Here is a 72089-nt window from a genome sequence, read left to right as displayed (position 1 = left end):
TTCATAGCCATGCAACCAAGCCACATAAGATTCATGCGTGCCCCCAACATCATATTATTCATACTACGTTGACTAAAAAAATCACCCAAAACAAGATCTTCTCATTTTTTGTTCCTACGATGTGGTGTCGTGCACGTACCTAGTTGTATAGTGGTAGTACTAGTTGTAGTACAAACTTCGTACTAGTAGGAGTAGTAGTACGGAATGCTCCTACTCTATCAATGAGCCCCATCAGACACCAAATTCCATGGCTTCCGTGCTACAGCTAGATCTTCACCTCATTTCTGTTTTCCAACTCGGCGGCGGGCGGGGTGCAGTTTGCCAATAGTCGGTTTGCTCAATGGCGGTCCCACATGAAAGTGAAAATGCTAAGCAACACGCCTTCCCTAGCTATGTGGCATGCCAGATGGGTTGTGGAGTACTCTCGATTCCCGGCCGTGTGGGGATGCGACGTGAATGCGGCATGCCTTTTTCTTTTACTAGCAATGTGTCCGTGCGTTGCGACGGATCCAAAGTAGTAGAATAGTAGTACTTGTTCACAAACTTGAAAGAAATCACTCTTGTTTTGATATACTCCTAATATATTACTTTTCACTCAAAATATATTTCTCAGGCTTTTCTGATGAGGTGAGGGAGGGATGTGGTTGCTTTCAAGATAATAAGGGGTTTCTGGAAATTGGAGCAGAGAAGTGGGCTATTATTGCAAAAATGCCACAACTTACCTCACAGTCGTTAGATGCAGATCTAATGGTCAGAAACGATGGATGGCAGACACACCACCATCACCAACTGAGTCTTTTATAGGAGTAGGAGTAGAGAAACATGTATAAATTGTAACATTTGGTTCTGCTCCTTGGCACGATCGGTAGATAGAAATAACGATTGGAAACTCTAGGGCGGGGCTATTTCCGCCAGATAAGCAGGGTACGTACTAGCTAGGTTGGTGCATCGTCGGTTTGGTCACATGCAGTCCGACATGTTCTATTTTTTCTAGCAAGATGCCCGTGCATTGCACGAACTTGATGGAAAAATTAAGCACAACATATAAATTGATGGATGGAGTACTAGTTACAGTGATGCATATAATTAAGCAAAGGGATCACACATGTCGGTATTGACTGGAACAAGAATGCAACAGCACAATAAGAATTAATGCCACGATGATGCGAGCGCAATGGTGGTTAGAGGAGGCAAGACGAAAGATGCATCCATTAACGTACGACCTCCTCCTCAACTTAGTCCGCCAGGCCATCGACCAGCGGCTAAGGAGCGGCAGCTTTTGTGGCGAAGTCAGGGTGCTTCTTAGCAAAGGCATCCAAGGCTTCCAACCGGTTGAGGAAGGCCAACGTCGTAGCATCCTCAATGGCCTTATAGATACCTATGTACATGATTTGCTCGTACATGTGGATGTGTAGGTCGACGAATTCTTGCAGGGCAAGGCGCCTCGCGGCGAGCGCGACCTCCAGGTGGACATTCTTCGTGGCGTCGGCGGGCACTCGCAGGGCCACCAGTGCTTGAAAGAAGTTCCAGCCATGAAGGCGATTAGGGTGGCAGGCAATGAGGAGCCCGGGCGCGCGGGCTGGAGGAGTACGGCGATGTCGTCCACGAGCTTCTTGAGGATGGTGAACTTTTTGGTGGTGGCAACGACCATATGGTCCAATTGAGAGTCGTAGTTGGCGTCGACGGCGACCATCCACCACCCAGTCGCGAACACCGTCCGGAGACGATCCTTGGCGCCGTGCCATAGGCCGGCGTCGTGGACCATCTGGCACGGCCGCTGGCCGCTCACGCGCATCACCGCCATGGGTCTGGAGTGAGCACTTTTGCACTTCGTGTAGGTGCTTAGGAAAACCTTAGGTGCGTACGATGTGGTAGATGAATTGGAACGGAGGGCGCCTTTATATGAGTGCAAACTGCATTGCATTCACATCATGCAGCCTCTTTTCCTGGTCCTCCTCCCATTACTTCCCTGATGCATTCACGATGGTAATTGAAGGAGGATGCATCATTGGCCATTCAACATTTCGGGAACTGCTATCCCTCCCTCGTCTGCATTACAGCCATATCGGGAATTGTGTCGCCTACTGTCAAATCGAATAGTACTGCGCCGCCCGCTGCACGCCCGGCTGAACACGCCTCCTCGCCTCCATCAAACCCCTCCGTTAAACCCGCATGCAAACCAAGAAACCTACTCCAGCCACATGTCCTTTCATGAGCGGGCCGAAATTAAATGCAACACCAATCGAGCTCCTCCCGTCTGCCCTCAGTTTAAACGAGGCCAGACACCGGCCAAGCTCCTACCATCCGCCCTTTATTTAAACAAGGCAAGACAGACAGCGAGCAAGAATCGCACCCCTCCGCCGCTCCCCATCTCCTCCTTCACCATTTTCTCCATTCTTCCGATGGCTTCCGAGGAGCCGTTCTTTGGCATACTACCCGGCTGGGTGGCCCGCCGAGCCCTTCGGATACGGGCGAGGCTGCTCGGTGCTTCACCAACCTCGCTTGGCCCGATGGAGCCAGTTGCCGCCCCAAGCCGGCATGTGGTTCAGGAACTCACCGCTCCAGTTCAGCTCGATGAGGAGTAGCGAGTTGCTCCACGCCGGCGAGCACGCTGGTACGGGAGTCGTCGCTGCCACGTCGTACCGCGCCACCAGTGTCTGCGGTTGCCGCGCCTCCCATGTCTGTGGGCGCGCCTCCATTGCCTGGGGCTGATACATCTCCAACGTATCCATAATTTTTGATTGTTCCATGTTGTTTTATTATCAATCTTGGATGTTTTATAATCATTTTATAGTCATTTTATATCATTTTTTGGTACTAACCTATTGACATAGTGCCCAGTGTCAGTTGCTATTTTTCCATGTTTTTTACATTGCAAAAAATCAATATCTAATGGAGTCCAAATGGCATGAAACTTTACGGAGATTTTTTATGGACCAGAAGGAAGATGTTGGGCCCTGGTTGCACCTGGAGGAGTCCCGAGGAGGGGACAACCCACCAGGGCGCGCCAGGAGGTCCAGGCGTGCCCTGGTGTGTTGTGCCCACCTCAGGTGCCCCTGGACCACCTCTTTTCTCTATAAATACCCCAAAAATCCCAGAACCCTAGGGGAGTCGACGAAATATTCATCCAGCGGCCGCAGAGTCCAGAACCACCAGATCCAATCTAGACACCATCACGGAGGGGTTCACCACTTCCATTGGTGCCTCTTCGATGATGCGTGAGTAGTTCTTTGTAGACCTTCGGGTCTGTAGTTGGTAGCTAGATAGCTTCATCTCTCTATCTCTCTCTCTTGATTCTCAATACAATGGTCTCTTAGAGATCCATACGATGTAACTCTTTTGCGGTGTGTTTGTTGGGATCTATGAACTTTGAGTTTATGATCAGATCTATCTTTTTATATACATGAAAGTATTTGAGTTTCTTTGATCTCTTTTATGCATGATCTCCTATAGCCTCGTATTTCTTCTCTGATATTTGGGTTTTGTTTGTCCAACTTGATCTATTTATCTTGCAATGGGAAGAGGTGCCCGGTAGTGGGTTCGATCTTACGATGCTTGATCCCAGTGGCCGAAAGGGAACCGACACGTATGTATCGTTGCTACTAAGGATAAAAAGATGGGATCTATATCTACCGCCATAGATAAACAGATCTCGTCTACATCATGTCATCGTTCTTATTGCATTACTCCATTTTTCCATGAACTTAATACACTAGATGCATGCTGGATAGCGGTCGATGTTTGGAGTAATAGTAGTAGATGCAGGCAAGAGTCGGTCTACTAATCTTGGACGTGATGCCTATGTAATGATCATTGCCTGGATATCATCATAATTATTTGAGGTTCTATCAATTGCCCAACAGTAATTTGTTTACCCACCGTTCGCTATTTTTCTCGAGAGAAGCCACTAGTGAAACCTATGGCCCCCGGGTCTTCTTTCTCATATATTTGCCTTTGCGATCTATTTTCTCTTGCTTTTATTTTCAGATCTATTAAACCAAAAATAGAAAAATACTTTGCTGCACTTTATTTTATTTGCGATCTATTTATTCAATCTATCACAACTTTCTCCCATCCACGCACCGTTTGAGGCATCATTACCTGAAAGGGATTGACAACCCCTTTAACACGCCGGGTTGCGAGTGGTTGTTATTTGTGTGCAGGGGCTGTTTACATTGTGTTGCTTGGTTCTCCTACTGGTTCGATAACCTTGGTTTCATATCTGAGGGAAATACCTACCACCGATGTGCTGCATCATCCCTTCCTCTTTGGTGAAATATCGACGTAGCTTCAAGTGACATCAAAAGGAATTTCTGGCGCCGTTGCCGGGGAGGATCAAGTCAAGATAGTTTCCCGGCCACGTGCCATTTCTGGCGCCGTTGCCGGGGAGGATCTTCATCATAACCAGGTTCCTAATCACAAATCTCATCTCCTCGTAATTTACATTATTTGCCATTTGCCTCTCGTTTTCCTCCCCCCCCCACTTCACAAAAATTTGCCGTTTTATTCGCCCTCTTTTTCATTTGCCTTTTTCTCGTCAAATCTCTTGTTTGCTTGTGTTACCATGTGCCTTTTATATGCTTGCATCTTTGCTTGCTAAAAATCTACTGATATGGATCCTCATCCACTTGCTAATCTTTTCAAAATATCCAATTATTATGAACCAATTGCAAGTGAATTGAGTGCACTAGATTATCTTTATGAAGTTTTGCTTGAGATTCGTGAATCTGAAAATTGTGATGAAGAAATTTATGAAGTGATTCATGATAGCTCCTTGAATGAAAAGCATGACTGCAATGATTTTACTATAAATTCTATTAATGTCAATTGTGATAATAATATGCAAAACTCCAAGCTTGGGGAGGCTTGTTTTGCTATGTCCACTACTTATTGTAATGATCATGATTGGGGTGATGATGTTTCTTTTGTTCTTGAAAATTTATTTAAACCTCATGATGAATATGCTTGCGATAATATTAAAAGTGGGTTTGGAAGAGCGTCAACTTTAGGTAAAAATAATCCCACATATTTGGAGAGTGTTCAATCTTATGAATTTTTTGATAAAGCTGGGTTTGGAGAGGTCGTGACTTTAGTTGATGTTAATCCCACTATCTTGGAAGATTATAAAACTTTTATGCATGTGGATCATGAAGAGAAAATTTTATATGATAGCTATATTATTGAATTTGATTATGATCCTACATATAATTATTATGAGAGAGGAAAATATGGTTGTAGAAATTTTCATGTTATTAAATTTCCTCTTGTTATGTTGAGATTGTCAATGTTTTATTCCTCTCCTTTGCATATGCTACATATTTCTTGTCTTGACAATTTGTTTTCCTATAAAATTCCTATGCATAGGAAGTATGTTGTGTTGGGCAACGCAGTAATTTAAAAAAAATCCTACGCACATGCAAGATCTATCATGGTGATGCATAGCAACGAGAGGGGAAGAGTGTTGTCCACGTACCCTCGTAGACCGTAAGCGGAAGCGTTATGACAACGCGGTTGATGTAGTCGTACGTCTTCATGATCTGACTGATCCTAGTACCGAAAATATGGCACCTCCGTGATCTGCACACATTCGGCTCGGTGACGTCCCACGAACTCTCGATCCAGCTAAGTGTTGATACGTCTCCAACGTATCTATAATTTTTTATTGCTCCATGCTATTATATTATCTATTTTGGATGTTAATGGGCTTTATTTTACACTTTTATATCATTTTTGGGACTAACCTACTAACCGGAGGCCCAGCCCAAATTGCTGTTTTTTGCCTATTTTAGAGTTTCGCCAAAAAGGAATATCAAACGGAGTCCAAACGGAATGAAACCTTCGGGAACGTGATTTTCTCAACAAATGTGATCCAGGAGACTTGGAGTGGGCGTCAAGAAACAATAAAGGAGGCCACGAGGCAGGGGGGCACGCCTACCCCCTGGGTGCGCCCTCCACCCTCGTGGGCCCCTCGTTGCTCCACTGACCTACTTCTTCCTCCTATATATATCCACGTACCCCCCAAACATCCAGGAGCAACATGAAAACCTAATTCCACCGTCGCAACCTTCTATACCCGAGAGATCCCATCTTGGGGCCTTCTCCGGAGCTCCACCGGAGGGGGCATTGATCACGGAGGGCCTCTACATCAACTACATGGCCTCTCCGGTGATGTGTGAGTAGTTTACTTCAGACCTTCGGGTCCATAGTTATTATCTAGATGGCTTCTTCTCTCTCTTTGGATCTCAATACAAAGTTCTCCTCGATTCTCTTGGAGATCTATTCCATGTAATCTTCTTTTGTGGTGTGTTTGTTGAGATCCGATGAATTGTGGGTTTATGATCAAGTTTATCTATGAACAATATTTAAATCTTCTTTGAATTCTTTTATGTATGATTGGTTTATCTTTGCAAGTCTCTTTGAATTATCAGTTTGGTTTGGCCTACTAGATTGATCTCTCTTGCAATTGGAGAAGTGCTTAGCTTTAGGTCCAATCTTGCGGTGCTCGATCCTAGTGACAGAAAGGGAACCGACACGTATTGTATTGTTGCCATCGAGGATAAAAAGATGGGGTTTATATCATATTGCATGAGTTTATCCCTCCACATGATGTTATCTTACTTAAAGAATTACTTTGTTCTTATGAACTTAATACTCTAGATGCATGCTGGATAGCGGTCGATGTGTGGAGTAATAGTAGTAGATGCAGAATCGTTTCGGTCTACTTGTCACGGACGTGATGCCTATATACATGATTGAGGGAGTCCTAGATTAGGGGGTCTCCGGACAGCTGGACTATCTCCATTGATCGGACTGTTAGATTATGAAGATACAAGATTGAAGACTTCGTCTCATGTCCGGACGGAACTCTACTTGGCGTGGAAGGCAAGCTAGGCAATACGTATATGGATATCTCCTGCTTTGTAACCAACCTTGTGTAACCCTAACCCTCTCCGGTGTCTATATAAACCGAAGGGTTTTAGTCCGTGGGACAACAATCACAACATACAATCATACCATAGGCTAGCTTCTAGGGTTTAGCCTCTCTGATCTCGTGGTAGATCTACTCTTGTACTACCCATATCATCAATATTAATCAAGCAGGACGTAGGGTTTTACCTCCATCAAGAGGGCTCGAACCTGGGTAAAACTTCGTGTCCCCTGCCTCCTGTTACCATCCGGCCTAGACGCATAGTTCGGGACCCCCTACCCGAGATCCACCGGTTTTGACACCGACATTGGTGCTTTCATTGAGAGTTCCTCTGTGTCGTCACCGTTAGGCTTGATGGATCCCATTATCATCGATAGCGATGCGGTCCAGGGTGAGACTTTTCTCCTCGGACAGATCTTCGTATTCGGCGGCTTTGCACTGCGGGCTAATTTGCTTGGCCATCTGGAGCAGATTGAAAGCTACGCCCCTGGCCATCAGGTCAGATTTGGAAGTTTGAACTACACGGCCGACATCCGCGGAGACTTGATCTTCGACAGATTCGAGCCACAGCCGGGCGCGCCCCACTGTCGCGATGGGTATGACCTAGCTCTGCCGCCAAACACTACCCCAGAGGTCGCGCCCGCATCTGCTCCGACCATTAGCTCGGAGCAAACTGCACCAATCGAGGACGGGTGGCTAGACACCACCTCAGGGGCTGCAGTCTCGACGGCGATCGAGCCAAACACCAGCATAAACCTCTGCGCAGCCCATGACTCCAAGGTGCCGGACTATTTCCCGGACTCCGAACCATCCGCGCCCCTGCCAATCGAATCTGATTGGGCGCCGATCATGGAATTCACCGCTGCGGATATCTTTCAGCACTCGCCCCTCGGCGACATTCTGAATTCACTAAGGACTCTCTCTTTGTCAGGAGAGCCCTGGCCGGATTATGGCCAATAGGATTGGGATGCGGAAGACGAAGAAATTCGACACCCACCCACCACCCACTTCGTAGCCACTGTCGATGATTTAACCAACATGCTCAACTTCGACTCCGAAGACATCGACGGTATGGACGACGATGTAGGAGACGAACACGAACCAGCGCCTATAGGGCACCGGAAAGCCACCTCGTCATATGACATATACATGGTGGATACACCCAACGAGGGCAATGGCGACGAGATAGCGGAGGATGACCCCTCCAAGAAGCAACCCAACCGCCGACGCCAGCGGCGCCGCTCTAAGTCCCGCCAAAGCAAAAGTGGCGATACCGACACATGAGATAATAACACTCCGGATAGCGCCTAAGACAACAACAATCCCCTCCAGCAAGATTTAGAGTAGGAGGATGAAGGAGCCAGCTCTCCTGAGAGAGCGGCTGGCGGAGAGGAGGAGGATGACAATTACATGCCCCCCCTCCGAAGACGAGGCAAGCCTCGACGACGATGAATTCGTCGTCCCAGAGGATCCCGTCGAACAAGAGCGCTTCAAGCGCCGGCTTATGGCCACGGCAAATAGCCTGAAGAAAAAGCAGCAGCAGCTTCAAGCTGATCAAGATCTGCTAGCTGACAAATGGACTGAAGTCCTCGCAGCCGAGAACTATAAACTCGAGCGCCCCTCCAAGAGTTACCCAAGGCGCAGGTTACTACCCCTACTTGAGGAAGAAGCATATGATATGGCTGATCGGCCACCTCGTGGCCGCGATAGAGAGACATTCCAGCCAAAAGCTCAGCCTCCACCCCAACGCCATTCAAATAAAAAGGCATGGGGAGTTATGCCAGACTTGCGAGACATATTGGAGGACAAAGCAAAGCATTCAAGATCGATCTACGGATCACGAGGGCGCACCACTCTGCGAGACGGTAAACGTCACGCCAGATACAGTAAAAGCAAATCCGGCCGGGCCGAACACAGCGGGCAAGACCCATTCGAGCTACGTCGCGATATAGCCCAATACAGAGGTGTCGCACACCCCTTATGCTTCACAGACGAAGTAATGGAACATCAATTCCAAGAAGGTTTCAAACCTGTAAACATTGAATCATACGACAGCACAACAGATCCCGCAGTATGGATTGAGGACTTCCTCCTCCACATCCACATGGCCCGCGGTGATGACTTACATGCCATCAAATACCTCCCACTAAATCTCAAAGGACCAGCGCGGCATTGGCTTAATAGCTTGCCAGCGGACTCCATTAGCTGTTGGGAAGATCTGGAAGCCGCATTCCTCGACAACTTTCAGGGCAATTATGTGCGACCACCAGACGCCGATGATCTAAGCCACATAATTCAGCAGCCAGAAGAGTCGGCCAGGCAATTCTGGACTCGATTCCTCACAAAGAAAAATCAAATCGTCGACTGTCCGGATGCGGAGGCCTTAGCAGCTTTCAAGAACAACATCCGAGATGAGTGGCTAGCCCGGCACCTTGGTTAGGAAAAGCCGAAATCTATGGCATCCCTCACGACGCTCATGACCCGCTTTTGTGCGGGAGAAGACAGCTGGCTGGCTCGCAGCAATAACATATCAAAGAACCATGGTACCTCAGATACCAAGGACGGCCATAGCAGGTCAAGTTGCAACAAGCATAAGCGCCGCATTAACAGTGAAAATACTGAGGATACGACAGTCAATGCCGGATTCAAAGGCTCTAAACCCGGTCAGCGGAAAAAGCCATTTAAACAAAGTACGCCGGGTCCGTCCAGCTTGGACCGCATACTCGATCCCTCGTGTCAAATACACGGCACCCCAGACAAGCCAGCCAATCACACCAACAGGGATTGTTGGGTGTTCAAGCAAGCCGGCAAATTAATTGCCGAAAACAAGGACAAGGGGCCGCATAGCGATGACGAGGAAGAACCCCAGCAGCCGCACACTGGAGGATACAAGAGGTTTCCCCCGCAAGTGCGGACGGTGAACATGAGAAACAGCCAAATAGAAGGTAATATTTTAAATTCTAACAAGCGTTGCATAGCGAATATGATACAAGTTTTCATACATACAGGACAAAACGAGCAAGTCTCATTCAAATATTACATTTTGTGAACACTCATCCGCGATAAGACGGGCACCCGGCAGAACACCCTCGTAGTACATCTCAGGGTGGCGGTGCTCCTTGCCCTCCGGCGGCCCCTCCTTTATCAGCTTCACGGCGTCTAGCTTGACCCACTGCATTTTTACACGGGCGAAAGACCGGCGTGCACCTTCAATGCAGTCGGATCGCTTGAAGACCTCCAGCCATGGGCAGGCATCCACAAGCTGCCTCACCAGGACGAAGAAGCTGTTCGGAAGGGCGTCGCCAGGCCACAACCGGACCATGAAGCCCTTCATGGCCTGATCGGCCGCCTTATGTAGCTCGACCATCTGCTTCAGCTGGTCGCTCATTGGCACCGGATGTTCGGCCTCAGCATACTGAGACCAGAACAGCTTCTCCGTCGAGCTTCTGTCCTCGGCCTGGTAAAATTGTGCGGCATCAGACACACTGTGGGGCAAATCTGCGAATGCTCCTGAAGAGCTCCGGATTCGGGTAAGTAATCGGTAATTCACTTTTCCATGCTTGCTTTGCATATAGAAAGCCTTACCCGCCGCTATCTTCTTCATCGCATCGATCGCCTGAAGGGCCTTCAGGGCCTTGGCCTTGGCACTCTTCGCGCTCTCACGGGCCGCGGCAAGCTCAGACTCTCGCGTCTTCAAGTCAACCTCCAATGCCTCGTGCTTCGTCACGAGAGCCTGGAGCTCTTGCTGCACCTCGCCCACCCGAGCCTCGTGCCTCTCTCGCTCGGTGCGCTCCTTGGCCACTGTATCTTCGGCCTTGGTCAGCGCTTACTTCAGTGTCGCCACCTCGGTCGTGGCCCCTGGCAAAACATACAATGATCTTGTCATTTTGCAATCGCGTCCTTTTTTATATATACATATATATCTATAGACGGGGTATTACTTACCCTCATTCTCCTCGAGCTGCCTCTTGACAAGGCCGAGCTCTTTCTTGGACCCATCGAGGTCCTGCTTCAGCACGGCGACCTCCGCAGTTAGTGTGGCGGATGCCAGCAGAGAAGCCTGCATATGCATATTGATATACTTATATTAGACTCCTGCGATATTATTTGATCCTCTGTTCGGCTTTTCTTTGTGAACACCGAACAAAGCACCAGGGGCTACTATCTATGCGGTAATACTTCTACTACATTTTAACACACTTACCTCGAAGCCTGTTAGAAGGCTGGCACAGGCTTCAGTCAATCCGCTCTTGGCGGACTGAACCTTCTGGATCACCGCACTCATGATGGTGCGGTGCTCCTCGTCGATGGAAGCGCTGCGAAGCGCTTCTAGCAGGTTGTCCGGTGCCTCTAGATGGGCAGAGGTCACCGGCACGGGCATTTTGCCCCTCCTAGAAGGGGACCGCCTGCCCGAGCTCGGAACCGCTGGAGGGTCCGGCGCGGTGTTCGGCTGAGGGCCGAACTCGGAGCTCTCGGGGACCCCGTCCCCTCGGCTCCTGGAGTCCGGAAGGTCGCCTTGAGGCACCTCCGGGACTGTCCCCCCTCGATCTGGTGCCTCTTGAGACAACACCTCGGCGTCGTCGGCTGGACGAGGGGAGGTGGCGGTCGGGACTAGATCGCTATCCATGTCCGACGAGCCCAGGGAGCCGTCCGATGATACCTCGATATTGGCTCGGGGCGGCCTGCACAATTGAGTTCGGCGTTAGGAAAAGTAGTGTGACAAAGGAATCCTATGGGTAACTTTGGTATCTGAATACTCACGATCTCCCCGGGGGGTTGGCCCTAGGCAACCACTCATCTTCACTTTCGTCGGTGGCGGTGGAGCCGTCCGGAAGGAGAGTCCTTCCCTTCTTGGACCCTCCGGCTCCCCAGTTGGGGCGGCCTTCATTTTCTTGTCTCCCCCAGTCGGTGGGGGAGCCTCTTCTTCCTCTTCCTCGTCTTTGGGGGAAGAGTGCGCCGCAGAGTCATCGGACGGTGAGTCCGACGACTCCTAGCGTCGGGAACTCTTTCGAGCTCCCTTGGCCTTCTTGGTCTTCTCCGGCACCTTATAAGGGGCCGGAGTCAACATCTTCACCAGAAGGGCGTCTACGGGGCCTTCGGGCAAAGGATCCGGAAAGTCGATCTGTCCAGCCATCTTCTACCAGTCCTGTCAAAGGCACGGGAGTTTAGATCCCACACAGAGTCAATCTATATAAAAAACAAGTATCCTGTGAAAGGTAAAACAGCTTACCGCACTGGCTTGGCGCTTCGCGCTAAATCCACGATCCTCAGTAATGGGGGGAGGGACCTCGGCGCTCTTGAACAGCACCCTCCAGGCATCTTCATGAGTCATGTCGAAGAGCCTGTTCAGAGTTCGATGCTGCGCCGGGTTGAACTCCCACAAGGTGAACTCCCGTTGTAGGCACGGGAGTATCCGGCGGATGAGCATAACCTGGACTATGTTGACGAGCTTGAGCTTCTTGTCCACCATGTTTTGAATACATGTCTGGAGTCCAGTTAACTCTTTTGAATTACCCCAGGACAGGCCCTTCTCTTTCCAGGAGGTGAGCCGCATGGGGATGCCAGATCGGAACTCGGGGGTCGCTACCCATGCGGGGTCGCGTGGCTCGGTGATATAGAACCACCCCGATTGCCACGCCTTTATGGTTTCCACAAAGGAGCCCTCGAGCCATGTTATGTTGGGCATCTTGCCCACCATGGCGCCTCCGCACTCCGCCTGGCGGCCGCCCACCACCTTTGCCTTGACATTGAAGGTCTTCAGCCATAAGCCGAAATGGGGCTTGATGCGGAGGAAGGCCTCGCACACGACGATAAATGCCGAGATGTTGAGGATAAAGTTCGGGGCCAGATCATGGAAATCCAGGCCATAATAAAACATGAGCCCCCGGACAAAGGGATGGCGAGGGAATCCCAGTCCGCAGAGGAAATGGGTGAGGAATACCACCCTCTCATGGGGCCTGGGGGTGGGGATGAGTTGCCCCTCATCTGGGAGCCGGTGTGCGATGTTGTCGGGCAGGTATCTGGCTCTCCTCAGTTTCTTGATGTCTCCCTCCGTGACGGAGGAGACCATCCACTTGCCTCCCGCTCTGGACATGGTTGGAGAAGGTTTAGATGGAAGTGAGGACTTGGGCGCTAGAGCTCGAGTGTGCGGGAGCGGATGAGCAGACGAGGAAGAAGGCATGGATAGTAAGGTGAATCCTTATCCCTTTATATGGGCGGACAAAACTAAGCGTCCCCACTTGCCTGGTAAAACTCGCTTATCCCCCAAGCGCCGCAATTGATGGTGCGGTTGGGTTACCCACGCCCATATTGATGTGAATCCCGTAATAAGGGGACACGATCTCTGCTTTGACAAGACGTGTCGAAAAACTGCCTCGCGTTATGTGCGGGCTGGTTAAAAGGAACGGTTCGAATAATCACCGGACCATGACATAACGTCATGTTGCCAAAACAACCCAGCAAATTAGATCTGCGAAAGTATTATTCTTTCTACGATGGTATGTGGAACTTATTTTGCAGGCTCGGACACTATCCTCGTATTCAAATTCTTCTGTGATGTATTCGGAGATGGAACCTGCCTTGCAATGCCGAAGACAACTGCGCACCGGACTCATCGTCATTGAAGCCTGGTTCAGGGGCTACCGAGGGAGTCCTGGATTAGGGGGTCTCCGGACAGCCAGACTATCTCCATTAGCCGGACTGTTAGATTATGAAGATACAAGATTGAAGACTTCGTCTCGTGTCCGGATGGAAGTCTACTTGGCGTGGAAGGCAAGTTAGCCAATATGTATATGGATATCTCCTCCTTTGTAACCGACCTTGTGTAACGCTAACCCTCTCCGGTGTCTATATAAACCGAAGGGTTTTAGTCCGTAGGACAACAATCACAACATACAATCATACCATAGGCTAGCTTCTAGGGTTTAGCCTCTCTGATCTTGTGGTAGATCTACTCTTGTACTACCCATATCATCAATATTAATCAAGCAGGACGTAAGGTTTTACCTCCATCAAGAGGGCCCGAACCTGGGTAAAACTTCGTGTCCCCTGCCTCCTATTACCATCCAGCCTAGATGCACAGTTCGGGACCCCCTACTCGAGATCTGCCGGTTTTGACACCGACAATGATCATACCTAGATATTCTCATAACTATGCTCAATTCTATCAATTGCTCGACAGTAATTCGTTTACCCACCGTAATACTTATGCTCTTGAGAGAAGCCACTAGTGAAACCTATGGCTATTAATCTTCCAACACTTAGCTATTTCTATTGCCGTTTATTTTACTTTGCATCATTATTTCTCTTTATCATAAAAATACCAAAAATATTATCTTATCATATCTCACTCTCGTAAGTGACCGTGAAGGGATTGAAAACCCCTTTATCGTGTTGGTTGTGAGGTTCTTATTTGTTTGTGTAGGTGTGTGGGACTCGAGCGTGATCTCCTACTGGATTGATACCTTGGTTCTCGAAAACTGAGGGAAAACTTATGCTACTTTACTGCATTACCCTTTCCTCTTCAAGGGAAAACCAACGCAGTGCTCAAGAGGTAGCAAGTGTCGAGGGAGAGCTTCGTCAGCACGATGGCGTGATGACGGTGATGATGAAGTTGGGTAACGCCAGGGTTTTCCCAGTCACGACGTTGTAAAACGACGGCCAGTGAATTGTAATACGACTCACTATAGGGCGAATTCGAGCTCGGTACCCGGGGATCAACTTGTGTGTTCTAGGGTGCCCCTACCCCCGTATATAAAGGAGCGAGGGGGGAGGCCGGTCGGCCCTTGGGGCGCGCCAACAAGGGGAGGAGTCCTCCTCCTAGTAGGAGTAGGACTCCCCCTTTCCTAGTCCAACTAGGAGGAGGAAGGGGGAAGGAAGGAGATGAGAAGGGAGAAGGAAAGGGGGGCACCGCCCCCCCCCCTTCCCTAGTCCAATTCGGACTAGAGGGGGAGGGGGCGCACGGCCCTCCCTTGGCCGGCCCTCTCTCTCTCTACTAAGGCCCATGTGGCCCATTAGTTCCCCGGGGGGTTCCGGTAACCCTCCGGCACTCCGGTTTTCTCCGAAATCACCTGGAACACTTCCGGTGTCCGAATATAGCCGTCCAATATATCAATATTTATGTATTGACCATTTCGAGACTCCTCGTCACGTCCGTGATCACATCCGGGACTCCGAACTATCTTCGGTACATCAAAACACATAAACTCATAATAGCGATCGTCACCAAACGTTAAGCGTGCGGACCCTACAGGTTCGAGAACTATGTAGACATGACCGAGACACGACTCCGGTCAATAACCAATAGCGGAACCTGGATGTTCATATTGGCTCCCACATATTCTTCGAAGATCTTTATCGGTCAAACCGCATAACAATATACGTTGTTCCCTTTGTCATTGGTATGTTACTTGCCCGAGATTCGATCGTCGGTATCTCAATACCTAGTTCAATCTCATTACCGACAAGTCTCTTTACTCGTTCTGTAATGCATCATCCTGTAACTAACTTATTAGTCATATTGCTTGCAAGGCTTATAGCGATGTGCTTTACCGAGAGGGCCCAGAGATACCTCTCCGATACTTGGAGTGACAAATCCTAATCTCGATCTATGCCAACTCAACGAACACCATCGGAGACACCTATAGAGCATCTTTATAGTCACCTAGTTACATTGTGACGTTTGATAGCACACTAAGTGTTCCTCCGATATTATTGAGTTGCATGATCTCATAGTCATAGGAACATGTATAAGTTATGGAGAAAGTAATAGCAACAAACTAAACAATCATCGTGCTAAGCTAACGGATGGGTCAAGTCAATCACATCATTCTCTAATGATGTGATCTCGTTAATCAAATGACAAGTCATGTCTATGGATAGGAAACATAACCATCATTGATTCAATGAGCTAGTCAAGTAGAGGCATACTAGTGACATTCTGTTTGTCTATGTATTCACACATGTACAAAGTTTCCGGTTAATACAATTCTAGCATGAATAATAAACATTTATCATGATAAAAGGTAATATAAATAACAACTTTATTATTGCCTCTAGGGCATATTTCCTTCAGTCTCCCACTTGCACTAGAGTCAATAATCTAGATTATAGTGTAATGATTCTAACACCCATGGAGTCTTGGTGCTGATCATGTTTTGCTCGTGAGTGGGGCTTAGTCAATGGGTCTGCAACATTCAGACCTATATGTATCTTGCAAATCTCTATGTCTCCCTCCTTGACTTGATCGCGGATGGAATTGAAGCGTCTCTTGATGTGCTTGGTTCTCTTGTGAAATCTGGATTCCTTTGTCAAGGCAATTGCACCAGTGTTGTCACAAAAGATTTTCATTGGACCTGATGCACTAGGTATGACACCTAGATCGAATATGAACTCCTTCATCCAGACTCCTTCATTTGCTGCTTCCGAAGCAGCTATGTACTCTGCTTCACATGTAGATCCCGCCATGATGCTCTGCTTGGAACTGCACCAACTTACAGCTCCAGCATTTAATAAAAACACGTGTCCGGTTTGTGACTTAGAGTCATCCGGATCAGTGTCAAAGCTTGCATCGACGTAACCATTTACGACGAGCTCTTTCTCACCTCCATATACGAGAAACATATCCTTAATCCTTTTCAGATATTTCAGGATGTTCTTGACCGCTGTCCCATGATCCACTCCTGGATTACTTTGGTACCTCCCTGCTAAACTAATAGCAAGGCACACATCAGGTCTGGTACACAGCATTGCATACATGATAGAACCTATGGCTGAAGCATAGGGAACGAATTTCATTTTCTCTCTATCTTCTGCAGTGGTCGGGCATTGAGTCTGACTCAACTTCACACCTTGTAACACGGGCAAGAACCCTTTCTTTGCCTAATCCATTTTGAACTTCTTCAAAACTTTATCAAGGTATGTGCTTTGTGAAAGTCCAATTAAGCATCTTGATCTATCTCTATAGATCTTGATGCCCAATATATAAGCAGCTTCACCGAGGTCTTTCATTGAAAAATTCTCATTCAAGTATCCTTTTATGCTATTCAGAAATTCGGTATCATTTCCGATCAACAATATGTCATCTATATATAATATCAGAAATGCTATAGAGCTCCCACTCACTTTCTTGTAAATACAGGCTTCTCCAAAAGTCTATATAAAACCATATGCTTTGATCACACTATCAAAGCGTAAATTCCAACTCCGAGAGGCATGCACCAGTCCATAAATGGATCACTGGAGCTTGCCCACTTTGTTAGCACCTTTTGGATCGACAAAACCTTCTGGTTACATCATATACAACTCTTCTTTAAGATATCCATTAAGGAATGTAGTTTTGACATCCATTTGCCAAATTTCATAATCATAAAATGCGGCAATTGCTAACATGATTCGGACGGACTTAAGCATCGCTACGGGTGTGAAGGTCTCATCGTAGTAAACTCTTTGAACTTGTCGAAAACCTTTGGCAACAAGTCGAGCTTTGTAGACAGTAACATTACCGTCAGCATCAGTCTTCTTCTTGAAGATCCATTTATTCTCTATGGCCTGCCGATCATCGGGAAAGTCAACCAAAGTCCACACTTTGTTCTCATACATGGATTCCATCTCAGATTTCATGGCCTCAAGCCATTTTGCGGAATCTTGTCTCATCATCGCTTCCTCATAGTTCGTAGTTTCGTCATGGTCAAGTAACATTACCTCCAGAACAGGATTACCGCACCACTGGTGCGGATCTTACTCTGGTTGACCTATGAGGTTCGGTAGTAAATTGATCAGAAGTTTGATGATCATCATCATTAGCTTCCTCACTTACTGGTGTAGGAATCACTGGAACTGATTTCAATGATGAACTACTTTCCAATAAGGGAGAAGGTACAATTACCTTGTCAAGTTCTACTTTCCTCCCACTCACTTCTTTCGAGAGAAACTCCTTCTCTAGAAAGGATCCATTCTTAGCAACAAATATCTTGCCTTTGGATCTGTGATAGAAGGTGTACCCAACAGTCTCCTTTGGGTATCCTATGAAGACACATTTCTCCGATTTGGGTTTGAGCTTATCAGGTCGAAGCTTTTTCACATAAGCATCGCAGCCCCAAACTTTAAGAAATGACAACTTGGGTTTCTTGCCAAACCACAGTTCATAAGATGTCATCTCAACGGATATTGATGGTGCCCTATTTAACGTGAATGCATCCGTCTCTAAAGCATAACCCCAAAATGAGAGCGGTAAATCAGTGAGAGACATCATAGATCGCACCATATCTAATAGAGTGCGATTACGATGTTCGGACACACCATTACATTGTGGTGTTCTAGGTGGCATGAGTTGCGAAACTATCCCGCATTGTTTCAAATGAAGTCCAAACTCATAACTCAAATATTCATCTCCACGATCAGATCGCAGAAACTTGATTTTCTTGTTACGATGATTTTCCACTTAACTCTGAAATTGTTTGAACTTTTCAAATGTTTAAGACTTATGTTTCATCAAGTAGATATACCCATATCTGCTCAAATCATCTATGAAGGTGAGAAAATAACGATATCAGTCATGAGCCTCAATGTTCATTGGTCCACATACATCAGTATGTATGATTTCCAATAACTCTGTTGCTCGCTGCATTGTTCCGGAGAATGGAGTTTTAGTCATCTTGCTCATGAGGCATGGTTCACAAGTACCAAGTGATTCCAGAATTCCATCAAAATGGAGTTTCTTCATGCGCTTTACACCAATATGACCCAAACGGCAGTGCCACAAATAAGTTGCACTATCGATATCAACTCTGCATCTTTTGGCTTCAATACTATGAACATGTGTATCACTACTATCAAGATTTAGTAAAAATAGACCACTCATCAAGGGTGCTTGACCATAAAAGATATTAATCATATAAATAGAACAACCATTATTCTCCGATTTAAATGAATAACCGTCTCGCATCAAACAAGATCCAGATATAATATTCATGCTCAACGTTGGCACCAAATAACAATTATTTAGGTCTAAAACTAATCCCAAAGGTAGATGTAGAGATAGTGTGCCGACAGCGATCACATCGACTTTGGAACCATTTCCCACGCGCATCGTCACCTCGTTTGTCGTGGTGGGCACACGGTAGATGCCAAGGGATGGCTAAAGAGAGGAGGAGGCTCGAGGGCACTGGTGGGCTCCGGAGGCGAGGTTGGCATGGGCGGGCGTAGGACGCCGGACATACCCAGGTTCGGGGCTATCCGGAGAGATAATACCCCTAGTCCTGCCGAGTGTTGTTGGATGATCGATAGTACAATGTCGCTCCTAGAGCTGTATGGAAGAGGAAGGAAACTAGCCAAGGCTTAGGCAGTTCCCTCTCCTTGGGTGTTACTAACTTGGCGAGTGTGATGGAATGAGTTCTCTAGTGTGTCTATATCTCTCCCCCCTCCCCCTGCATGAGGGCTCCTGGGGAGTTTTATAGGCCAACCCCCCAGGGGTACAATGGTAATGTTACAAGTTGGTGGGTCCATAGTGTCGGCGTCTGGGGACCCGGGCTGGGTCCCGCTGAGGGCTTGTAGTTCACCGGGTTCCCCTAGGTGCGGGCCCCGTGTGCCTAGGGGGACTGTGCGCCGTCTTGTCAATCATTAGGGCGTGGCCGAGTCGAGTCGTGTACAGTGCTCTCCGTCAAGTCGCTGCTTGTTGTTGTCAGCGGCGGGGGCGGGGGCACTGTAGCCACGCCGTCCTTGGTCAGCGGGTAGGTGAGGAGCACTGTTGCTATGTACCCGCTGACCAGAGGCATGGGCGGGGCACTGTCACCTCGGTCATCATTGATTGAAGCCTTGTCCCATCGCACGGCATGGATGGGACGGGTGCTGACCCGCGGCTGGATTGCGTAGCACGCCACGGGTGGTGCTGTCTTGTTGAGGAAGCTTTGGTCGTGCCGGGTTCGGCTGTCTTGCGCTAGTTGTTGAGGTCGAGTCGACGTGTCTTGCCGGGTCGGCTAGTCTGGCCGGCTTGCGGTGCTTGGCCGGGTCGAAGCGCGTGCCGGTATTGAGGGGCAGTGCCGACCCCGTTGTTTTTGAAGAAGATCCGGGTTCCATTGCCTGCCCGGGGTCCATCCCCCTGACAGTAGTCCCCGAAGCTGTGAAGGTCCGCCTTCTTCCGATGAGTGGGCCCTCGCAGTTTCCCCTTTAGCAAGGTAGATTTTGCGAGCGCCGGGTCCGACAACACCCATTATGTGTCGGGTTTCTCGGAAACCGGATCGCGGCATCCGGGCCGTGGCGGGGACCGAGAAGTTCGCCAAATCTTGGGGCAATCCCTTGGGCTTCACGCGGTCGCCACGTGGTGCTCGGAACTAGGAGGGGCCTGACAAGCCACGCACGTGACGGGACCGGGCGACGGGCTGGGGCCCACCGCTGCGCGCCCTCGGCCCAAGTGCGTAGATTTATTGCAGTGTCCGGGGGCCGGATGCTCTTCCCCGGGCAGTTACTGCGCGTGTACGTGCGCACTTATTGTAGGGTAGTGGAATGGGTGCATGCAGACGATCCCACCTCCCCACTTCCCTACGTTCAAACCGAGGGTTATTAATTGGGGGGCAAGGGGGCGGCGAACTTTATTCTCGCTCGCGCCCGCCTGTCCCCCTACTCTCGCTCTGCCTCTTGCAACCGACGCACTGCGGCGCCCGCTACTCGAGCAGAACTCCTTTGTCGTCCGTCTTCCTTCCTCTCCTTCTTCCTTCGATCATGTCACTTCCATCGGGCTCCTGGATGGGCTCGAACGTCACCTCCGAGGACATCTCCCGTCTCCGGGCGTCGCAGCGCCTGCCGCGGGAGACGGATGTCAGCGTCCGCCTGCCGCGGGGCGAGCAGAGGCCTCCGCCCGAGGGGCAGGAGCGCGTGGTCTTCCTCACGCATTTTGAGCGCGGATTCGGGCTGCCGGTGAGCACCTTCTTCCGTGCGTTCTTGGAGTTCCTCGGGCTCCAGCCGCATCATCTTGGCGCCGGCGCCATCGTCCAGCTCTCCGGTTTCGTCACCCTCTGCGAGGGGTACCTGGGTGTCGAGCCTAAGATCGACCTCTGGGCGCGCTTCTTCTCCTTGAAGCAGCAGGGCCCGTCGGCTAGGGAGTTCGCTGACTGTGGCGCCGCAGGTGAGCGTCTGGTCTTCTTATTTTGCCGCCGTGCACTTTCTTGTCTGTCCCGACGCGATGCGGGTGGTACTTTTGAACACGATTTGGGATCCTTACGCCTGGGCCTCGTCACAGGTGGCTCCAGAGGAGCCCGCGGCTTGAGGCGGAGAGGAGGAGGCCGAGTCCGACGCCGGCGTTGGGCGTCGTACGGGTAAGTCTCGTTTCTTCCTCATGTGTCTTGAACTGTTGATCGCGGCTCGGAACGGTGGATGCTGACATCAGTTGTTGGTGTAGCGGCGTTGGGCGGGGGAGGCGGCGACGCGGGCGGAGCCGGATCCTCGCATGGGGCGGCGCCGAGCCGCCCGCATGGGAAAGATAGCGTCACATCGTGGCCCCAGGCCCCGAAGCGTGCGGTGGACCCGGCCGGGGCCAGGAGGCCGGCCAAGAGGAAGCGCGGCAGCGGGCCAACCCCGGTCCCGGTCTTGGCGGGGTAAGCCTCATCGCTTGTTTGCGCTTGGCTTTTCTTTTCTTGAGATAGTCTTGTTTCTTTTCTGCTTATTCCATCTTCTTCTTTAGGTCGCCAATCACGCTGGCGAGGGCGGCGGCGGAAGCCGCGGCCGCCGAAGGGGTCGAGTTCCGCAGGAGCCGGTTCGACCTCGCCGACCAGGCCGAGGTGGAGGAACAGGCCGACTCGGACCTCGGCCTGGATCCGAACGACGCCGAAGCCGTGGCCTGGCGGGACAGGAACCGGGCCGAGGCGGAGCTGAAGGTGACGTCGGTCTGCGCTTGGACCGACACAGCAGCGGCATGGGCGCGAGGCGGCGCGGAGCCGGCCTAGCGCAAGATGCCGGAGGGCATGGTGGTGGCGGCGACGGTCTTTGAGCCGTCGCAGGTGAGGGAGCGCGGCTGTGGAAGCCGGGCTGCAGTGGTGACCCCCGACCGGGCGGTCGTGGAAGTGGCGGACGACTCCCCGCCGCGGGCCGACGTGGTCGAGCGGTCGGGGACCGATGTTGGTGGAGGTGGCACCGTTCCGGAGGAGACGCCGCGGGCAATGGTGCCGGAGGCCACCTCGGCAGCTAGGCCGGAGCCGGCGACGCAGGGCGTCCCGGCGTCCGGGTTGGAGATGGCGACGCATGGCGTGCCATCGTCCGTGTCGTCGTCGGTGCCGGGAGAGGCGTCGGAGGAGGTGTTGGCCGCATCACAAGCGACTAGCGGGGAGCACGCCTTGGTGCCCCGGCAGGGAGGGCGCCGAGCTGTCGTGCCATAGCCAGCGCGGAGCGGGAGCGCCGTTGTCTTCGGGCCCCAAACCCAGGAGGAGGCGGCAATGGACGCCGTCAGGCACCGCCTGCGAGGCCGGACGGAATGGCTCGAGGCTGAGGTGGAGCGGACGCGCGACCTGGAGCGCGCTGTTTTGGTAAGCTTTCTTATAGTTTCTTCTTTGTGGGGGCGCGCCAGCGCACCCACTGGGTGTAGCCCCCGAGGTTCGGGCCAACTACATAGTAGTTGGGTCGAATCTTTGGAGTGTTGGCCTTGTTCTGACTTCTGCTTTTTTCAGCATCTCGACGCTTTCCGGGTCGCCGCCTTCAATCATTTCCTGGCCAAGCACCGGGAGCTCAAGTAGCAGCTCGCCGCCAAGGAGGAGGAGCTTCGCGTCGCTGTAGGTACTTCTTGTGCTTTTTTCTAGTTGGGGCGCGCTAGCGCACCCACTGGGTGTAGCCCCCGAGATTCGGGCCAACTATGTAGTAGTTGGGCCAAATCTTAAGTCTTACTTCTATCTCTTCTTCTGCTGAGTCCTTCTTCTTCACAACCGAGGTGCTGTCCTGGTGGACTCGTTTGCTCCGGGCTGGTCATCACTACGACCGGGTCGTCGCCGACACCGGCCATCTTGGCGTTGAGGTAGCGCAGGCGAGGGCGGAAGCGGCCGGGGCTCGGCGGTCTCTCGACGAGGCCAGCCGGCTGCATGAGCAGCTGGCGGGTCAGAAGAGCAGCCTCGAGGCCGAGGTGGAGCTCCTCAAGGCAGAGGCCGCCAAGGCGGTAGAGGCGCAGCGGGCCCTGGTGGAGGCAGACCAGCAGCGCGGCCAGCTAGCTGATGACAAGGGTCGGCTCCAGGCCGAGGTGGACCGCAGCGGGAGCAGGTTGCCACGGCTGAGGGGGCTCGTCAAGACGAGGCCCGTCGCCTCGAGGCGGCCGAGAAGGCGGCCGAGGACAAGGGCGCCGAGCTGAAGGCGGCCCTTGCCAAGGCGGCCGATCTGGAGAAGGTGCTCAAGGAGCGCGATCGCGCCATCAAACGGGAGTGGCGCGGTACGTTGCTTGAAGCGCAGCACCTAGAAGAGTCCTTCTCCAGTAAGTGCTTTTTCTTGTTGTTCACCGGGTCAAGATCCGGCCTTTCTTCCTTGTTGTTCTTTTTCTAACTTGCTTCTTCTTTTGCGGTAGGGGCCTTCCCGGAGACACAACGGCTGGCGGAGGAAGCCGTCCGCCACCAGCGCGACCCGGCCGGTGTGGTTGGGTCCGGGACGGATCCACGGGTGGCCTGGACCTTCCCGGAGATCATCGCCGCCGCCGAGGCCCACCTGGAGGCCCTGGGACGCAGCTGGGGCGGCTGTCCCCGGCCGGCACTGCAATGACGGCGGCCCTATGGCCGGGCTCCGTCCAGCCGAGCAGCTTCTCGCGCCTGGCGCATTAGTTGGAGATGGGGCCGGACCAGCTTGGTGAGTGGCGCGTCTCCACCGCTCGCGTTGGTGCTGAGATGGCGCTCCGGTTCGCACTGTCCTGGCATCCAGACCTGCAGCTGGACGCGTTGATGGGCCAGCGGGCCAGTCCGGAGCAGCACTTGAAGGAGCAAGCCGGCCGGATCGCCTCCCGGGACAGCTACATCGCCGAGTTCGCCTTCCACGACGAGTTCCATCCGGAGCGGACGGAAGACGGCAAGGCCGTGGACGGCGACGACTACGGCTTGCTCCTCCACGATCCGGAGGGGAGCTCGGAGGAGACGCGCGTCTACCACGACGCGAGTGCTGAGGAGGACACCGGCGCCACGGCGGACCCGGAGGCCGCCAGGGGAGAGCCGTCGACGTCACGACGCGGCGCTGGAGATGCTTGAGATGCTTTGTAGAATTTGTTAAATAGCAGGTCCACCCACCCACTGGGAGTTTTTAGGGTGTAATGAACTCGGGCCGTGGGCCTTTATTTAAATATTTGTGTGGATGTCGTGGGTGCTTTTGCTTTTTTGCCTTCCGTTTTTTGGGACCGATTTCATGTTTTTTTTCCTTTCTCAAACCTTCCCCCGCGAGTCAGACGGCCGAGGCTCCGGTCCGTGACAAGGAGCTTGGTTCTTTGAGAGGAGCGTGCAGGACTTGGGTCCCTCGAAACGTTGAGCGCGAGCGAAACACCCACTGGGCCGACTGGCGGCAATCCGACGAAGTCGGTTGGTGAACAACCGGTCGTGCGGCTGTTCATTTGATGAATGGTGGGCCGGGTTGATCGACTCGACAGCCTTTGACTTAGTGTATGAAGCATAAAGGAGCTTTGTCCCGTTGTGCTTGCCAGCCGACAGCCAAAGCTGGATCTGTGGCTTTAGGGCGAAGTAGGGGACCGCAGCATCCTAACTTTATCAGGAATCACCAAGTAAGGCGGCGGGGTGGCGACCGAGCCGGCCAGCCCCCGAGCCCCCGGGTCGAGCGAGTCGGACTGGTGGTCGGGTTCAGTGGTATAGTGATGCAAGGAAACAGGGACACAATAAATTGGTCGGCAAAAGGCAGCCCCCGAGTCTTGTTCGGGAACCCCGTAGTTTCACGCGTTTACAAAAGGCGGCGATACATACACTCGTGCGGCTAAGTGTAAAATGGGCGGAGGACTTCCGCGTTCCACGGTCGGGTCGTTTCTTCGCCGACGGTGTCCTTCTTGCGCTTCCTTGACTTGCGCGCGTCGAGGAGGTAGTAGGCGTTGTGGTCGCGCAAGGCCTTGCTCATGATGAATGGGCCCTCCCATGGAGGGGACAGCTTGTGCCGTCCTGCCTGCTCTTGGACAAGTCAGAAGACGAGGTCGCCCTCACGAAATGCGAGGGGCTTGATCTTCTTGCTCTGGTAGTGCCTCAGGCCTTGCTGATAGATGGCCGAGTGACTGAGCGCCAGGAGGCATGCTTCTTCGAGCAGGTCGACGCCATCTTCGCGGGCTTCTCTGACTTCGGCTTCGGTGTACATCGCGACGCGCGGCGTGTCGAACTCGATGTCGGTCGGGATGACAGCCTCGGCTCCGTAGACGAGGAAGAATGGGGTGAACCCGGTCGATCGATTCGGCGTGGTGCGTAGACTCCAGAGAACGGCTGGCAACTCGTCGAGCCAGCTACCGGGTGAGTGGATGAGTGGCTCGACGATTCATGGCTAGATGCCGGACAGGATGAGTCCATTGGCCTGCTAGACCTGCCCGTTGGACTGCGGATGCGCAATGGAGACCAGGTCGAGGTGGATGCCGGAGACGGAGCAGTATTGTTCGAGCGCACCCTTGGCGAAGTTGGTGCTGTTGTCGGTGATGATGCTGTTTGGCATGCCGTAGTGCACCGCTATGTCTTTGATGAACCGGACGGCTGTTGGCCCGTCCAGTTTCTTGATTGGTCTTGCATCGATCCACTTGGTAAATTTGTCCACTGCCACCAGCAAGTGCGTCATGCCGCCTCGAGCAGTTTTGAAGGGTCCCATCATGTCGAGTCCCAAGACCGCGAAGGGCCAGGCGATCGGTATGGTGCGGAGTGCTGACGCCGGCTGGTGGTTGTGTTTGCTGAAGCGCTGGCATCCCTCGTGCCTGAGGACGAGCAACTCAGCATCTTCGAGGGTCGTGGGCCAGTGGAAACCGTGGCGGAATGCCTTGGCCACTAGGGATCGTGATGCGGTGTGGTGCCCGCACTCGCCCTGATGTATGTCGCAGAGGATGTCGATGCCCCGTTCCTGCTCGACGCAGCGCTGGAACACGCCAGTGGAGCTGCGCTTGACGAGCTCGTTGTTGATGATGTTGTAGGCGGACGCCCGACGCTGCACTTGCCGAGCATCCGTCTCGTCCATGGGGAGAACCCCGTTCTCCAAAAATTCTGATATTGGGAGGGCCCAAGATGGAGCCGTAACCACGGCGAGGACGGCCACCAGGGTGGGTTCCGAGTCGGCAGCCCCCGAGCCGGGTTGAGCAGTCCCCGGGTTGGGTATGGCGATGGTCGGGTCTGGGACGATTGTCGGGTGGTAGGTGCGACATATGCCAACGGGTGGCTTATCATTGTGGGAGCCAGTAAGACGTCGCCGGTGCCTGGAAACGGGATGAGGCGAAGACATGCACGCCGGCGAATCTTACCCAGCTTCGGGGCTCTCCGTGGAGATAACACCCCTACTGCTGCTCTGCGGGGTCTCCGCATGATCACTAGATGGACAAGTAGCTACACAATGCTCCTTGAGCTGTTCGGTGGGAGGAGGAAGAAGAAGCTTGCTTCTTCTCCTTGTGTGGTGTCTAAAACTAGCTGGGGGTCCAACCCTTTGCATCGGCGCCCCGGGGGGTTTATATAGGCCTACCCCCCGGGGGTACAATGGTAATCCGACTGGGCGCAGGGCCCAGCCGTCTGTGACTGCGCTCGCCGGCTTCTGCGCCGGCTGCTGGGGCCCGCCGACTGGTGGGTCCCGCCGGCTGCTACCCCCTTGGTCGACAGGCAGGCCCCACTGTCCAGGACCTGGTCGGCGGCTGGTTACTGTTGCTCTATCTTGGTGACGTGGGCTTCATCGAGGTAGGCGTGGCTACAGTGCCGCCACCCGGCGGGCGATCGCTGTAGCCTCACCGCATCTTGTCTCCTTAATGGGGCGTCTCCTTCGAGGGAGGCGGCAAGCCGGCTGCGGGGATCCAGCTCTGTCTTGGGCTGACTGGGGGAGGCGTGGCCGCCTTCGGGTGTCTCTCTGCCCGAAGGGACCCACCGCTCGTGGGCCGCGCTGGTAGTCCGACGTGGATGGCGTTAGGGTCGGCATGGCAACAGTGTTGCGTCGGGCGGGTCATGGTCACCCGTACGGCGCACTGTGCTGATCGTGCTTCGGGATTTGGGGATGGCAGGCTTTACTATAGCCACGCCCCATCTCATCGCCGCTAGGCGGATGCAAACTTTGAGGGTACGGTCTTGACCGCTTTATGGGAGCCAGCTTCTTGGAGTCGGCCTCCTCGCGGCCGGCTTCTGGAAGTCGGCCCTCCCATGGCTTTCTTCATGAGGGCTAAAGTCGGGTCGCCTTCCGAAAGCCGGCCTGGGTGACAGCCAGCAAGGGGAAGGCGGCCCAATGTCTTGGATTCTTGAGAGCCGGACGGGCTCGTAATTTTTTTAGAAGGGCCAGGGGAAGCCGGCTAGGCTACCCATGGCTATTTACTCCGACAGTAGTCCCCGAAGCTGATCGAGCTTCGAGGCGAACAAAGGGACGAGAAGCTTGGTCAGCTTCCTACCCTGAAGAGCCGGCTTCGCTGGTGTATGCCGATTTCGGGGAGCCCTGCGTCTTGCAGGCGGGAAAGTGGTCGACCCACGTGCTGACCGCGGGCCCTCCCGCAGGCTACGTGGCAACGAGACCCTGCCAGCGCACGCGCGCGACGGGACGCCGCCGCAGGCCCGGGCCTGCCACTCCTAGGCCTCGGCCCGAACACTGATCTTCTGCGGCCCAGGTGGACCGCTCGCCTTCCCGTGGCGATTTTATTTCGCCGTTAGGGCGCAATAAACGCGGGACGTGGGGGGAGTGGGCACGATCGATCCCCATGTTCCCCATGCCGCGCCTCCTCGGCTCCGCCATGCGAGCCTATAAGTAGGGGGAGGAGGGGGAGAGACAGAGGTTCGCACGCTCTCTCTCGCTCCGCCCCTTCTCGTCCTCCTTTCTTCCTCTCGTTGCCGCCACAGCCTCCCGTCTCAGCACCGCCGCGCCGCCACATCGTCTTGCTCCCATGGCGCTGTCGAGCTCGTGGGATGGCTCCAACGTCCATGAGGACCATGTTGAGTTCCTCCGCCAGACTCGGCGCCTGCCCGATGCCAACCTCGTGCGGGTCCGCCTGGCGCCAGATACGGAGATCTCGCCGGCACCGGAGGAGGGCGAGCGGGTCGTCTTCCGCTCGCACTTCCTGCGCGGCTTCGGCCTTCCAGCGAGCGGATTCCTGCGCTCCTTCCTCGAGTTCTACAATCTTCAGCCGCATCACCTCACGCCCAACACGGTGATGCTGCTGTCGGCCTTCGTCTCTCTCTGCGAAGGTTTCTGGGGGCTGCTCCCCACGCTGGAGCTCTGGGGGGAATTCTTCCAGAGCAAACTCGGCACCGTCGTCGCAGGCGTGCCCGCCCCCTGCGGGGCCTTCATCGCCATGAGGAGGTCGGGCGAGAACAACCCGTTCCCGTCCATCCCCCTGATCCAGTGGGTCAAGATCTGGCAGAAGTCGTACTTCTACGTGAAGAACGTCGCCCAGCAAGGAGACCACGTCAACCTGCCGGCTTACGTAGCCGGCCCGCCGGCTGGAAGGCAGCCCTCATGGAGTTTCCGGTCCAGGTCACTGTCTCAGGCCGGGAACGCTGCCGTCTCCCGGCTTCGGGTGATGATCCAATCGGAAGGCCTGAGTGGGGCCGACTTGGTGGCCGCCTTCGTGGAGCGCCGGATACTTCCTCTCCAAAGCCGGCCCCACATGATGTGTCAGATGAGCGGCCGGTTCGACCCAAGCCGACTGAGCACCAGGGAGATGCCTCACGCAGAGGTGTCGTACATGGTAAATCATATCTCCAATTGCAAGCTCGCCGAGGACTGGCGATACGGCAAGGTGCCGTATTCTCGCGCCAACCCTCCGCCCGTGGTAAGCTTTCCTCTCTTTCTTCTTTTTGTTGGTAGCCGGCTTTATGATGGCCGGCTTCTGATCGGTCGGTTCTTCTTAGCAGAACCCCCTTCTTCCGCCGACGACCGTGGCAACAGGGATTGAATGCCAGTATGTCCCCGACCGCACGGTGGACGACGTCGACAACCCGGATTTGGGGGCGGCCGCCATGGAAGACGCCGTCGTGGGGGACGACGCCGAGCCCGGAGGCACAGGGCTTACCGCCAGCTTCGAGGACTGGCCGGATGATGCCGAAGCCGAAGTCGCTCCGTGTCGCCAGCTGGCGGCCGATCATCAGGGCGCGGGCTTGTCCACCGCGCCGACTGCCGCCGGCGGCGCACAGAAGCGCCGGGCTGTGTCAATCCTCTTCGGTAGTCAGCCGAAGAAGTCCAAAGCCTCCACCGCGGCGACCAAACGAGATGAGGCGGCCGCGAAAGCGGCCCGCTTCCGCAAGGCGGTGAAGCAGCCTCAGGCGGTCTCAGCGTAAGTCGTCGATTGCCTGGTCGCATGCTTTTCATCGTTATCTCCTGTTCGAACATTCTTCCTAACCTTTTCGCGCTCGCTGGACAGGGCGCCGCTTTCCCTCGAGCGGGGTCCGGGCGGCTCCATAGTTGGGCCGACTGGAGGGTCTTCGGGCTCCCGCCGCGTGGACCCCCGCGCCGACCTCAGGGAGGCCATGGAGCGGAATGCCCGTGAGGCGCGGGAGGAGCGTGAGGCGGCGGAAAAAGCGGCCGCCCAGGCAGCGAGGGAGCAGGCTGACGCGGCACCCAAGGCCCAGGCGGAGGCGGCGACCGCGGAAACGGAGGCGGAGGGTTCGCGTAACCAGCCTCCACTGCTCGTCATTCCCCTCCGAGCCGTGGCCCCTGACACCCCATTGCCCCTGGCGGAGGAAATTGTCCAGGACCCGCCGCTGATGGAGAGGAGGGAGGACCTCGTGGTCTTCGCGGGGAGAGCGCCGCCGGCAGCGCCAACCGGAGCGGGCCAAGGCGGCCAATCGTCAACGGCGCCAGAGGAGCCGGCCGGGGTGAGCCGGAGGACGGAGCCGGCTTCGAGGTGCAGCCGGTGACGCGTCGGCGCGCAGGGGGAGGCGCCGCTCCGCCGGAGTCATGCCGAGTTGCGGGCGCCGGCCAGTCGGCGGAGGCTCTGGAGGCGGCCAGCACCGCCACGTCCGAGTGGACTCCCAGCGGGGGGACTGGCGAGCTGAATGTGGCGGCTCAAGAGGTCCGGAGCCGGCTTCAAGCTCAGGCCGCCCTGCTGCAGCAGTACACCCAGGAGTTCCTGTCGACGCGGGCCGCCATCCGGGTGAGTCTTTAATTCTTGGCCGCTTTGGTCTCTTGATTTCTTCCATGGGGGCGCGTCAGCGCACCCACTGGGTGTAGTCCCTGAGATTCGGGCCGACTGCTGAGCAGTCGGGTCGGATCTTTCTTGACGACTACCTTATTTTTGCTTCCTGTCTGAAATTCCAGGAATATCATAACTCCCGTGTTGCTGCCTTCAACTCCCAGGCTCAGGAGTTGGGTCAGAAGACCGACGACCTGGCCAACAGCCGAAGTAAGTGCTTGATCTTGTCTGTCTCCTGTGGGGGCGCGTCAGCGCACCCACTGGGTGTAGTCCCCGAGATTCGGGCCGACTGCTGAGCAGTCGGGTCGGATTTTCCTTGACGACTTTTCCTTATTGGTTTTTTTTCTTTCTTTTTTCGTGCTTTCAGGGGCCAACGCCGACTTGAGGAGGGAGCTCGGCAAAGCGCAGGCCGCCCTTCGTGCCAAGGATGCTGAGTACGCTGCCTTGGTCCAGGAGTGTGACCGCCTGGCCAAGAAGCTGGCTGACCAAGAGGAGAGCCACAAGGCGGCCTTGCAGAAAGCGCAGGATAGTGAGGCCGCCCTGAAGGCAGAGTTTGAGACCGAGGCGGCTAGCTGGGCTGAGACCCGGCGAGCGCTGGATGAAGGCTTCTGTGAAGTCTAGCCAGCTATTGATGTTGCGTGGTTTGAGGCTGTTGAGCCTGGTCCGCGCCGTGCCTTGCAGCATGAGGGGCACGTACTTCACGGCAACGCGCCGGTTGCCATTGGCTATGCTGACCGCCGTGGAGTAGTCGATAAACCAATCTTCCGGCTTCACGGAGCCGTTGTACTTGGGCATGTCTCTTGGGAGCGAGAACCCTTTGGGGAAAGGCTCGTCGCGGATGCGGGGGCCGAAACAAGGCGGGCCGACATCGCCTTCTTCTTCCAGCGCCAGGGATCGCGCCAGGCGGTCGATCCGATGGCGGGCGTCGTTCTCGCTGACTCCTTCGCGGCGACCTAGTCGGCCGCTGAGAGTCGGGTGCGCCACTGGCGGCGGGGTGGGATATCTCTCTCCACGGGGTCGAGGCGGAGGCGGGTTGCCCCGCCATTCCATGGCTCGGGGATGGCCGTCCGCGTCTCGCTCGATGGAGATTCGGGTCCGGCTTCGGCTGGCCGCCGGCTCTTTCTCGCGCCGCGCGCGGGCGTTGCTCGTAGTCGGTGTCCAGGACGTCACGCCGTGGTCTCGGGGCGGGGGAGGGCTTCCCGCGCGGGCGTCGGCTTCATGCCGCCATGCGGCCGCGTCAATCAGTTGTTGGATGCGCCGGGTCATGTGGGGGAGTTCTTCGGCCTCCAAGCCGTCCAACTCGTCCACGGCCGCCTGGGCGGCACGCAAGTTCTCGAGCGGAGTGGCATAGACCGGGCGGTCGACTCCCAGCATGTCGGCGATGACGGCGCCGCGTTGCTTGACAATGCTGGCCCGGCTTGGCCCGCCTGGGGCCGGCGTGCCGAAGGCGGCGCGGTCAGCTTCGCGCTGGTAGGCCTCAGTGAGGTGTCTCACGGAAGCCAGCCTCCGGCCCTCGGCGAGGAGGGCGAGGTGGTGCGCCTACAGTGCTTCGTCGTCGGCATCAACCGGGAGGGGGTGGACAAGTCGTGGGCCGCCGCGTGCGGGGCGTCGTGGGCGCTCTCGTCGGCCGGGCCGCCGTGGCTGATGACCATCACTTCGGTGGTGACAGTATCGCGGCCGTCGGTCCGAGGAAGCGGGTCGTTGTAGATCGCGATGTTGGTGGGGAAGGTGTCGAAGGAGGCCGTGTCGGAGTCGACAGGCATCGGGTCGGTGGAGCCAACCGACTCTAGATCCACAGCGGGCTCGCTGGAGACATGGAGCTGGCCGAGGAGGTTGGCGAGGTGGTCGGTGCCCGCATCGGAGGCAAGCTCGTCGGAGATGAGGGTTTCGTCGAGGAGATTGGCGAGGCTGCTCACCGCGCAGATGCTGGTGACACCTTGCAGCGCGTCGTTGCAAGCGCCATCGGGCGTGCCGGGCTGGCTATGCTCGCTGGGGAGGAAGAGGGTTCCCGTCCAGAACAGGTCTCTGGACGACGGTGCACCTGGCCCCACGGTGGGCGCCAAATGTCGGGTGGTAGGTGCGACATATGCCAACGGGTGGCTTATCATTGTGGGAGCCAGTAAGACATTGCCGGTGCCTGGAAACGGGATGAGGCGAAGACATGCACGCCAGCGAATCTTACCCAGCTTCGGGGCTCTCCGTGGAGATAACACCCCTACTGCTGCTCTGCGGGGTCTCCGCATGATCACTAGATGGACAAGTAGCTACACAATGCTCCTTGAGCTGTTCGGTGGGAGGAGGAAGAAGGGCACGGCTAGCTTGCTTCTTCTCCTTCTGTGGTGTCTAAAACTAGCTGGGGGTCCAACCCTTTGCATGGGCGCCCCGGGGGGTTTATATAGGCCTACCCCCCGGGGGTACAATGGTAATCCGACTGGGCGCGGGGCCCAGCCGTCTGTGACTGCGCTCGCCGGCTTCTGCGCCGGCTGCTGGGGCCCGCCGACTGGTGGGTCCCGCCGGCTGCCGGCCCCTTGGTCGATAGGCAGGCCCCACTGTCCAGGACCTGGTCGGCGGCTGGTTACTGTTGCTCTATCTTGGTGACGTGGGCTTCGTCGAGGTAGGCGTGGCTACAGTGCCGCCGCCCGGCGGGCGATCGCTATAGCCTCACCGCGTCTTGTCTCCTTAATGGGGCGTCTCCTTCGAGGGAGGCGGCAAGCCGGCTGCGGGGAGCCGTCTCTGTCTTGGGCCGACTGGGGGAGGCGTGGCCGCCTTCGGGTGTCTCTCAGCCCGAAGGGACCCACCGCCCGTGGGCCGCGCTGGTAGTCCGTCGTGGATGGCGTCAGGGTCGGCATGGCAACAGTGTTGCGTCGGGCGGGTCATGGTCACCTGTACGGCGCACTGTGTCGATCGTGCTCCGGGATTTGGGGGTGGCAGGCTTTACTGTAGCCACGCCCCGTCTCATCGCCGCTAGGTGGATGCAAACTTTGAGGGTACGGTCTCGACCGCTTTATGGGAGCCGGCTTCTTGGAGTCGGCCTCCTCGCGGCCGGCTTCTGGAAGTCGGTCCTCCCATGGCTTTCTTCATGAGGGCTAAAGTCGGGCCGCCTTCCGAAAGCCGGCCTGGGTGACAGCCAGCAAGGGGAAGGCGGCCCATGTCTTGGATTCTTGAGAGCCGGACGGGATCCGGACAACTTCTAGACGAGGAAGCGGTAGCTTTCCATGTTGGAGTCGCGGGCGTCCCATTCGCCGGAGCACTGCTGTACCACCAGGTCCGAGTCCCCGTAGCACAGGATGCACCGGATGCCAAGTTCCTTGGCAAGCCGAAGGCCGTGCACAAGGGCTTCGTACTCGGCGATGTTGTTGGAGGTGGCGAAGTGGATCTGGAGCGCGTAGTGGAGCCGGTCGCCCTTCGGGGATGACAGTACGATGCCGGCCCCTAAGCCGAATCGCATCTTGGACCCATCGAAGTGCATGCGCAAATGCATCGAGTCGGGAGGCGGTGGCAAGTACTGGGTCTCGGTCCAGTCGACGAGGATGGTGTGGCCGGCTAGCTGGATTGCCCGCTTGGCAACCCGGCCAGAGGCGTCCTGGCACCCAATGATTTCTCCGATAGGCGCCATGCTGACCACGGTGACAACGTGCACTTGGAAATATTGCTTCAGCTTCTTGGCGGTGAGGTACACGCCGTAACACATCTTCAGGTAGTGCGGGTAGCTCTGCTTGGAGTTGGAGAGCACTTCGCTCAGGTAGTAGACTGGGCATTGGACGGCTTGGATTTTGCCCTTCTCCGGTCGCTCGACCGCCAGCACCATGCTGACCGCCCGCGGGGTCGCGTTTATGTAGAGCAATAGCGGCTCCTTGTCGGTCGGCGCGGCTAGGACTGGTGCGGTGGAGAGCATGCGCTTGAGGTCTTGGAAGGCCTCGTCTGCCTTGTTGTTCGATTCGAACGGGCTCGTCTTCTTCATCAGCTGGTACAGGGGCAGTGCCCTCTCGCCCAGCCGGCTTAGGAACCGGCTGACCGAGGCCAAGCACCCGGTGAACTTCTAGACATCGCACAGCCAAGCCGGCTTGCGCATGCGCTCGATGGCCTTGATCTTCTCCGGGTTCGCCTCAATGCCGCGTTCCGAGACGAGGAAGCCAAGTAGCTTTCCGGCTGGAACGCCGAAGACACATTTTTCCGGGTTAAGCTTGACCTTGTATTCGCGGAGGTTGGCGAATGTTTCCTTCAAATCGTCGAGGAGTGTCAGGTGCTGCTTGGTCTTCACCACGATGCCGTCCACGTACACGTGGATATTGCGGCCGAGTTGCGGTAGCAGGCATTTCTGTATGCAGCGCTGGAAGGTGGCGCCGGGGTTCTTCAAGCCGAATGACATGGTGACATAGCAATACGCCCCGAAGGGCGTGATGAAGGACGTCTTCAGGGCGTCGGCCGGGTCCAGCTTGATCTGGTGGTAGCCGGAGTAAGCATCCAGGAAGGACAGGAGCTCACACCCGGCGGTCGACTCGATGACTTGGTCGATCGCGGGAGGGTGAACGGATCCTTGGGACAGGCCTTGTTGAGGCTGGTGTAGTCGATACACATGCGCCAGGTCTTGTTCTTCTTTAGGACGAGGACTGGGTTGGCCAGCCACTCTGGGTGAAACACTTCCATTATGAAGCCGGCCGCCAGAAGCTTGGCGACCTCTTCACCAATGGTTCTTCTCTTCTCTTCGGAAAATCATCGTAGAGGTTGACGGACGGGCTTGGCGTCCTTGCGGACGTGAAGTTTGTGCTCAGCATACTTCCTCGGGATACTTGGCATGTCCTTGGGGGTCCATGCAAAGATATCCCGATTCTCACGGAGGAATTCAACGAGCTCACCTTCCTATTTGATGTCGAGGCAGGCGCCTACGACAACATACTTGCTGCAGCTGGGGTCTTCTGGGTTGAGCTTCACTTTCTTTATCTCCTTGGAGGGCTTGAAGGCGGCCTCGTCGGCCGGGTCCGAGGTCGGGATTGACGCGGCGGAGGCCTCGCCTGCCAGGGCGATGATCCGGTCGAGCTGGCGCCGCTCCTCGGCAATGACCAGCGACTCAGCCAACTTGGCGCCGTCTCGGGCGCACTCCAGGGACTTGCGGAAATCGCCGGTGATGGTGATGAGGCCCTTGGGACCCGACATCTTCATCTTCAGGTACGCATAGTGGGGAACCGCCATGAATATGGCGAGCGCGGGCCGGCCCAGCAACGCGTGATACGCGTTGGACAGGTCCACCACTTCGAACCAGATCGGTTCGCGCCTGAAGTGGCTGTTGTCACCGAACAGGACATCTAGTTGGACCCGACCAATGGGGGAGCAGGAGAGGCCAGGCACGATGCTGTGAAAGATCATCCGGGTCGTCTCCAGGTCCTCGGCCTTGAGGCCGAGCTTGGTCATCGTGTCGCGGTAGAGGATGTTGATGTTGCTGCCGCCGTCGACGAGGACTCGGGAGAACTTGCATGTGCGCCACGCAATGATGGTGGGGCTGAGGATGAGGGCGTAACCACCCGGACTTGGCATGACTGCCGGGTGATCCTCCCGGGTCCAGGTGATCGGGCGATCCGACCAATGCATGAACCCTGGCTTGGCTGGGACGACGGTGTTCACCTCCTGCCAAAGGAGGCGCTTGCTGCGCTTGTCGTCGCCGAGGCTGGTGAAGACGACGTAGGCCGCGTTCTGGTCCGGGTAGGCAGCGTCGCGCATCGCGCTGCCAGCTGGAGGCGGCAATGGAGGAGGTGGCGGTTGTCCAGCGCCCGGAGCCGGAGGGGGTGGGAGGTCGCCCCTCATGATGCGCTTGGTGATGGCGCACTGCCGAAGCGTGTGCGTGCAGGGTCTTGCGCCACTGTGGTGCTTGCAGGGGGCGTCGAGCATCTGCTCGAAGCTCATGGCGGGTTGCTATGCTATCTTGACGGTTTGCCAGCGCTTCGCCGCCGGGTCCGCCGCGGGCTCGGTGACCGCGACGAGCCGGTTGTCGCGACGTGGCGCTGGCTGGTCGGCCTTGCGCTTGTTGTTCTGGTGATGCTGCTATCGGCTGCTTTCGCCGGCCGGTTTTGGAGGGGGGACCGGCTTCGCCCTGCCGGCTTCATCCAGCGCCACCTGGATCTTCATGGCGGAGTCGGCGTTGGCGTACTTGTCCGCCGTCACCATGAGCGCGGCCATGGTAGTCGGCTCGGAGCGTAAGAGCTTGTGCTTGAGGAGGGTGTCGTCTCAGCACCCGTTGACGAAGTACTGGATCGCCTGGACTTCATGGACGCCCTCGCAGCTGTTCCGGAGCTCGGTCTAGCATGCGAGGTACTCAAAGACGGTCTCCGTAGGCCCTTGCACGCACATGGCGAGCTGGCTAGGGCGGCCGGGTCGCTTGTAGGTCCCCGTGAAGTTGCGGATGAAGGCTTCCTCGAAGTCCACCCACGTGTTGATGCTGCTCGTCAGCAGGCTGTTCAACCATGTCCGGGTCGACCCTTGGAGAATGAGCGGTGCGTAGCGCACGGCAAGACGATGATTGGCACCGGTGATGCCAATGGCCGTGGTGTAATCGGTGAGCCAGTCTTCTGGCTTCACCGCCCCGTTGTACTTGGGGGTGTCGCGGGGGAGCATGAATCCTTTGGGAAAAGGCTCCTCCTGGATGCGGGGTCCGAAGCACGCCCACCCGATAGCGCTGCTCTCCTCCATCTCCAGGGAGTGAGCGAGCCGATTGAGGCGGTGGCGAGCGTCGGCGTCGTCGATGGCGCGTGGGCTGAGTCGACTTGCGGCCAGGCCACGGGGGGGCGGGTCGGTTGGAGCCGGACACCTGCCGTGCTGGCCGGGTCCGTGCTGGATCTCTAGGACGGGCTCGTCGCCCAATCCATCGGCGGCTGTAGCGGCCGGGTCGCGCCGAGTCCGGGTTCGGCCGAAGTGCGCCTCGCCGGGTGGCGAGGAAGCGGTGTGCAGAAGTTCGCCGGACCCGACAAGGCGGGCGGATCCGGATCCCGTCGGCTTGGCGAGCTGGTTGAGGCGGTCCTGTTGGGCATTGGCGGCGTGGAGGAGTTCACGCATCCGCCCGATGTGCCCTTTCAGCTCCTCACCCGCGAGCTAGTCCAGGCCGGTTGCGGCTGCCTGGGTAGCGCGCATGTTCTTCACTGGGGTCTCATAGACGATTGGGACGGCGTCGAGGGCCCGGCCGATCGCTCCTCCCCGGGCACGCACATCGGCGACCTGGCTTGGGCCGGCCTCGGCGGGCATGAATCTGTGGGCGGCATTGCGCTCCAGTTGAGCGGCGTCCAGGCGATGCTGAGTGGCGGCGAGCGTCTCGAACAGGTCCAACATCTGCTGGCGCCTTTCCTCGAGCTGGATTCGGGCCTCGGCGACGTTGGTGGCGTCGACGTCGGTGCTGATTGGGATGTGGAGGCACTGCATTGCAGCACACAACCGATCGAACGGCTCGAGCCGTTCCACCGCGCCCTGGCTTTGGCGGTCTTCCTCGTCGACAAGGAGGAGACGTCGTCGCCGGTGGCGAAGACCTCCACATGAACCTCCGCTGCCCCGACGGGGACGCCGCCGCCGAGGGAGAGGGGAGAGTCGGAGTAGCTGAGCACCTCGCTGGGGTACTCGTCGGCCGCGAACGCATCGGAGATGCGCAGTGCAGCGAAGGAGGTGGCGAGCGCGCCGATGACGTCGTCCGCCAGCGCGACAAACTCGTCGGTGTAGGAAAAGGGCCCCATCTGAAGCATGCTCCCGGCCAGCTCCTCGAGCTGCCCCACGGTGGGCGCCAACTGTCGTGGTGGGCGCACGGCAGATGCCAAGGGATGTCTAAAGAGAGGAGGAGGCTCGAGGGCGCTGGTGGACTCTAGAGGCGAGATTGGCATGAGCGGGCGCGGGACGCCGGACATACCCAGGTCTGGGGCTCTCCGGAGATATAATACCCCTAGTCCTGCTGAGTGTTGTTGGATGATCGATAGTACAATGTCGCTCCTGGAGCTGTATGGAAGAGGAAGGAAACTGGCCAAGGCTTAGGCAGTTCCCTCTCCTTGGGTGTTACTAACTTGGCGAGTGTGATGGAATGAGTTCTCTGGTGTGTCTATATCTCTCCCCCCTCCCCCTGCATGAGGGCTCCTGGGGGGTTTTATAAGTCAACCCCCAGGGTACAATGGTAATGTTACAAGTTGGTGGGTCCATAGTGTCAGCGTCCGGGGACCCGGGCTGGGTCCCGCTGAGGGCTTGTGGTTCGCTAGGTTCCCCTAGGTGCGGGCCCCGCGTGCCTAGGGGGACTGTGCGCCCTCTTGTCAATCGTCAGGGCATGGCCGAGTCGAGTCATGTACAGTGCTCTCCGTCAAGTCGCCGCTTGCTATTGTCAGTGGCGGGGGCACTGTAGCCACAACGGCCTTGGTCAGCGAGTAGGTGAGGAGCATTGTTGCTACGTACCCGCTGACCAGAGGCATGGGTGGGGCACTATCAACTCGGTCATCATTGATTGAAGCCTTGTCCCATCGCACGGCTTGGATGGGACGGGTGCTGACCCGCGGCTGGATTGCATAGCATGCCACGGGTGGTGCTGTCTTGTTGAGGAACCTTTGGTCGTGCCGGGTTCGGCAGTCTTGCGCTAGTTGTTGAGGCCGAGTCGACGTGTCTTACCGGGTCGGCTAGTCTGGCCGGCTTGCAGGGCTTGGCCGGGTCGAGCGACTCGGCCAAGCGCGTGCCGGTATTGAGGGGCAGTGCCGACCCCGTTGTTTTTGAAGAAGATCCGGGTTCCGTTGCCTGCCTGGGGTCCATCCCCCCGACATCGTCCTTGGCCAATCTTCGCTTAATCCGTAGCCCCTGTTTCGAGTTGCAAATATTAGCAATAGAACCAGTATCAAATACCCAAGCGCTACTGCGAGCATTAGTAAGGTACACATCAATAACATGTATATCAAATATACCTTTCACTTTGCCATCCTTCTTCTCCGCCAAATACTTGGGGCAGTTCCTCTTCCAGTGACCAGTCCCTTTGCAGTAGAAGCACTCAGTCTCAGGCTTAGGTCCAGACTTGGCTTTTTTCACTTGAGCAGCAACTAGCTTGTTGTTCTTCTTGAAGTTCCCCTTCTTCCCTTTACCCTTTTTCTTGAAACTCTTGGTCTTGTTGACCATCAACACTTGATGCTCCTTGTTGATTTCTACCTCCGCGTTGCGAAGAGCTCAGGAATCATCTTATCCATCCCTTGCATATTATAGTTCATCACGAAGCTCTTGTAGCTTGGTGGTAGTGATTGAAGAACTCTGTCAATGACACTATCATCAAGAAGATTAACTCACAGTTGAGTCAAGTGGTCGTGGTACCCAGACATTCTGAGTATATGTTCACTGACAGAACTATTCTCATCCATTTTGCAGCCATAGAACTTATTGGAGACTTCATATCTCTCAAATCGGGCATTTTCTTGAAATATTAACTTCAACTCCTGGAACATCTCATATACTCCATGACGTTCAAAATGTTGTTGAAGTCCCGGTTCTAAGCCGTAAAGCATGTCACACTGAACTATCGAGTAGTCATCAGCTTTGCTCTGCCAGGTGTTCACAACATCTGGCGTTGCTCCTGCAGTGGGTTTGTCACCTAGCTAGCGGTGCTTCCAAGACGTAATTCATCTGTGTAGCAATGAGGATAATCCTCAAGTTATGGACCCAGTCCGTGTAGTTGCTACCGTCATCTTTCAACTTAGATTTCTCTAGGAACACATTAAAATTCAACGGAACAACAGCACAGACCATCTATCTACAACAACATAGACATGCAAAATACTATCAGGTACTAAGTTCATGATAAATTATAGTTCAATTAATCAAATTACTTAAGAACTCCCACTTAGATAGGCATCCCTCTAATCATCTAAGTGATCACATGGCCCATATCAACTAAACCATGTTCGATCATCACGTGAGATGGAGTAGTTTTCAATGGTGAACATCACTATGTTGATCATATCTACTATATGATTCAATCTCTACCTTTCGGTCTCAGTGTTCCGAGGCCATATCTACATATGCTAGGCTCGTCAAGTTTAACCCGAGTATTCTGCATGTGCAAAACTGGCTTGCACCCGTTGTATGTGAACGTAGAGCTTATCACACCCGATCATCACATGGTGTCTCGGCACGACAAACTTTAGCAACGGTGCATACTCAGGGAGAACACTTATACCTTGAAATTTAGTGAGAGATCATCTTATATGCTACCGTCGAACTAAGCAAAATAAGATGCATAAAGGATAAACATCACATGCAATTCAATATAAGTGATATGATATGGCCATCATCATCGTGTGCCTTTGATCTCCATCTCCAAAGCACCATCATGATCACCATCATCACTGGCTTGACACCTTGATCTCCATCGAAGCATCGTTGTCGTCTCGCCGACTATTGCTTCTATGACTATTGCTACCGCTTAGTGATAAAGTAAAGCAATTACATGGCGATTGCATTTCATACAATAAAGCGACAACCATATGGCTCCTGCCAGTTGCCGATAACTCTATTACAAAACATGATCATCTCATACAATAAAATTTAGCATCATGTCTTGACCATATCACACCACAACATGCCCTGCAAAAACAAGTTTGACGTCCTCTACTTTGTTGTTGCAAGTTTTACGTGGCTACTATGGGCTCAGCAAGAACCGTTCTTACCTACGCATCAAAAAACCACAACGCGGTATAGTAATTGCTTTTTGATCTTCAGAAAGAACCCTGTTCATTGAATCCGATTCAACTAAAGTTGGAGAAACTGACACCCACCAGTCACCTGTGTGTGAAGCACGTCGATAGAACCAGTCTCGCGTAAGCGTACGGGTAATGTCGGTTTGGGCGGCTTCATCCAACAATACTGTTGAATCAAGAATAAAGTAGAGATGGCAAGCAATATGTATATACACACGCCCACAACTCCTTTGTGTTCTACTCGTGCATATAACATCTACGCATAAACCTAGCTCGGATGCCACTTTTGGGCAACGCAGTAATTTCAAAAAAATTCCTACGCACACACAAGATCTATCATGGTGATGCATAGCAACGAGAGTGGAAGAGTGTTGTCCACGTACCCTCGTAGACCATAAGCGGAAGAGTTATGACAACGCGGTTGATGTAGTCGTATGTCTTCATGATCTGACCGATCCTAGTACTGAAAATACGGCACCTCCGCGATCTGCACACATTCGGCTCGGTGACCTCCCACGAACTCTCGATCTAGCTGAGTGTCGAGGGAGGGCTTCGTTAGCACGACGGAGTGATGAAGGTGATGATGATGCTACCGGCGCAGGGCTTTGCCTAAGCACTATAACGATATGACCAAGGTGGATTATGGTGGAGGGGGCACCACTCACGGCTAAGGGATCAATGATCAACTTGTGTGTTCTAGGGTGCCCCCTGCCCATGTATATAAAGGAGCAAGGGGGGAGGCCGGCCGGCCCTTGGGGCGCGCCAAGGAGGGGAGGAGTCCTCCTCCTAGTAGGAGTAGGACTCCCCTTTCCTAGTCCAACTAGGAGGAGGAAGGGGGAATGAAGGAGAGGAGAAGGGAGAAGGAAAGGGGGGCGCCGCCCCCCTGTCGGTGTCAAAACCGGCGGATCTCGGGTAGGGGGTCCCGAACTATGCGTCTAAGGTTGATGGTAACAGGAGACAAGGGACATGATGTTTACCCAGGTTCGGGCCCTCTCTATGGATGTAATACCCTATGTCTTGCTTGATTGATATTGATGAATATGAGTATTACAAGAGTTGATCTACCTCGAGATCGTAATGGCTAAACCCTAGAGGTCTAGTTTGTATGGCTATGATAATGAATCTTATCTATCTGAACTAAGTCCTCCAGTTTATATAGACACCGGAAGGATCTAGGGTTACACAAGGTCGGTTACTAATAAAGGAATCTATATATCCGGTCGCCAAGCTTGCCTTCCATGCCAAGGAGAGTCCCATCCGGACACGGGTGCAATCTTCCGTCTTCACATCTTCATAGCCCATCAGTCCGGCCCATAGCTAACAGGCCAGACGCCCGAGGACCCCTTAGTCCAGGACTCCCTCAGTAGCCCCTGAACCTGGCTTCAATGACAAAATATCCGACGCGCAGTTTTTCTTCGGCATTGCAAGGCGGGTTCCTCTTTCCGAACTCCAAAATAGTCTTCGGACGAATTGATCATGTCTGGACCTGTAACACACAGCCGTAGAGAGTATAGTATTCCACGTATCCAATCTGCTGACAACTTTAGTAATGCAACGTCACGCTTCTCTGTCATTATTTCGAATCGTTTCCCGTCCCGCCGTTCCACGTTTAGGGGTGCGGTTTTCATTGACACGTCTTGTCGCAAAGATCATGTCCCCTAATTGCGGGATTTTCATCAATACGAGCATGAGTAACCCAACCGTCCTGCAGGAAAGATTCCTTAGAAATAGGCAGGTTCTTAGGCTTAGGAGGAGGCGTTCAATACCCGCTGCCTTTACAAAGGAACCAAGGGCCGTCCTTTTACGCCAAACCTCTCCTCAGCCTTCCCAACCTCGAGTTCTAGCACCCAAGGTTCGACTTCATTGTTTCAAGCCGCCCCATCATGTCCGGACCCAGCTCTCAAGGCCGATGGGTGGCTTCCTCCGTTACAGAGGAGGATATCGCAAAGCTTCGGGTGGCCAGATACTTGACTGCGGAGGTCCGTCACAGGCTTCCTGCTCAAGGACAGGTTATTCCGACCCCTGGATCTGGCGAGAGGGTCGTATTCATCTCCCACTTCCTCCAGGGGCTAGGGTTCGCTCTTCACCCCTTCGTCCGGGGGCTAATGTTTTATTACGGACTAGATTTTCATGATCTAGCGACGGACTCTATTCTCCATGTTTCGGTGTTTATCATTACATGCGAGACCTTCCTCCGAATCCCCCCACACTTCGGCTTATGGCTCAAGACCTTCAGTGTGAAGCCGAAGGTAGTTGACGGGGAACAGGTGGAGTGCGGCAGTGCTATGGTCAGCCAACTCACCAACACTCCTTAGCTAAAAGGTTCTTTTACCGAAACTTCCAATCACTGGCAGCGGGAGTGGTTTTACGTTACGGAGCCTCGCAGCTCCAAGTGGGTAGCTGCACCCACATTCCGTTCTGGCCCACCGTTACAGCTTGCATCATGGGTCAACAAGGGGCTGGACTGGGGATCAGTTGATGAAGTGCATACTTTACAGAGCCGCATCCGAACCCTCCTCGAGAGAGACATCGATCTTGTGAACGTGATTCAAGTGATGTTAGTTCGCCGAATCCTGCCATGCCAGCACATGCCTCGCCGCATGTGGGAGCTTGATCCAGGACCACAAACCCTCCAAAACTTCTTTGGCACCACACACGAAGGAATGTGGAAGTTATTTTTCGGGAAGCGGAAACGTTGGCCGGACACTACCGAGGACGCTGGCCTTAACTACAACCGTCCAGATACCCCGGTAAGCACTTGGCTCCTGAGCACTTTGTAATTATGCATACCATAATATGGTACTAAGCAAGCTATCCTTTTCCAGGGCTAGATAAAGAAGGCGGAACTAATTATGTGTTCGGCCCCTCTGCCCGAGGGCCCAACGAATCATATTCTAACAAGGATGATGACCCTGGCACCATACCAGATGCCTGTGAAGGAGGGAGAGGCGGAGAGTGAGGACCAAAGATGGCCCCTATTCCAAGGGTACATCGGACTTTGTGTCCGGAGAAATCAAAATCCCCTCATCCGAAGAAAAAATTGAAGGGGGGGGCACAGTCTCCTTCCCTCCTAGGAAGAAAAGGGCCACCTCCGAAGATTGGGAGAAGCAGGCTCCTAAGCGAGGCAAGATGCCTCTGGTGGGTGGCTCGGGCTTGGAGGACGTCGAAGCGCAGTCTCATGATGAGGACAAGCCTTGGGCCAAATCGTAAGTGAACAAGGTTGTTTTAAACATATCCCGTTCCTTTCTTATAATGCCTGGAATATATATATATATATATATATATATATTGCAGCTTAGCACGCAGTCTTCTTCAACAATCCTCTTCCTCGGGGGACCTTCTCCCAGAGATGATGGAAAGCGAGACGCCCCCACCGACCTCTCCGTCCAATAGGGCAGACGACTTCAAGGTGTCATCGTGGAGGGTCTCCCCCGACCAACAAGTGGTGTAAGGGATGATGAAGACATTACCCGAAGGTGATACTTCGGTGGCCCAGGGTCCGGGGAACAACAATGAAGGCCCCGAACAATCCGGTATACGGCCGGATACAAATAAACGGATCCCTTCAAAGGGTGGTCGTACTCTTACGGCAGCCTCCGGAGACCCAGAGGCCCCGGATATCTTGACGAACATGCTGCAGCAGGCGTCCGTCTCAGAGGAACATCGTACCCTAATGGGCATGGTGGTTGAAAAGGTCCTGTCCGCGAAGAGCAGATTGAATGAGGCCTTTGCGAGCCTACTAAGAGGCTTCGAGGTTTGTAATGTAATATGTGCAATTGTATTTTATTCGCAAAATACACCTGTGTATAGATAGTAGCCCCTGAGACTCGGGTTGGCTTCCCATGGGAGGCGAATGAAGGATCAAGAAGAAATATTCACGGACTAATCTGATTACCTTGAACACAGGTTGCTTCCCCCCTGACTACTTCCTAGACTACGCATATTGTCGAGCTGCAACGTAAGCTTGATGTGGCCGGGGATGACATTGCGTTAATTAATATGCGTCTTGACGAATCGCAAGGTATGTATTCGGGGCAGTCCCTTCACATACATTTTTGGGATACAAGCATGACGTTGAAAGTTATATACTGTAATATGCATGGCTGCAGATGGTGCTGCCGCAGTTGAAATTCTTCGGGCGGAGCTAGCTCGGGCCAAGGAGCAGGCCCGGTGTAGTAATGCGGTTGCCGAAAAGGCATCGGCTAAGTTAAAAGCCGAACGAGCTGCTCGGCGTCAAGACGAGGAGAAGATATCCATGACGGCGCTCGAGCTAAAAAATGCTGCTAGCCGCTGTGAACTCCTTGAGAAGGAGAATGAAACCAAAACGACTGAAATTGACAAGGCCTTACGAGAGGTGCGAGAAGCGCGGTCTGAATCCAGAGCCGCCCGTGAGGAGATCCGGCAAGCTGGGGAGATTGCGGCTAGTAAGCCATTTTTGCTACAGACTAAGTTCGGCGATCTGAACTATGCTCTGCTTAACAAATTGTGGAGTTCTCCAGACGAGTTTTTAGACTTGCCGAAGAGTTCTTCCGACATGGCGCAATTTTACCAGGCGCGAGAGGGGTATGCAACGGAGAAGCTTTTCTGGTCACAATTCGGCGCGTTGAAGCTCCCACAGTTGCTGAATGAGCAGATGTCCCAGTGGGCCGAACTGCATAGGATATCCGGTTATGGCCAACTGAGCCTGTTCCGAATAGTTACTTCGGCTTGGTGCAGTGGCTTGTTGACGCGGTGCCACGTATCAACGTTGTGAAGCGGTCGGTGTGCATCGAGGGTGCACGGATGGCCTTTGCCCGAGTCAAGACATTCTGGGGGAAGATGAAGTCCATCGATGTTGCGATGAAGAGTCCACCCAAGGGCAAGGGCTGCCACGAACCGGAGCATTATTTTGAAGACGTCCTAGTGGTCGCCCACTTGATAGAGGGTCAATGCTCGAAAGACATAATGTTCGAGTGAGGTGTATGAGAATTGTATGAGACAATTTTATAGTTAATCTGTTTTATATATTGATCGAAAGTTTGTGTTCCTCCTGTGCGGCTGTTTTAATATAATCTGAAAGTTTTCCAGTCGTTGGCTTCAACCCCCTCATAGGAAGTACGGGGGTGTTCAGAAAAGCATTTGATCACTCTTGACCCAACGTCTAGGTCCGTGAAGGAGGTGTCAATGCGGCGAACCAGGCAACCAGACTATAGGGTGTTAACACTTTCACTTGGCCATAGGAGTTTTATGGTGGGTGTCGGTGTCAAAACCGGCGGATCTCGGGTAGGGGGTCCCGAACTGTGCGTCTAGGCCGGATGGTAACAAGAGTCAAGGGACACGAAGTTTTACCCAGGTTCGGGCCCTCTTGATGGAGGTAAAACCCCACATCCTGCTTGATTAATATTGATGATATGGGTGTTACAAGAGTAGATCTACCACGAGATCAGAGAGGCTAAACCCTAGAAGCTAGCCTATGGTATGATTGTCTGTTGTGATTGTTGTCCTACGGACTAAAACCCTTCGGTTTATATAGACACCGGAATGGGTTAGGGTTACACAAGGTCGGTTACAAAGGAGGAGATATCCATATATGTATTGCCTAGCTTGCCTTCCACGCCAAGTAGAGTCCCATCCGGACACGAGATGAAGTCTTCAATCCTGTATCTTCATAATCTAACAGTCCGGCCAATGGAGATAGTCCGGCTGTCCGGAGACCCCCTAATCCAGGACTCCCTCAGTAGCCCCTGAACCAGGCTTCAATGACGATGAGTCCGGTGCGCAGTTGTCTTCGGCATTACAAGGCGGGTTCCTTCTCCGAATACATCACAGAAGAATTTGAATACGAGGATAGTGTCCGAGCCTGCAAAATAAGTTCCACATACCATCGTAGAAAGAATAATATTTTCGCAGATCTAATTTGCTGGGTTGTTTTGGCAACACGACATTACGTCATGGTCCGGTGATTATTCGAACCGTTCCTTTTAACCAGCCCGCACATAACGCGAGGCAGTTTTTCGACACGCTTGTCAAAGCAGAGATCGTGTCCCCTTATTATGGGATTCACATCAATATGGGCGTGGGTAACCCAACCGCACCATCAATTGCGGCGCTTGGGGGATAAGCGAGTTTTACCAGGCAAGTGGGGACGCTTAGTTTTGTCCGCCCATATAAAGGGATAAGGATTCACCTTTCTATCCACGCCTTCTTCCTCCTCTGCTCAGCCGCTCCCGCACACTCGAGCTCTAGCGCCCAAGTCCTCACTTCCATCTCAACCTTCTCCAACCATGTCCAGAGCGGGAGGCAAGTGGATGGTCTCCTCCGTCACGGAGGGAGACATCAAGAAACTGAGGAGAGCCAGATACCTGCCCGACAACATCGCACACCGGCTCCCAGATGAGGGGCAGCTCATCCCCACCCCCAGGCCCCATGAGAGGGTGGTATTCCTTGCCCATTTCCTCTGCGGACTGGGATTCCCTCTCCATCCCTTCGTCCGGGGGCTCATGTTTTATTACGGCCTGGATTTCCATGATCTGGCCCCGAACTTTATCCTCAACATCTCGGCATTTATCGTCGTGTGCGAGGCCTTCCTCCACATCAAGCCCCACTTCGGCTTATGGCTGAAGACCTTCAATGTCAAGCCGAAGGTGGTGGGCGGCTGCCAGGCGGAGTGCGGAGGTGCCATGGTGGGCAAGATGCCCAACATAACATGGCTCGATGGCTCCTTTGTGGAAACCATAAAGGAGTGGCAATCGGGGTGGTTCTATATCACCGAGCCGCGCGACCCCGCATGGGTAGCGGCCCCCGAGTTACGATCTGGCATCCCCATGTGGCTCACCTCCTGGAAAGAGAAGGGTCTGTCCTGGGGTAACTCAAAAGAGCTGACCGGACTCCAGACATGTATTCAAAACATGGTGGACAAGAAGCTCAAGCTCCTCAACATAGTCCAGGTTATGCTCGTCCGCCGGATACTCCCGTGCCAACAACGGGAGTTCACCTTGTGGGAGTTCAACCCGGCGCAGCACCGAACTCTGAACAGGCTCTTCGACACGACTCATGAAGATGCCTGGAGGGTGTTGTTCAAGAGCGCCGAGGTCCCTCCCCCCCATTACTGAGGATCGCGGATTCAGCGCGAAGCGCCAAGCCAGTGCGGTAAGCTATTTTACCTTTCACGGGATACTTGTTTTTTATATAGATTGACTCTATGCGGGATCTAAACTCCCGTGCCTTTGACAGGACTGGCAGAAGATGGCCGGACAGATTGACTGTCCGGCTCCTTTGCCCGAAGGCCCCGCAGACGCCCTTCTGGCCAAGATGTTGACTCTGGCCCCTTATAAGGTGCCGGAGAAGACCAAGAAGGCCAAGGGAGCTCGAAAGAGTTCCCGACGCCAGGCGTCGTCGGACTCATTGTCCGATGACTCTACGGCACACCCTTCCCCCGAAGACGAGGAAGAGGAAGAATAGGCTCCCCCACCGACTGGGGGAGACAAGAAAAGGAAGGCCGCCCCAACTGGGGAGGCTGGAGGGTCCAAGAAGGGAAGGACTCTCCTTCCGGACAGCTCCACCGCCGCCGACGAAAGTGAAGACGAGTGGTTGCCCAGGGCCAAGCCCCCGGGGAGATCGTAAGTATTCGGATACCAAAGTTACCCATAGGATTCCTTTGTCACACTACTTTTCCTAACGCCAAACTCAATTGTGCAGGCCGCCCCAAGCCAATATCGAGGTATCATCGGATGGCTCCCTGGGCTCGTCGGACATGGATAGCGATCCAGTCCCGACCGCCACCTCCCCTTATCTAGCCGACGACGCCGAGGTGTTGTTTCAAGAGGCACCGGATTGAGGGGGGACAGCCCCGGAGGCGCCTCAAGGCGACCTTCCGGACTCCGGGAGCCGAGGGGATGGGGTCCCCGAGAGCTCCGAGTTCGGCCCTCAGCCGAACACCGCGCCGGACCCTCCAACGGTTCCGAGCTCGGGCAGGCGGTCCCCTTCTAAGAGGGGCAAAACGCTTGTGCCGGTGACCTCTGCCCATCTAGAGGCACCGGACAACCTGCTGGAAGTGCTTCGCAGCGCTTCCATCGACGAGGAGCACCGCACCATCATGAGTGCGGTGATCCAGAAGGTTCAGTCCGCCAAGAGCGGATTGACTGAAGCCTGTGCCAGCCTTCTAACAGGCTTCGAGGTAAGTGCGTTAAAATGTAGTAGAAGTATTACCGCATAGACAGTAGCCCCTGATGCTTTGTTCGGTGTTCACAAAGAAAAGCCGAATAGAGGATCAAATAATATCGCAGGAGTCTAATATAAGTATGTCAATATGCATATGCAGGCTTCTTTGCTGGCGTCCGCCGCACTAACTGCGGAGGTCGCCGTACTGAAGCAGGACCTCGATGGGTCCAAGAAAGAGCTCGGCCTTGTCAAGAGGCAGCTCGAGGAGAACGAGGGTAAGTACTACCCCGTCTATAAATATATGTATATATAAAAAAGGACGTGATTGCAAAATGACAGGATCATTGTATGTTTTGCCAGGGGCCACAACCGAGGTGGCGACCCTAAAGCAAGCGCTGGCCAAGGCCGAAGATACAGCGGCCAATGAGCGCACCGAGCGAGAGAGGTACGAGGCTCGGGTGGGCGAGGTGCAGCAATTGCTCCAAGCTCTCGTGACAAAGCATGAGGCGTTGGAGCTTGACTTGAAGACGCGAGAGTCTGAGCTTGCCACGGCCCATGAGAGTGCGAAGAGTGCCAAGGCCGAGGCCAGAAGGCCCTTCAGGAGATCGACGCAATGAAGAAGATAGCGGCGGGTAAGGTTTTCTATATCCAAAGCAAGCAAGTAAAAGTGAATTACCGATTACTTACCCGAATCCGGATCTCTTCAGGAGCATTCGCAGATTTGCCCCGCAGTGTGTCCGATGCCGCACAATTTTACCAGGCCGAGGACGGAAGCTCGACGGAGAAGCTGTTCTGGTCTCAGTATGCTGAGGCCGAACATCCGGTGCCAATGAGCGACCAGCTGAAGCAGATGGTCGAGCTACATAAGGCGGCCGATCAGGCCATGAAGGGCTTCATAGTCCGGTTGTGGCCTGGCGACGCTCTTCCGAACAGCTTCTTCGGCCTGGTGAGGCAGCTTGTGGATACCTGCCCATGGCTGGAGGTCGTCAACCGATCCGTATGCATTGAAGGTGCACGCCGGTCTTTCGCCCGTGTAAAAATGCAGTGGGTCAAGCTAGACGCCGTGAAGCTGATCAAGGAGGGGCCGCCGGAGGGCAAGGAGCACCGCCACCCCGAGATGTACTACGAGGGTGTTCTGCTGGGTGCCCGTCTTATCGTGGATGAGTGTTCACAAAATGTAATATTTGAATGAGACTTGCTCGTTTTGTCCTGTATGTATGAAAACGTGTATCATATTCGCTATGCAACGCTTGTTAGAATATAAAATATTACCTTCTATTTGGCTGTTTATCCAATCTGAGAGATGGCTAGTCCTCGGCTTCTGCCCCCATGCCACGAGTGCTGGGGTGTTCGGGATAAACCTGAGCACTCTTGTTCCCATGTTTGGGTCCTTCGAGGGAGGTGCTCAGCACAATGAACAAGGCAACCAGACTAATAATGCTTTATCACTCTCACTTAGCCATAGAATTCTATAATTTTAAATTTCGGCGAAGCCCCTGGTATTCGGAAGGCCGAATTTGGGGCGCGATACACGACTGTAAGCCGGACAGAGCCGGCCCCTCGTCCTAAGCGGCATAAGTCTTTAGGGACTCGAAAAACCTCATCGAACAGCAACTAGTCTCTTGCCTTATCATGACAGTCAGTTTTAGCTTTCTCTACTAAGGTGCTCAGCCCGGCAGAACCGAGGCACAATCGCAGTATTTCTCCTAGCGCTACCTTAGCCGATAGAGCGGAATGTAAGGTACCAAAACATAGGAGCCGGGCAAACCCAACATTTGACCAAAGACATGATTTGGAGCTGATGCATATAATGCTATAAGTTCGGGGTGCCGCACTTGTGAAAGTGTTCGGACTTTTCACACCACATTGTGGGGTATGTGAGCCCCTGGTGTGTTGGTCGTACCAGAGTGTACGGTTGCAAGGCGTCATGAATGAACACACACACACACACACACACACACACACATATATATATATATATATGTAACAAGAATGCAATAATAGCTGTAATGTCATGCATTGTTTATTGAAAAATTGCGTTAAAGTAGAGTGATACAGATAGTGCGATAAGCAAAAGAGTAGGACTACGTCCCTTCCAAGGGTGAGCTGAGGAATGATATAAAATTTGTAATTAACTTGGGAATTCCGTTGTATAACGTAGTTGTCTGCCTCCTTGGTTGTTGTATCATGTGTTCGGCAATAGAGCTGCCGGACAGTGTTTCTAGAGATTAAAGTCCTGAAAGGAAAAGAAAAATAACCAAACAGGAAGCCCCTAGTGCGGTTTAGGCCACGTTTTGGGGCGTGCCGCAGTTGTGCCCCCCCTCCCCACCTGTGCCCATGGTATTTTTAATGCATAATTATGTACGCGCTGCACGAATAATGCCGTTGGGCTGGGATTGGGGTGGCCGCCGTATTGCTATGCGAGCTCAGATCGCGTCAGGCGGTCTATTTGCCGATTGCCCCGAGCGCGCTTGAAGGTGTCCGGGCTTTGAAACGCCGAACTGGTAGATTGCCTTGAGAGGCTGCTTTGCGCTTCTGCTGCGAGGGCCGCGGTGTGCTCCTCTGTTCAGAGAGAGCGTTCTATGTTTCCATTGACTGTAATAACTCCGCGAGGTCCTGGCATCTTGAGCTTGAGGTATGCATAATGCGGTACCGCATTGAATCTAGCAAATGCGGTTCGTCCGAGCAGCGCGTGATAACCACTGCGGAACGGGACTATATCAAAGATTAACTCTTCGCTTCGGAAGTTATCCGGGGATCTGAAGACCACTTCCAGTGTAATTGAGCCTGTGCAATGGGCCTCTACGCCTGGAATGACGCCCTTAAAGGTCGTTTTTGTGGGTTTGATCCTTGAGGGGTCTATACCCATTTTGCGCACTATGTCCTGATAAAGCAGGTTCAGGCTGCTACCGCCGTCCATAAGGACTCGAGTGAGGTGAAATCCGTCGATGATTGGGTCTAGGACCAGTGCGGCGAATCTGCCATGATGGATACTAGTGGGGTGGTCCCTGCGATCGAAGGTGATCGGACAGGAGAACCAAGGGTTGAACTTTGGGGCGACTGGCTCCAACGCATATACGTCCCTGAGCGCACGCTTCCGCTCCCTCTTGGGGATGTGGATTGCATATATCATGTTCACCGTCCACACTTGCGGGGGAAACCTCTTCTGTCCTCTAGTGTGCAGCTGCCGGGGTTCTTCCTCGTCATCGCTATGCGGCCCCTTGTCCTTGTTTTCGGCAATTAACTTGTCGGCATGCTTGAACACCCAACAATCCCTATTGGTGTGATTGGATGGCTTGTCTGGGGTGCCGTGTATTTGACACGAGCGATCGAGTATGCGGTCCAAGCTGGACGGACCCGGCGTACTTTGTTTAAATGGCTTTTTTTGCTGACCGGGTTTAGAGCCTTTGAATCCGGCGTTGACTGTCGTATCCTCAGTATTTTCGCTGTTAATGCGGCGCTTATGCTTGTTGCAACGTGACCTGTTATTGCCGTCCTTGGTATCTGAGGTACCATGGTTCTTTGATATGTTATTACTGCGAGCCAGCCAGCTGTCTTCTCCCGCACAAAAGCGGGTCATGAGCGTCGTGAGGGCTGCCATTGATTTCTGCTTTTCTTGACCAAGGTGCCGGGCTAGCCACTCGTCTTGGATGTTGTGCTTAAAAGCCGCTAAGGTCTCCGCATCCAGACAGTCGACGATTTGATTTTTCTTTGTAAGGAATCGAGTCTAGAATTGCCTGGCCGACTCTTCTGGCTGCTGAATTATGTGGCTTAGATCATCGGCGTCTGGTGGTCGCACATAAGTGCCCTGAAAGTTGTCGAGGAATGCGGCTTCCAGATCTTCCCAATAGCTAATGGAGTCCGCTGGCAAGCTATTAAGCCAATGTCGTGCTGGTCCTTTGAGTTTTAGTGGAAGGTATTTGATGGCATGTAATTCATCACCGCGGGCCATGTGGATGTAGAGGAGGAAGTCCTCAATCCATACCGCGGGATCTGTTGTGCCGTCGTATGATTCAATGTTTACAGGTTTGAAACCTTCTGGGAATTGATGTTCCATTACTTCGTCTGTGAACCATAAGGGGTGTGCGGCGCCTCTGTATTGGGCTATATCGCGATGCAGCTCGAATGGGTCTTGCCCGCTGTGTTTGGCCCGGCTGGATTTGCTTTTACTGTATTCGGCATGACGTTTACCGTCTCGCAGAGTGGTGCGCCCTTGTGATCCGTAGATCGATCTTGAATGCTTTGCTTTGTCCTCCAATATGTCTCGCAGGTCTGGCGTATCTCCCCATGTCTTTTTATTTGAATGGCGTTGGGGTGGAGGCTGAGCTTTTGGCTGGAATGTCTCTCTCTCGTGGCCACGAGGTGGCTGATCAGCCATATCATACGCTTCTTCCTCTAGTCGGGGTAGTAACCTGCGCCTTGGGTAACACTTGGAGGGGCGCTCGAGTTTATAGTTCTCGGCTGCGAGGACTTCAGTCCATTTGTCAGCTAGCAGATCTTCATCAGCTTGAAGCTGCTGCTGCTTTTTCTTCAGGCTATTTGTCGTGGCTATAAGCCGGCGCTTGAAGCGCTCTTGTTCGACGGGATCCTCTGGGACGGCGAATTCATCGTCACCGAGGCTTGCCTCGTCTTCGGAGGGGGGCATGTAATTGTCATCCTCCTCCTCTCCGCCAGCCGCTCTCTCAGGAGAGCTGGCTCCTTCATCCTCCTGCTCTAAATTTTGCTAGAGGGGATTGTTGTTGTCTTAGGCGCTATCCGGAGTGTTATTATCTCCTGTGCCAGTATCGCCACTTTTGCTTTGGCGGGACTTAGAGCGGCGCCGCTGACGTCGGTGCTTGGGTTGCTTCTTGGAGGGGTCATCCTCCGCTATCGCGTCGCCATTGCCCTTGTTGGGTGTATCCACCATGTATATGTCATATGACGAGGTGGCTTTCCAGTGCCCTATAGGCGCTGGTTCGTGTTTGTCTCCTACATCGTCGTCCATACCGTCGATGTCTTCGGAGTCAAAGTCGAGCATGTCGGTTAAATCATCGACAGTGGCTATGAAGTGGGTGGTGAGTGGGCGTCGAATTTCTTCGTCTTCCGCATCCCAATCCTGTTGGCCATAATCCGGCCAGGGCTCTCCTAACAAAGAGAGAGTCCTTAGTGAATTCAGAATGTCACCGAGGGGCGAGTGCTGAAAGATATCTGTGGCGGTGAATTCCATGATCGGCGCCCAATCGGATTTGATTGGCAGGGGCGCGGATGGTTCGGAGTCTAGGAAAGAGTCCGGCACCTTGGAGTAGGGGTGGAAACGGATCGGATGCGGATCGGATAGTGCTCTTACCACTTCCATTTTCATATTTTCAAAACGAATACGAATCCAAATACGGATGTTCTCGGATACAGATGCGGCTCGGATATTATTCGAATACGGATACGTATCGGATATTTTCTTGATTCGGAACGGATACGAATTATATCAACGTGTTGCTTAAGTAAATTAGTCGATAGCTATGTAACCTAAAATAATCAACTTGTGACATACAATAAGTCAATGATAAATAGGTTTATGAATAAATACTATTTTAATGCATAATAATTTATAAGTTTAATCATATAAAGAGTAAAATTTGACCACTTATTTGGCTTTTATTTTGGATAATTAGAATATTGGGCCTAGAATTTTAAAAAATACCACCCATAATCTTATTCGGATACGGATATATCCACTTCCATATCCATATTTGTGTCAAAATCTCCAACCATATTTTATTTTGTATTTGTTTAATAAATTTGGATACGGACAATTTGCATTTCCATTTTGGTTCGGATGCGGATGTTTCGGATACGAATAGGCATTTTCTCGAATACGAATATCGGATATTTCGGATTATCCACTACCACTTTCCACCCCTACCTTGGAGTCATGGGCTGCGCAGAGGTTTATGCTGGTGTTTGGCTCGATCGCCGTCAAGACTGCAGCCCCTGAGGTGGTGTCTAGCCACCCGTCCTCGATTGGCGCAGTTTGCTCCGAGCTAAGGGTCAGAGCAGATGCGGGCGCGTCCTCTGGGGTACTGTTCGGCGGCATAGCTAGGTCATACCCATCATGACAGGGGGGCGCGCCCAGCTGTGGCTCGAATCCGTCAAAGATCAAGTCTTCGCGAATGTCGGCCGTGTAGTTCAAACTTCTAAATATGACCTGATGGCCAGGGGCGTAGCTTTCAATATTCTCCAGATGGCCAAGCGAATTAGCCCGCAGTGCAAAGCCGCCGAATACGAAGATCTGTCCGGGGAGAAAAGTCTCAGCCTGGACCGCATCGCTATCGATGATAATAGGAGCCATCAAGCCTAACGGCGATGACACAGAGGAACTTTCAATGAAAGCACCAATGTTGGTGTCAAAACCGGCGGATCTCGGGTAGGGGGGTCCCGAACTGTGCGTCTAGGCCGGATGGTAACACGAGGCAAGGGACACGAAGTTTTACCCAGGTTCGGGCCCTCTTGATGGAGGTAAAACCCTACGTCCTGCTTGATTAATATTGATGATATGGGTGTTACAAGAGTAGATCTACCACGAGATCAGAGAGGCTAAACCCTAGAAGCTAGCCTATGGTATGATTGTCTGTTGTGATTGTTGTCCTACGGACTAAAACCCTTCGGTTTATATAGACACCGGAGAGGGTTAGGGTTACACAAGGTCGGTTACAAAGGAGGAGATATCCATATACGTATTGCCTAGCTTTCCTTCCATGCCAAGTAGAGTCCCATCCGGACACGAGACGAAGTCTTCAATCTTGTATCTTCATAATCTAACAGTCCGGCCAATGGAGATAGTCCGGCTGTCCGGAGACCCCCTAATCCAGGACTCCCTCGGTGGGTCTACGACATAGCCCCTAGTATGTATGCGGCTTATTCATATGATGTGTGTACATATTTGACTGAAAAGAGGTCCTTCGTGTGACACGGAGGAATCGCTAGAGATTCCGATAAGTCATCGAGTGGTTGACCAGCTCTCGCTACATCATGACAGTCAGTTTTCGGCTTTCTCTACTGAGGTGTTGAGCCAGGTGAACCGGAAGCACAATCGCAGTAGTTCTCCCTTTACTACCCTAGTCGGTAGAGCGGAACGTAGGATAGCAAGCATAGGAGCTGGGCAACCCAACTATTGAACCAATACATGATTCGGAGCTGATGCATATAAGGGCAAACTCACGATGCTGAAGTACGCTGTAAAAGTTGTTCGGACTTTGTTGGCAACTCATTTGTTCCCGTACCGAGCCCCTGGCAAGTTTAAGCCGGGGTAATCTGTGAAACAACCATAGGAGGCGTATTCATTTGTGGAAAGACGCGGATAATTAATTCGGATAATGCGAACTGGGACCTGAGCGATATGCCAATGATTACTTGATAAATATAAAGGCCACGACCCCGGCCATTTGATATGCCATGGGTCGAAGGCAGAGGAAAAAGGCATGTTACAGGCTCGGAAAAGAGTGCGGTCTACAAAAAGTTATTTTGGACCTCCTGTCGCACGTCTGCGCCGCCTGTCCTCGGCGAGGGGAATCCTTGAAGGAAGTAGCCCCTTAGGTGAGTGTACGGATCCGAACTCCGATGGAGTCGGTCTTAGATGTTTCTCCTTTGCGCCACCTGTTTTTAAGAGATAATGAAGAAAGAAAAAGGAAAGTAGATAAAAAATTTACCGGAGTGCTTGCAGACTTGTCCGTATTATGCTTCCGCCAATGCCCATGGTATCTTAAGTGCGTAGTTATGGATGCGCGGTATAGTTTTAATGGGTATATGAGATGGGCAATGGAAGCTGAACTGTTATTTCTGCTCCGGATTTGATCGATCTTCGGGGGGAAATTGCTTCTGGCCCCCGGCATTTGGCTGGTGAACCACTCTGTCGTCCCTATTGCCTGGCGGCCCCCTTCCCTTGTGTTTGGCATTGAGCTTGCCGGCCTGCTTGAGGACCCAACAGTTTCTTTTGGTATGATTAGCTGGTTTATTGGGGTGGCCGTGAATCTGGCAGGGTCAGTCCAGTATCCTATCTAGGTTGGATAGTCTGTCTCTGTTCGCCTTCAATGGCTTTCTCCGTTGACGGGGCTTGGGATTACTGAATCCGGCGTTGACCGTTGTGTCGTGTGATCTTTCATTATCATTGCGACTGTTGTGTTTGCTTCGTCGTGGCTTGCCATTGCCATCTCAGATTTCGGAAGTGACCGAGTCGCTGGCGCTATTGCTTCTATGAGCGAGCCAGCTGTCTTCTCCCACGCAAAAGCAGGTCATTAGAGTGGTAAGGGCTGTCGTGGATATAGGTCCTTCTTGACCGAGGTGGCGTGCAAGCCATTCATCCCGAACGCTGTGTTTAAAGGCCGCAAGGGATTCCGCGTCCAGACAGTCAATGATTTGGTTCTTTTTAACTAAGAACCTAGTCCAGACCTTCCTGGCTGACTCTCTGGGCTGCTGGACAATGTGACTTAAGTCATCGGCGTCTGGTGGCCGGACATATGTTCCTTGGAAGTTGTCGTGAAAGCCGTCCTCCAAATCTTCCTTGCTGCCAATAGAATTTTCTGGCAGACTGTTTAACCAGTACTGAGCTGGTCCTTTGAGTTTGAGTGGTAGGTATTTGATGGCATGAAGGTCGTCCCCACGGGCCATGTGGATATGGAGGAGGAAGTCATCGATCCATACCGTGGGGTCCGTTGTTCCATCATATGATTCGATATTTATAGGTTTGAACCCGTCTGGGAATTCATGCTCCATTACTTCATCTATGAAGCAAAGAGGGTGTGCGGCACCTCTATGTTGGGCCACACTGCGACGTACCTCCGATGGAGTCCGTTTGCGGTTTTCAGCCCGGGTGTGGCTAGGTTTGTCACGTCCGAATAGGTGGTCGTCGTCGCGTGTCGAGGTATGTCCCCGCGATCCGTAGGTCGCTCTTGAGTGTCCTGCTCTACTACCCAAGTCATGTTGATGGTCATATGCACAACCTCGAGCTGTTTTGTTCTTGCCTTTACAGCGAGGTGGGGCGGTCTGGTGTTTGTCTTGAGTTGCCGCTTTACTCGGACCAAGTTGTGGTCGATCTGACGCCTTGTGCAATAATGGCACGGGCTCGAGCGCCTTGTCGTCGCCCTGGGGTAGCAATCCACTCTTCGGCTAGCTTTTGGCTGGGCCACTAAGGTCGTATTCTTTGGTGGCTAGGACTTCGGTTCATCTATCATTGAGCAGGTCTTGGTCAGCTTGAAGCTACTGCTGCTTCTTTTTCGGGCTCCTTAAAGTGGCTATTAGTTGGCGCTTGAAGCGCTCCTGCTCAAGAGGTTCCTCAGGCACGATGAAATCCTTGGTGCCGAGGCTCACCTCATCCTCACAGAGCAGAAGGTAATTGTCGTCCTCTGAATCTTCGTGCGTGGCCTGTTTACCAGGGCTAACCTGCCCATGTTCCCGTTCATCTTATCCATTAGCTGTATCAACGGTGTCTTTGTTGTCTTCGGCATCATCGTCCATACCGTCAATGTTCTCGGAGTCGTAATCAAATGTATCAGTTGAATCCTCGACCGTGGCTATGAAGTGGGTGGTGGGTGGGAAGCAAAATTCTCCACCGTCAGCCCCTGGTTCGAGCCGGATATAGTTCGGCGGTGAGTCCTCCACCAAGGACAGGTTCTTTAATGAGTTTAGCGCATCGCCCTAGGGCGAGTGCTGGAAGATGACTGCAGCGCTGAATTCAAAGATCGATAAACGATCAAGCTCGGCGTCCACGGGCTCATGTGGTTCGGAATTTACGGCCGGAGACGAGTCCGGAGTTCCGCTGACAAAGACGTCATGAGAGGTCAAGTCTATGTGCGGCTCCAACGTCGTGGAATCTGTGGCCTCCGTGGTGGGGTTGATCCTCCCGCCCTTGGATGGTGCAGCTTGCTCTGGATCCAGGGACAGAGCGGTTACATGAGCAATCTCCTGGATGCGGCCTGATGACAGATTTAGGTCATGATCATCGGGGTGACCGGGAGCGGCTACCGCCGTCTCGAATCCGGTGAAGATCAAGTCTCCACGGATTTCCGCAGCATAGTTCAAGCTTCCAAATCTGACCTGATGGCCAGGGGCGTAGCTTTCAATCTGCTTCAGATGGCTAAACGAATTGGCCCGCAGTGCGATGCCGCCGAACACGAAGATCTAACCAGGGAGGAAAGTTTCTCCTTGGACAGCATCATTATGGACGATTGAAGGGGCCATCAAACCTTTTGGCAATAGCACAGTGGAACTCTCAATGAAAGCACCAATGTCGGTGTCAAAACCGGTGGATCTCGGGTAGGGGGTCCCGAACTATGCGTCTAAGGTCGATGGTAACAGGAGACAAGGGACACGATGTTTACCCAGGTTCGGGCCCTCTCTATGGAGGTAATACCCTACGTACTGCTTGATTGATATTGATGAATATGAGTATTACAAGAGTTGATCTACCTCGAGATCATAATGGCTAAACCCTAGAGGTCTAGTTTGTATGGCTATGATAATGAATCTTCTCTATCCGAACTAAGTCCTCCGGTTTATATAGACACCGGAAGGATCTAGGGTTACACAAGGTCGGTTACAAAGAAAGGAATCTATATATCCGGTCGCCAAGCTTGCCTTCCACGCCAAGGAGAGTCCCATCCGAACACGGGTGTAGTCTTCAGTCTTCGCATCTTCACAGCCCATCAGTCCGGCCCATAGCTAACAGGCCGGACGCCCGAGGACCCCTTAGTCCAGGACTCCCTCACCCCCCTTCCCTAGTCCAATTCGGACTAGAGGGGGAGGGGCATGCGGCCCTGCCTTGGCCGGCCCTCTCTATCTCCACTAAGGCCCGTGTGGCCCATTAGTTCCCCGGGGGTTCCGGTAACCCTCCGGCAATCCGGTTTTCTCCGAGATCACCCGGAACACTTCCAGTGTCCGAATATAGCCGTCCAATATATCAATCTTTATGTCTCGACCATTTAGAGACTCCTTGTCATGTCCGTGATCACATCCGGGACTCCGAACTATCTTCGGTACATCAAAACACATAAACTCATAATATCGATCGTCACCGAACGTTAAGCGTGCGGACCCTACGGGTTCGAGAACTATGTAGACATGACCAAGACACGTCTCCAGTCAATAACTAATAGTGGAACCTGGATGTTCATATTAGCTCGCACATATTCTATGAAGATCTTTATCGGTCAAATCGCATAACGATATACGTTGTTCCCTTTGTCATCGGTATGTTACTTGCCTGAGATTCGATCGTCGGTATCTCAATACCTAGTTCAATCTCATTACCGGAAAGTCTCTTTACTCATTTTTTAATGCATCATACCGAAACTAACTTATTAAACACATTTCTTGCAAGGCTTATAGCGATGTGCATTACCGAGAGGGCCCAGAGATACCTCTCCGATACTTGGAGTGACAAATCCTAATCTCGATCTATGCCAACTCAACAAACACCATCAGAAACACCTGTAGAGCATCTTTATAGTCACCCAGTTATGTTGTGACGTTTGATAGCACACTAAGTGTTCCTCCAGTATTCGAGAGTTGCATGATCTAATCGTCATAGGAACATGTATAAGTTATGGAGAAAGCAATAGCAACAAACTAAACGATCATCGTGCTAAGCTAACGGATGGGTCAAGTCAATCACATCATTCTCTAATGATGTGATATCGTTAATCAAATGATAACTCATGTCTATGGTAAGGAAACATAACCATCATTGATTCAACGAGCTAGTCGAGTAGAGGCATACTAGTGACATTTTGTTTGTCTATGTATTCACACATGTACTAAGTTTCCGGTTAATACAATTCTAGCATGAATAATAAACATTTATCATGATATAAGGAAATACAAATAACAACTTTATTATTGCCTCTAGGGCATATTTCCTTCATGTTAGACTTAAATGTGTTTCTCACATGTTTCATGATGCTCTCTTTGTGTTTCAATTGTCATCTTTCATGTGAGCATTGTTGAAATCTTATGCCTAGCTAGGGGCGTAAAACAATAGCGCTTGTTGGGAGGCAACCCAATGAATAAAATTTATTTTTGCTTTTTGCTTCCTATTTTTGAGTGTTAGCACAATTATGCTACTGTTATGATTGTGTTTTTTGTGTTTTAATTAGTTTTTGTGCCAAGTAAATCCTTTAGGATCTTCTTGGGCGATAGTTGTTTGATCTTGCTGAAAAAACAGAAAGTTTTGCGCTCACAAAAATAATTTTCATTTTTTACAAGAGAGCAATAAAATACCCATTCTAGTTGCAGTAGATCAATATACAAATTTCTCATGTCGTCCTAATTTTTCAGAGTTTTTTGAGTTACAGAAGTATTCAAAATAGTCAGATTGCTACACACTGTTCTGTTTTGGCATATTCTGTTTTCTTTGTGTTGTGTGCTTATTTTGATGGTTCTATGGTTTTCTTTGATGAGTTTTTGCCATAGAAAAGTTGGAATACAGTAGATATAATACAAAAACAAAATATGAATTGGTTTGATACAACACTTATATTAGTGATTTATTATTCTTATACTAACAGATCTCACGAAGGCTTTGTTGAGTTTTGTGTGATTGAAGTTTTCAAGTTTTGGGTTATCTTACGATGGATGAAGGAAGGATGTAAGAGCCTAAGCTTGGGGATGCCCCAGCATCCCAAGCTATTATCCAAGGATGAGCAACCAACTAAGCTTGGGGATGCCCCCGAGTGGCATCCCCGCTTTCTTCCAACAACTATCAGTATTTTACTCGAGACTATATTTTTATTCGTCACATGATATGTGTTTGGCTTTGAGCGTCTTGTATGCTATGTGTCTTTGCTTGTTTTATTTGGTGTTTTAAGTCATCAATCCTTTCTGCACACACCTATTTGAGAGAGCCAAAATTATATCTTGACTTGTTAGAATTGCTCCCTATGCTTCACTTAATTTTTTTATGAGCAATGGACTTGCTCTAGTGCTTCACTTATATCTTTTTTAGCACGGTGTGCTTTGTTATGTTTGAAGAAATTCTCTCTTGCTTAACTTAGATTTATTTGAGAGTTAGTAAAATTTTGAATAAATTCTCTCTTGCTTCACTTAAATTATTTTGAGAGAAAGAAAATTTGTTATGCTCATGATCTTCACTTATATTTGTTTGAGCTTATGAAAGAAACACATGAAAATTAGTCCCAAAGTGATAGATATCCAAGAAGGATAAAAAAGAAAAAAAATGTCATGAAGATCATTGGACAAAATAAACTTGATTCTTAGTAATAGTTTTGAGATATGATGATGTGATATGTGAGTCATCTTGATGAGTAATTATGCTTTAGTAAGAATATTGGTGTTAAGGTTTGTGATTCCCTATGCATGCACGAAAGTCAATAATCATGCAATGAAATTATATCCTACTTGTGGTGCATTATTCGGTGTTAATTATGCTTAATGCTTGCTTGTGAGATTATTCGTTTCTTGGTTGGTTGCTTCTCAATCTTTTTGCTAGCCTCCATTTTGCACTAAGTATAACCTCTACTTGTGCATCCAAAATCCTTTAAACCAGTTTTGCCACATGAGTCCACTATATCTACCTATATGCGGTATTCTTTTGCCGTTCTAAGAAAATTTTCATGTGCCATCTCTAATTTTCAAAATAAACTTCTCTTTTGTGTGTTTGTTTCGCTTGCGGAGCGGTGAGGGGTGGCTAATATTTTCCATGCTAGATGTGTTATTCTCAAGATGAGTGTTTATTCACTTGTCATTGCACGAGAGTAAGGCAAAGGTATTAGGGATGCCCGGTCCCGAAATGAAAAAAATGAATTTACTTTATGTTATCAAATAATAAATTCCTTGGAAAGTGTTGGTATGGAGGGCAACCGTGGATACGGCTAGCCATGGAAAGTGAAAGTTATGGTGGAAAAAGGAATAAACTTTATTTTCTGTTTGGGAACCGCCAATGATATATCTATGCATGGAAAGTATTGGGAACTCTAAGTCGTTTTTGTTGGTGGGATGGATACACCTCCCAAAATGTTTTTATCTCAAATTTTTTGCTTTGAGCTTTGGCACCTCTACAAATCCCTACTTCCCTCTGCGAAGGGCCTATCTTTTACTTTATGCAATTTTTATTTTGAGTCTCCATCTTCTCTTATAAAATCACCAACTAGGAGGCAATATGATCGTGCTTAAGTATTGGGTGTAGTTAATATTCGAGTGTGTTTCATGAATGGATCAATGTTTGAGCATGATGGGCGAGGGATAACTTATTTTAGCGTTTATATTTTGAAAGGCATGGTTGCTTGTTGATATGCTTGAGTATCTAAATTATTATGTCAAAACTAGACTATTGCTTTGAATCACATAAAAGTCCAAATGTCCATGCTATAAAGAAAATAATATGATATGACATGATGAACAACACTCCACATCAAAAAAATTGTTTTTATCACTTACCTACTCGAGGACGAGTAGGAATTAAGCTTGGGGATGCCGATACGTCTCCAATGTATCTATAATTTTTGATTGTTCCATGTTATTTTATTATCAATCTTGGATGTTTTATAATCATTTTATAGTCATTTTATATCAGTTTTTGGTACTAACCTATTGACATAGTGCCAAGTGCCAGTTGTTGTTTTTTCCATGTTTTTTACATTTGCATAAAATCGATATCAAATGGAGTCCAAATGCCATGAAACTTTACGGAGATTTTTTATGGACCAGAAGGAAGATGTTGGGCCTTGGTTGCACCTGGGGGGGGAGTCCCGAGGAGGGGACAACCCACCAGGGCGCGCCAGGAGGCCCAGGCGCGCCCTGGAGGGTTGTGCCCACCTCGGGTGCCCCCAGACCGCCTCTTTGCTCTATAAATACCCCAAAAATCCCAGAACCCTAGGGGAATCGACGAAATATTCATCCAGCCGCCGCAGAGTCCAGAACCACTAGATCCAATCTAGACACCATCATGGAGGGGTTCACCACTTCCATTGGTGCCTCTCCGATGATGCGTGAGTAGTTCTTTGTAGACCTTCGGGTCCGTAGTTAGTAGCTAGATGGCTTCATCTCTCTCTCTTGATTCTCAATACAATGGTCTCTTAGAGATCCATATGATGTAACTCTTTTGCGGTGTGTTTGTTGGGATCGATGAACTTTGAGTTTATGATCATATCTATCTTTTTATATCCATGGAAGTATTTGAGTTTCTTTGATCTCTTTTATGCATGATCTCTTATAGCCTCGTATTTCTTCTTTGATATTTGAGTTTTGTTTGGCCAACTTGATCCATTTATCTTGCAATGGGAAGAGGTGCCCGGTAGTGGATTCGATCTTACGGTGCTTGATCCCAGTGATAGAAAGGGAACCGACACGTATGTATCGTTGCTACTAAGGATAAAAAGATGGGATCTATATATACCGCCATAGCTAAACGGATCTCGTCTACATCATGTCATCGTTCTTATTGCATTACTCCGTTTTTCCATGAGCTTAATACACTAGATGCATGCTGGATAGCGGTCGATGTGTGGAGTAATAGTAGTAGATGCAGGCAGGAGTCGGTCTACTAATCTTGGATGTGATGCCTATGTAATGATCATTGCCTGGATATCATCATAATTATTTGAGGTTCTATCAATTTCCCAACAGTAATTTGTTTACCCACCGTTTGCTATTTTTCCCGAGAGAAGCCACTAGTGAAACCTATGGCCCCCGGGTCTTCTTTCTCATATATTTGCCTTTGCGATCTATTTTCTCTTGCTTTTATTTTCAGATCTATTAAACCAAAATGCAAAAATACTTTGCTGCACTTTATTTTATTTGCATTCTATTTATTCAATCTATCACAACTTTCTCCCGTCCACGCACCGTTTGAGGCGTCGTTACCCGAAAGGGATTGACAACTCCTTTAACACGTCGGGTTGCGAGTGGTTGTTATTTGTGTGCAGGTGCTGTTTACGTTGTGTTGCTTGGTTCTCCTACTGGTTTGATAACCTTGGTTTCATATCTGAGGGAAATACCTACCACCGTTGTGATGCATCATCCCTTCCTCTTTGGGGAAATACCGACGTAGCTTCAAGCAACATCAGCGGCCGCGCCTCCCGTGCCTGCGGCAATGCCATGCAGGCAGAGACAGAAGCCAGGTGCATGGAGAGCGATGAGTCGGTGGCCAGCTTCTCCGTGTCTGCTGCCATCATCAAGGAGAAGTAGAACACGGGAGGCCGCCGCCACTTGGGTCCCATGAAGGCCACCACCGAGGCGACAACTGCGCATTCAGGTGGTTTCTTTGCTGCTTCGTCTCTTACGAGGATCTTCATCGACCCCGCAAGTGTCTGCCGGACATGAGGAGGACAAAGGGATCCGCGGGGGGGCATTTAGATTAGGTACTCCCTCTCTGGCTGGCGGGAAATATTTGTTCTAAGAATGGATAAATTGGATGTATCTATAACTAAAATAAGTCTAGATACATCCATTTCTAGGACAAGTATTTCCAGGCGGAGGGAGTATTAATTATACTAAGAGAGCCGGATTAGCACCGCTTAGTTCATGTAAATGTAATGAAATCCATCATGTTTATATGAAGATCCGGCTTTTTTATATGAAATCCTTCATGCTTATATGAAAACACTCTGTGTTTGCACGAATTTCATCTGGTTGGTTAGAGTTGTGAAAATGTATGCCGCTGGCGTTTGATGTTGTCCTCCGCAGAAGGAAGCGGGAGGAAATTTGCCAGCTACCGTTGGAGATGCTCTTATGCTGGAAATAATAGAGTCACATCCAATCCATTTGAGTTAATTGCGTGTATGATTCTCCCTCTATAAAAAGTTAATTGCATGTAAAGTGTACACGTGACTTGCAGGGTGGCTACAGCTTCGTACGGAAAGTTAAAAAGAAACAAGTCCATCCTTAATCTTGTATTCTAAGTACTCTGTGGGTTCCAATGTCAGTACAGGAGTGAAAGAAGTATATATTAAATAAGTAATATATAATATAAAAATCTAAAGTTAAAGACAGAATTCGAACTCAGGACATCGCGTTGCGAGCATCCGATGCTAACCAGTCTAGCACATTTTTGTTGTAGACCATGCTGGAGATATATGTCCATATATACTCTTATACTCCATCCGTTCCTAACTATTTTTATTTTTCAGATTTCAAATGGACTACCACATATGGATGTGTATGTAGACATATTTTAGAGTGTAGATTTACTCATTTTGCTCTGTATGTAGTCACTTGTTGAAATCTCTAAACAGACAAATATTTAGGAACGGAGGGAGTAGAAAACAGAGTTGGTGATGATGGTGTGCCTGCCATCCTACAATATAGGACGTCGGATTTATATCTAACGGATAGGAAGGAAACTATGGCAATTTTGCAAAAAGATACCCACACCCCTCTCCACATTTGCAAATAAGGCCTTCCTTCGTTCATCCTTTTCTCTACTCTTATAAAAACAGAGTTGCTGATGATGGTGTGCCTGCCATCCTGCAATATAGGCCATCCGATTTATATCTGATGGATAGGAAGGAAACAATGGCAATTTTGCAAAAACATACCCACACCCCTCTCCACATTTGCAAATAAGGCCTTCCCTCGTTCATCCGTTTCTATCACAAGATAAACTACTCATATAAATGCATCTTGATGTTCCGTGCAACGCAAGGGCATCTTGCTAGTCTCTCAAAAGATAAACTACTCATACAAATGCATCTTGATGTTCCGTGCAACGCACGGGCATCTAGCTAGTTTCTTTTAAAATAGTTACTGTGATAATTGGGTTGAAGTGATATATTTTATGTCTGCCCCGAATGATTTAAAATTCACTAGTAGTAACAAAGAAAAGGTTGCCTTGTTAATTAACAGAAAATAGGGTGAAAACTATCACATGAGGCCGGTAAAACAAGGCACACTGGGTTCGGCGTCATCGTCACTACAGTTGTGCGCGCGAGAGAAGTCTACATATCGAGGGGGCTACGGATAAAAAGATGTATCGAGTGTGTCTGAGCGAGGCATAGAGACACAATGTTTGAGAGAGAACCCAATTGACAGATTAATATCAGATCGAGTTATCACCCTTCTGTTGTCATTGTTGGGGTTGGGGTGGGGAGGGGAGAGAAAGATGTATCGAGAGTGTGCGCGGTAGGCACAGAGGCACAACTAGCAAGTGTGTGTGTTTGAAGGAGGAGTAGATAGATTACTATCAAGATTGAGGTACCACCCTACTCCTTCGGTGTCGGGTAGTGTGCATGTGTGTGTGTTTGAGAGAGAAGCCAGTTGATAGATTAGTATCAAGATCGAGGTATCACCCTAATCCTTCGGTGTCAGGAAGTGTGTGTGTGGGTGGGTGGGGTGGGGGCAGTGACACTTACATATCTCTACTCTTATAAAAAACAGAGTTGGTGATGATGGTACTCCTGCCATCCTACAATATAGGCCATCCAATTTATATCTGACGGATAGGAAGGAAACTATGGCAATTTTGCAAAAAGATACCGACACCCCTCTCCACATTTGCAAATAAGGCATTCCCTCATTCATACTTTTCTCCCACAAGATAAACTACTCATACAAATGCATCTTGATGTTCCATGCAACGCATGGGCATCTTGCTAGTAGGGAGAAGGAGTTTGTGTGACACATATCTATATTAAGGGATAGGTAGATAACATGTGTGCGAGGCATACTTATAGCATCACGGAGATAAACAAACGGTGTGCATGCAAGTGCTGGAAAAATGAAGCGAGAAACAATGTCTACGTGTGTGTGTGTGTGTGTGTCTGTGTGAGAGAGAGAGAGCGAAATCTCAAAACAAAAGGTGCTCTGCTGTAATCCCATTGTATGTATTCATATGGTTCCGGAACTCGAGTTAACCTTAGGCATATGTGTGAGAGACATAATTATACTTTGAGACATTAGTAGTTGTGGGTGGGCAGAATTAAAGGGGTGGGCGTGTTCGACAAAGAGAGCGTGTGTGTTTCTGTGTGAGAGACTTGTAGGACGGGGTAGAAAGACGAATTCTAACCTTGACGGAGGGAGAGAAATACATGAAGTGTGCGTGTGTGATTCCGATGCCCACGGGGAAATGAGATATGTATGCGTGTGAGAGAGATTGCACAATTCATTCATGTATCACTATCTAGCGATCGTGGACGTGCATCGCTTGAACATAAATCAGTATCTACTTCGAATCTTGGCCAAAGGTACAATATCGATTCAATGCTATAAAGATTGGACACTCACATATCACATTTTTTTCTATCTAAATAAACATTTTCAATTGTGCATGCCAAAGTTACAGTGATGTTTCTTCAAACAACCAATGTAGCTATCATGTACATGCACCATTGTTACTCTTGCATTAAAATTTATTAGTCTTGGATGATTTAAGGTTCTATTATGAAGTAAAAGATGTAATATTCATATATGAATTCTACGGGTATGCAATTTATGAAATGGAGACTATGTAATCATATGAGGTAACACTTTTAAGTAGCAGGCTACAATATCCATTTCTTTTGTGGGACTACAATATCCATTCCTTTTTGTGCGCATCTACACTAAAACGTTAATGCACTATGTTTAAAGTAAATAACCAATGGCACTAAATTATCTATTTACACGAGAAATACATAGGCCGAGCATTTGATCCCTTTTTTGTGAACGCGCCTCTACACCCGTATGATTGGCCGCGCCCGTGTGAACGTCCAAGTTATCGGCGCATCATCCCGAGTTATTGTCTTTTTTTCTGAGGTGGACTTCACACCAGTTATTTACTACCGACATGTGCCCTGTGTACATAGTATCGCATGACCTTCCTGCTAGCACGGTCCAAAATTAGTTGAAACTGGATACGGACGATCCCGCGGGCGGCAAAATCTCCCGCCTCCTTCTAAAATTTCCGCCACCTAGTCTTTAGCATGCAAAATTCCCCTTTTATCCTTGGTGCACGGAGAACAACAGTTACAATACTGCCCTCATCTACATAATAGGTCGGGGCTGCTTTGATAACTTCCGGTTCCCCCCACCACACGGCACCCCCATTTTCTCTCCCCTCCCACAAAAACGACTAACTCCACAGCACCACAGCATCTTACATCACGCCTTCCGTACTTCATCAGCCTTTCTACCCCTCCCCTCTCGAAACCCTAGACTGCTCATCCACTAGCGTACTAGAGCCTATTCATTGCCAGCGGCGTCCACCTCGCCGGATCTACTTCTGCGGCCGCATCTACCCCTCCCACCTCCACTAGAAACAAGTGGACTGCTTATCCACCACTGTACCACAACCCATTCAGTGCCGGCCTTGTCCACGGCGCCGGATCTGCTTTGTCGGTACTCTCATCAACCACAGCACATCTAGAACGGCTTATTCGTATGATGCTTTGTCCACACACCCCCGGAGCCGCCCCACTGACGGCCCCGTCGACAGCCTCTGATCCTCTTCGCCGACACCTTCCTCAACCCTACCGGAGCCGCTTCGCCGACACCATCGTCAACCCTACTGGAGTAGCTTCGCCTATACCATTCTCAACCCTATCGGGGCCGCTTTGCCAACTCAGAAGTCCACGGCCTCAGATCCGCTTCGTCGCACCCTCATCCAACCTACCGGAGCTGCTTCTAACGCCATGTCCATGGCCGCAGATCCGCATCATCGACACCATCCTTAACCCAACCACCGGGGCAGCTTCATCGACGCCCTTGTCCACGACCACAGATCCGCTTCGCCCACACCGTAGTCCACCCTACCGGAGCCGCTCCACAAACACCCTACTCGACGGTTCTAGATCTCCTTACCGGACCCCGACAGCCAGTGCAGCATCATCACCCTTGACGTTTCTAACCTGATTCCCACCGTCTGGTAAGATGCCAAGCACCCGCCACGGCCTAGGTACTTGTCACCTTTAAACCCGTCCAACATCACCTGCCCGATGTACTTCAAATATACTAACAGGTCGTTATTACCTGTTATGCAGCTGGCAAAAACTACAAGGACGATGTTTCTTCTAGATCTAATAGCTTGGCCAACTAAGATCCTGGACTGAGGCATTGCTATGATCTTGTAAGTGTGTCTCTCTCTCGTGTATTGTTGTGTGCCTGCCAGCGTGCTTTGCTAGGATTTTCGACCAGTAATCCCTTTGTGCAGACAATGATTTCTACTACTAGCTGCTAAATTATATATGTAGATGTCATACATGATACTACCTCGTACCTCCGTTCCTAAATATAAGTCTTTCTAGAGATTTCACTATAGGCTACATATGGAGCAAAATGAGTGAATCTACACTCGAAAATGCATCTATATACATATGTATGTGGTCCATACTGGAATCTCTACAAAGACATATATTTAGGAACAGAGGTAGTACATTTCACAAAATCGTAGGTGGCATGTAGGAATTCCAGTGCACTACATTAGGCTCCCTTAGAGTGCCTGCTAGTCCAGCACATAGAGTCATGGCTAGTTTACACACAATCGTCAATTGGAGGCAATGTATTATCATGTAGAGATGTCTAAAATTAGTCGTGTCTACTTGCAGATAGAGTTACACAATGAAAAGGTACAAGATGTATGTGGCAATTTCATGGAACATCGCAAAAAAAGGAGAGGCAGCGGTGAGCCTATAAAGTTTGCTATGGTGCTACCTCTTGAGCACTGCGTTGGTTTTTCTCGAAGAGGAAGGGATGATGCAGCAAAGTAGCATAAGTATTTCCCTTAGTTTTTGAGAACCAAGGTATCAATCCAGTAGGAGGCTACGCGCGAGTCCCTCGTACCTGCACAAAACAAATAAATCCTCACAACCAACGCGATAAGGGGTTATCAATCCCTACACGGCCACTTACGAGAGTGAGATCTGATAGATATGATAAGATAATATTTTTGGTATTTTTATGATAAAGACGCAAAGTAAAATAAAAGCAAAGTAAAAAAGCAAAGGAAATAACTAAGTATTGGAAGATTAATATGATGAAGATAGACCCGGGAGCCATAGGTTTCACTAGTGGGTTCTCTCAAGAGCATAAGTATTCTACGGTGGGCGAACGAATTACTGTTGAGCAATTGACAGAATTGAGCATAGTTATGAGAATATCTAGGTATGATCATGTAGATAGGCATCACGTCTGAGACAAGTAGACCAACTCCTACCTGCATCTACTACTATTACTCCACTCATCAACCGCTATCCAGCATGCATCTAGAGTATTGAGTTAATGAAAACAGAGTAACGCCTTAAGCAAGATGACATGATGTAGAGGGATAAACTCGTGCAATATGATGAAAACCCCATCTTGTTATCCTCGATGGCAACAATACAATACGTGCCTTGCTGCCCCTACTATCACTAGGAAAGGACACCGCAAGATTGAACCCAAAGCTAAGCACTTCTCCCATTGCAAGAAAGATCAATCTAGTAGGCCAAACCAAACTGATAATTCGAAGAGACTTGCAAAGATAACCAATCATACGTAAAGAATTCAGAGAAGATTCAAAGATTGTTCATAGATAGACTTGATCATAAACCCACAATTCATTGGTCTCAACAAACACACCGCAAAAAGAAGATTACATCGAATAGTTCTCCACAAGAGAGGGGGAGAACATTGTATTGAGATCCAAAAAGAGAGAAGAAGCCATCTAACTAATAACTATGGACCCGTAGGTCTGAGGTGAACTACTCACACTTCATCGGAGGGGCTATGGTGATGATGTAGAAGCGCTTCGTGATGGATACCCCCTCCGGCGGAGCTCCGGAACAGGCCCCAAGATGGGATCTCGTGGATACAGAAAGTTGCGGTGGTGGAATTAGGGTTTTGGCTCCATATCTGATCGTTTGGGGGTACATAGGTATATATAGGAGGAAGGAGTACGTCGGTGGAGCAACATGGGGCCCACGAGGGTGGAGGGCGCGCCTGGGGGGGTAGGCACGCCCCCCTACCTTGTGGCCTCCTCCCTTGTTTCTTGACATAGGGTCCAAGTCTCCTGGATCATGTTCGGCGAGAAAATCACGTTCCCGAAGGTTTCATTCCGTTTGGACTCCGTTTGATTTTCCTTTTCTTCAAAACCCTAAAATAGGCAAAAAAACAGCAATTC

This window comes from Triticum urartu, chromosome 7, assembly GCF_003073215.2.
Source record: "Triticum urartu cultivar G1812 chromosome 7, Tu2.1, whole genome shotgun sequence".
Lineage (NCBI taxonomy): Eukaryota > Viridiplantae > Streptophyta > Magnoliopsida > Poales > Poaceae > Triticum > Triticum urartu.
The sequence above is the reverse complement of the archived record's forward strand: the minus strand, read 5'-3'. Positions refer to the sequence as shown.